This window comes from Hydra viridissima, unplaced genomic scaffold, assembly GCF_058129835.1.
Source record: "Hydra viridissima isolate aposymbiotic clone 2 unplaced genomic scaffold, HvirCarnegie_v1 scaffold_20, whole genome shotgun sequence".
NCBI lineage: Eukaryota > Metazoa > Cnidaria > Hydrozoa > Anthoathecata > Hydridae > Hydra > Hydra viridissima.
In genome coordinates, this window is record NW_028324319.1 from 427,203 (window position 1) to 499,291 (window position 72,089).

The 72,089-nt window shown below is 28.6% G+C and overlaps 7 protein-coding genes across 9 annotated transcripts; 4 read left to right on the plus strand and 3 right to left on the minus strand.

Moving 5' to 3' along the window:
• The first annotated feature begins 5,244 nt into the window (after window positions 1-5,244).
• Window positions 5,245-8,105, plus strand: LOC149876427 (uncharacterized). Its single transcript, XM_090075390.1, has one exon. The coding sequence runs from the start codon at window positions 5,245-5,247 to the stop codon at window positions 7,168-7,170; it is 1,926 nt and encodes a 641-aa protein (XP_089931516.1). The 3' UTR covers window positions 7,171-8,105.
• A 731-nt stretch (window positions 8,106-8,836) lies between these two features.
• Window positions 8,837-29,910, minus strand: LOC149876428 (uncharacterized). 2 transcript variants are annotated; one of them, XM_090075290.1, is made up of 13 exons: window positions 29,718-29,910; window positions 16,975-17,095; window positions 16,677-16,871; window positions 16,229-16,428; window positions 15,141-15,442; window positions 14,786-15,018; window positions 14,477-14,518; window positions 14,269-14,402; window positions 10,209-10,272; window positions 9,795-9,956; window positions 9,598-9,681; window positions 9,317-9,483; window positions 8,837-9,188 (listed from the first exon to the last, which is right to left on the minus strand). In XM_090075290.1, exons 1-13 carry the CDS (start codon window positions 29,823-29,825, stop codon window positions 8,904-8,906), a joined length of 2,097 nt encoding a protein of 698 aa, XP_089931416.1. In that variant the 5' UTR covers window positions 29,826-29,910; the 3' UTR covers window positions 8,837-8,903. The 2 variants fall into 2 exon arrangements, with proteins under 2 accessions (XP_089931416.1, XP_089931417.1); XM_090075291.1 differs by lacking the exon at window positions 29,718-29,910 and adding an exon at window positions 17,852-18,174.
• On the minus strand, window positions 18,179-21,439 carry LOC149876429 (uncharacterized). Its single transcript, XM_090075294.1, has one exon. It carries the CDS (start codon window positions 21,437-21,439, stop codon window positions 19,943-19,945), a length of 1,497 nt encoding a protein of 498 aa, XP_089931420.1. The 3' UTR covers window positions 18,179-19,942.
• A 7,055-nt stretch (window positions 29,911-36,965) lies between the features above and the next one.
• Window positions 36,966-58,255, minus strand: LOC149876430 (uncharacterized). The gene is made up of 13 exons (XM_090075289.1): window positions 58,147-58,255; window positions 45,701-45,821; window positions 45,352-45,546; window positions 45,055-45,254; window positions 42,861-43,162; window positions 42,511-42,743; window positions 42,273-42,314; window positions 42,066-42,199; window positions 38,340-38,403; window positions 37,923-38,090; window positions 37,729-37,812; window positions 37,435-37,601; window positions 36,966-37,341 (listed from the first exon to the last, which is right to left on the minus strand). The coding sequence occupies exons 1-13, from the start codon at window positions 58,252-58,254 to the stop codon at window positions 37,036-37,038; spliced, it is 2,124 nt and encodes a 707-aa protein (XP_089931415.1). The 5' UTR covers window position 58,255; the 3' UTR covers window positions 36,966-37,035.
• Window positions 47,076-50,795, plus strand: LOC149876431 (uncharacterized). Of its 2 annotated transcripts, XM_090075402.1 has the most exons (4): window positions 47,076-47,441; window positions 47,851-47,955; window positions 48,088-48,229; window positions 50,681-50,795. In XM_090075402.1, the coding sequence occupies exons 1-4, from the start codon at window positions 47,386-47,388 to the stop codon at window positions 50,711-50,713; spliced, it is 336 nt and encodes a 111-aa protein (XP_089931528.1). In that variant the 5' UTR covers window positions 47,076-47,385; the 3' UTR covers window positions 50,714-50,795. The 2 variants fall into 2 exon arrangements, with proteins under 2 accessions (XP_089931528.1, XP_089931527.1); XM_090075401.1 differs by lacking the exon at window positions 50,681-50,795 and having other exon boundaries at window positions 48,088-48,562.
• LOC149876432 (ATP-dependent DNA helicase PIF1-like) lies at window positions 49,184-50,101 on the plus strand. The gene has a single exon (XM_090075404.1). The coding sequence runs from the start codon at window positions 49,184-49,186 to the stop codon at window positions 49,607-49,609; it is 426 nt and encodes a 141-aa protein (XP_089931530.1). The 3' UTR covers window positions 49,610-50,101.
• LOC149876433 (uncharacterized) lies at window positions 54,654-57,406 on the plus strand. Its single transcript, XM_090075292.1, has 2 exons — window positions 54,654-55,235; window positions 55,323-57,406. The coding sequence occupies exons 1-2, from the start codon at window positions 55,096-55,098 to the stop codon at window positions 57,226-57,228; spliced, it is 2,046 nt and encodes a 681-aa protein (XP_089931418.1). The 5' UTR covers window positions 54,654-55,095; the 3' UTR covers window positions 57,229-57,406.
• Window positions 58,256-72,089: the final 13,834 nt, after the last annotated feature.

Consider the following 72,089-nt stretch of genomic DNA (forward strand, 5'->3'; position numbering starts at 1 on the left):
ATGAATGCTTTAGGTCCTACCTCATTATTTTCAAGAAGTTCAAGGCGATCAAAGATTTTCTTTTGAGTTTCCTTAATTTGATCAAACTGACTTGTTAGTTCCATAAAAATAGCATATTAGAATTCTGAAAATAAAAGCTGAGATTTTAATTTCTATACATTCATTTTTCAAAAATGATTAGATTTAATTAGTTTTTTTTATATGATAAATTCTTAATTCTAAAACTGAAATTAAATCAAACAATTGAAAAGTTTATATCATTAATAATATAATACAAAAAAATCAATAAGAAGCAGTTTTTATAAATTATCTGCAATATAATATTTATAAAGTATATAAAAGTAAATGGGAAGTAATTACGTTTATTTGTCATTTCTTTAAAAGAAACTCCACCATCACCTATTTTAATGTTTCCTTTTTAATTTACCAGTTTTAAAATGATCTTAAATTGAAAATTCAATGCAAACATTTTTTTTTTAAACCAAAACAGGAGTTAGTGCTGCTTTCAATTTTTCTAATTCTAAAAAATAATAAAGTTGAAATAAATATAAGAAACCAAATACTTTATATGGAGTATTTTAAAATAAATCTTCTTCATCACCTTTATTTGAATATTTATCACTCAGCTTATGAGAAAACCCACTGCTCATAGGTTCATTAGAATGAGAACTGGAGTCTAGCTCTGGACTAGGTGTACAAACATTTTTGACTTTCCTAATAGTTGATACAAAAAAATTATTTATACACTATAATTTTTTTTATCATGAAAAATGATTATATAAATAATAAAAAAAAAAAATGAACCTTAATATTCTGACTCATTTTCTGTTTGAAGTTAAAGCATCTGGTTACATATCTCCAATGTCCCAGCTTCCAAAATAAATGCAATAAACTTAAACTTTTTCCATCCTGGCTCTGGAACAACCCACTCAGAAATATATGTTCCAAGAGTTTTGTAACTTTTGGGTGGGAAATAAACAATACATTTGGCTAAATTAACCCAATGAGAAGGAACCATTGTCTTGGTTGGTAGAACATTTTTAGTTATAATGACAGCACTAAAGTAGCCTGAAAATAAAAAAAACTTAATGGAACTAATGAATGTATCAATGGCAAATATACTTAACATTAATTTTTCTAAAATTTTTTTTTTAAAAAAAGGAATATAATTTTAATAAGAACTGCACAATTTTAAAAGAGGAAAAAAAGATGGAAGCTCTCTTTTAATCTTGTAGATTAAAATATCTGTGGATGATCTATAGATATTTTAGTCTACTTTTATACATAATGTCTACAGTTATTTTAATCTAGTAGATTAAATATCTGTACTAAAACTGTAAGAAGTTTTTTAACTAACATTTATTTCAGCTTACTTTTACTAAAAATTATTATTATATAATTTATATCTTTGATATTTTTCACTTAAATCGATTTGAAATCTTTAAGTATATGTTTTACGCTCCATTCTTTGATATTACAGGAAGACAGGATAATTGTAGCAGCTAGCACCAATGATATATGTTAACTAGATGTCTAACTTCATAGAAAGTCCGTAAGAAAAAGTCAAGCAAGTTTTTAAAGTTTTTATAGTCGATAGCCGCTTTATATAAACTTTCAATTTTTTTTTGTTTTGCTTTGTTTTTGTAATTGAGTCATTTCTGTCCAATTATATATTATACATATATCGTATATGATATATCATTGTTTCTGTCTGGCAGGTAAAAAACCTTGTTGATAAAGAATTCACGGTAGAAGCACGATCTAGATATTTAGTTCAAATATATTATTGGCTAGCGCGCTGTTAAACTCAAAAACAAAAAAAACAATGGTGGTTAATAGTTTACGCAAGCGTGTTTAAAAAAAATGTCCAAAATATTTTATTTGGACGTTTATAGACGACCAAATTACAAATCAAGACGAAATTCAACTAATTTGGACCTCCATGGACGTCTAATTCGCGGTCGCGGAAGCTCGGACCATATTTATTTGTCTTTGGAAGTCCAAGGGCGTCAAATGCCCACTGGATAATTATTATATAATGTAAATACTGTTGGTAATGGTCACCATTACCAAAAGTATTATGTATTTACATTATATATAAATTGGGTGTTACATTATACATAATTTGGGTGCATCACTAGGTGATAAACCCAATTTACCGTATATATATATATATATATATATATATATATATATATATATATATATATATATATATATATATATATATAGCTATTTCAAGTTGTATTATTTTCAAATACAAATTCTCCTGTTCGTATAAGAGTGCTCAATATTTTTCAAATTGTCGGGTTGAAAGATAAAATTATCTTTCAACCCGACAATTTCTGCAGATGAACTTAAATTATCATGCAGAATTGATTTATATAATTATTGATCCATTCTCTGATCAATAAACGCCAATTTCCCGACTCCGCTCGCTGCCATACATCTCCAGACCATAATATTACCGCCACCGTGTTTAACTGTGGCATTCAAACACTTCAATTGAAGCTCTTCTCCTGGCTTCCTCCATATCTTTACAGCTCCATCAGAGTCAAATAAATTGAATTTCGACTCGTCAGACCAAATGACTGAGTCCCAGAACTCTTGTGGCTTATCCACGTACTTATTTGCCCATTCGAGCCGCTTCTTTCTATTGATTGGGCTTATATACGGCTTGTTGCGTGGTGTTCGTCCATGTAAATTCGCTTCATCCAAGCGATTTCTAATTGTTTGCGGTGTGAGAGACAATCCAAAACTCTCCTCCAACTCTTTTGCTGCTGCTGTTGTTGAAGATCTTGGATTAATTTCGAATCTTTTGATCAAAGATCGATCTTGACGCGCCGTAGTCTTTCGTTTGTGTCCTCTTCCAGGTTGATTTTCGAGGTTTCCAACTTTATTAAACTTTTCCTCGATGGATTGAACGGTTGCAGGCGATATACATAGCGTTTTAGCTATTGATCTTTGGCTTTTGCCATCTTGCCATAACGCAATTACTCGTGCACGAAGCCCGATCGAATGAGATGTGTAGCTTCTTTTAGATTTTATATTTTCAATGCTGGTCATTGCTGGAAAGTTTATTAATATAAATATATAGTTTAAATCAATATAAATAAATATTATAATTAAATATAATATAATTTTTGATACTTACCATTCGAATTTTTTTGTTACATGATTAATTTTTTTGTCAGGAATTTTCAATAAAGTTAGTTCTTTATTTTTTTAAATATAACAAATTCAAATTTTTTATTTTCAAACATGATTTTTAATGTATTTTTTAAGCGCTATCTTTTGGTGAAATTAGTTTTTCAAAAAAGTTTATACTTTTTGAGAAAAATGCATTTTTATTAATTTCTATTGGCTGCATGATTAATTTTTTTGCTCACTGTATAATATATCATTGATATGTTTATATATACAGGCGCGGATCTAAGGGGTGGCCATTATGGCGATGGCCACATAGTTAAGGTTTAGCGGCAGCCACGAAAGTTATGGGTTTTTTCGCTTAAGGAATATCCCCTAAAAATTTTAATTTGTCTGCCGTAATTTACGGATTTTGGCTATAGAGATTCATGCCATGGCCGCAACAGTTCTTATTATACCTTACCAACGTTTTATTCAATCAATAAATGCTGTGAAAAAATATTAAAGTATCGATCTTTTATCGAAGTTTCAACCGTGAAAATAAAATTTGGCCACACAGTCACAAATTCCTAGATCCGTGCCTGATATATATATATATATATATATATATATATATATATATATATATATATATATATATATATATATATATATATATATATATATATAAGTGGAGAAAAACAACTTTTTAATAGTACTTGATGCTGTTAATTACAACTTAAAAACGAATCAAATTTACTGTAGAACGATTTCTGATGTAATAAAAAAAGACGCAATCGTTTAGTCTTCAGTATCAAAAGAGTATAGAAGGAACTTATTAGAATATGTCGATTGTCGAAAGTATCTTATGTTGACACTTAGATATTATTTTGTTTTTTTTTGTTGAGCAGGTTGTTTCCTTTGTGTGATAAAACTTCAAATTTCTCGTGAAGGCAAAGGTTACAGTTTTTGGTTTCTGAATTGTAAGATTTGCAGCGCTTTACAATTCTCCACTTTACTATAGGTGTAATGGCTTTTTCTTTGAATTTCCCAATTTCCTTCGAAAGCTCGGTATCATTCTTATACCTGACCGTATTAAAAGATTTTAAATGGTTTGCATATCTTAGCTTAAATGGTGTCTCGCTAATGCCAAAATAAACTTTTTCTTTGAGTTCAGGATTTTCGGAACTCACGGTAGCTTGATAAAAAAATATTACTTAACAAACGTTGATTGTTTTATAGACAAGCGGTTTTGGTGATACAATTGCAGGTGTTAGTTGATATGCTTCTTTGGCTTTGTAAAATCTTGTGATTGCGAATTAATGATGGATTTTACGTTTTGCATGCAGCTGCAACTTACCTCGATCGAATATCTACTGAATATTTTGTGCAATCTGTGATTTACCGGAAAGTGAAGGTCAACCAATGCAAGTAAGCGATTTACTTTTTTTTTTCCTCGCACTGACTGAATGGAGAGCTAAACCATATGATATTTCGCTTGCGTTTTGTATTTTTAGTCAAGGCAACTTGATGTTGATAATTAAGTTTACATTTATAGCCTGCTTTATTTAAAGCCTCTTCGAAAGGTGGTGTAGCATTTTTATAAGTTTGTTAGATGAAGTTGAAGATAATCTTAAATCAACACGAGGTAGTCTTTTGATAACATTAGGTGGGTGGTTGGAATCACAGTTGACATTGTTCAGTTCATTATCACATTTCGAGTACGGCCGAAAAGAATTGCCATTTAGATCGAGTGTCACATCGAGAAAATTTTTGATTTTCATGTTGCATTTGATGGAATAGCTGATGATTGCCGTTTGGCACGAATTTTCAAGTATATATATATATATATATATATATATATATATATATATATATATATATATATATATATATATATATATATATATATATATAAAGTCAAAAGAAAGATTATTCAAAAAGTTTAACGTTCTTCTAAACGAATTTAAAAGTAACCACGGTAATAACAGCTGCAAGTTAACCACGTATACAAAGAACGCTGTTTTAAATCTATGCAGTACCGAGATTCCAAAACACCAAAACGATCTTCTTAATCTTGGCCCACACTTTGTACCTTCTTTGAGAGATATCCCTTATATGGACATTATTGCAATAACAGAGTCTTTTGCTTTAAAGCTGGAATATAACAACAAGATTGAAAATGCACAGGATTTGAGGAAAAATGTCTTAAAAGAACTTAAAATGGGCAAAAAATTAAGCCAAAATTTAACAAGAGAACAAAGAAAAGCACTTAAAGAAATTAAAGAAAGCAAACTTGTCGATATATATCCGTTTGATAAAGGTAATGGTTTTGTTAGAATAGAACACGAAAAAGCTTTAGAAAAAATTCGCGAACAGATTGGTCCAACAAAAGTTCTGAGTGAAGATCCTACTTATAGTTACGCGACTAAGATCAGAACCTATCTCTCACAACTTAACAAAAAGCAACGATTTTCAAAAACTGAATATGATAATATATATCCAAGTGACCCCATCCCACCTCGTATGTATGGTCTAATTAAAGCTCACAAACCTGAAAAATCCTATCCTATGAGAATAGTAGTATCAACAATCGGCACGCCTAACTATGGAATATCAAATTACTTAGTAAAGACAATACAACCTGTCTTGAACAAAAACAAAACACGTTTAAAAAACTCTTTTGACTTTATTAACAAAGCAAACTCATGGAATATAGAAAAAAATGAGGTTCAAGTTTCATTTTATGTAGTAAACCTCTATCCATCAATTCCACTTAAAGAAGCTACTTTCATTCTTTTGGATCAACTAAATAAAGATGATTCCTACAAATCTTCTACTAAACTTACTATATTGGAAACTAAAAAGCTGATAGATCTTTGTTTACATCGATGTTATTTCTTGTGGAACGAAGAAATTCATGAGTTGGAGAATTCCGGTCCTATTGGCCTTTCGTTCATGGTCATACTGGCGGAATCTTTTCTACAATACCACGAAGAAAATGCTTTTAATATTGCAAAAACATTAAACCCTCCTCTTGATTTAAAATCCTATCTAAGATATGTTGACGATAGTCATGCTAGATTTTCAAAAATTCAGGAGGCAGAGCAATTCCAACTTATTTTGAATAAACAACACCCTGCAATACAATACACAATTGAAATTGAAAGCGAAAATAAAACTTTAAACTTCCTCGATGTAACGATAATAAATAACACTAATGGTAATTACGAGTTTAAAGTTTACAGAAAAGAAGCCATTACGAATATTCAAATTAAACCTCACTCAAATCACGACCCCAAAATTTTAGGCGCAATATTTAAAGGTTACGTTCACAGAGCTTACTCCATATGCAGTGATTTACATTTACAAAACGAGATAAATTTTCTAATTCAAATGTTCAACGAAAATGGTTACGACAAAAGTCAACTGGTAAGTATTGCAAACCAAATTAGAAAAAATCGGTCTATAAATAAAAACAAATATCAATCCGAGTGTGACACCCTCCATACAGTTTCATTACCGTGGATACCATCACTCTCCCCAAAATTAAGAAAAATATTTAGAAAAGTTGGATATAGGGTAGTTTTTAAATCGAATCCCAATTTAAGATCACTGCTAACGTGTAAAAACAAATCTAAATTACCACGCAATAGCCAACCTGGAACTTACTTAATTGAATGTAACTGTTTAAAGAAATACGTTGGCGAAACGAAATTACAAATTAGAACTCGAACCCAACAACATCAAAAATTCTTAAATGAGGGCAAGTATCATCAGTCTGCAATAGCCACACATGATAAATCATGTTCAGAAGAAATTAATTGGGAGAGAACTAAAACTCTTAAAGTAGAGACAAAAAAGTTTGATCGGAAGGTCCGTGAGGCTCTTGAGATACAGAGACACCAATGTTCCCCTCTAAATGGCGGGATTAATCTGGATAATGGGCAATTTGTTAAAACTAAATTTTGGACACCATTTTTTACGTTTTTACGTAAGGATATAAAAAAAGAAAGAAGCCATTCAACTGCTGACGTCAGTTAATTTTAACCGTTTTTTGTAATTTAAAATAATTTATCGAGCTGATGATGCTGGTAACCATAATCCAGCGAAAATTTCATCATAAATTAATATTTGTATTTAGAGAATTCGTATTATTTGATGTTTTTTATTAACATAACATACACTCTTATACAAGATGTCAACATTCAAATCATATATATATATATATATTGGGTATCAACAGTATTATGATTGATAAGAATTATAAGATTTTGACGATTAGAGTTAGATTGGTTATTTTTTGATAAGACAAGTTGTTTTTCGAAAGCTTGAATACATTTGTAATTCTACATTATTGCGTGTGGTATTGTTGGAATGCTCTTTAATTGTTGATTTTTGCAAGTACCGTGTGATTTTCTCAGAAGTACCATGTGATATTTTCAGAAAAAAAAGATCATAAAAAAGTAGAAATCATGGTAAACTTCGCAAGCCGTTCTAAGTGCTTTTTTGGATTAAAACGTCTTGTGTTGGTATGAAGATTGAAAAAAATATGCGCCAGCAAGGTAGGCACAAAAATGGCTCGATTTTCATTGGTCATAATAACTTTGCTAATATATATAACGCATGTTTGTTATACACAAGTTTATTTATATAATCCTGAGTTATTTATCTACTAACAAGTGTGACCTATATGCTTATTACTTCTCTTCTGGAAGTTTGGAAGAACATTAAGTTTCGAAATTTGCTGATTTTTTTGAAAGTAAAGAAAAACCTTATTGATTTTTGCAATCAACATGTGAAGTCCTAAGAAAAAATAAATCAACCAACATGAAGATATCATTGCAAATTTCGTAGGAAACCGTTCAAATGTGCTAGTTACTACACTTTTAAAATTAACTTTAAAAGAACATTGTAATTAGGTAGACAGGACGACTAGAGATGCAGAGCTCTCCTGAAATTAATAGGATATAAACAAAGCTGAGGTTGTCCAAATTTTAAAACTCTATATATGTATATATATTGTATAGAGAAAAATATTTTAGAATTAGAAGTTATTTTCCTTATACTTAGAAGAACAAAATGGGTTGTTAAACTGCATCACTAATTTGAATGGACCTCGACCAAAATGGTTTAAAATGCTTCATCATACCGTTTCAGGACGCGTTGATTGAGCTGAATACACTGTTAAATTAAGAAGTGGATTGCCAAGAAGATTAAAAAATATGCAGAATATTAAAATAGTTCATTCAAATCAATTACCGTTTCTAAGTAACTACTATATATATAAGTATAGTAAGCAACTAAACATGCTCTAGCATTTTTTTGAGGTTAGGTAAACGATAAACGTATCAGAGACTTCGTTATAAGGTAATCCGGAGAATATGATCTTATTTTAAAGGTTTAAGAATTTAAGCGAAGAAGGATCGAGATTTACACATTTAATTTGAGTATGAAATGCTCACCATAACGTTGTTGATAACTCTTCAACTTTTCAAAAAAGTAATATGTGATGTTTGTGAGAGAACTCGTTGATAAAAATATTCTCATATTATGAAATAAGGAATAGTTATTATATGGAACAAAGCGTTCTTGCGTTTGAAAATCGAAATATTTTATTTCAATTACCAATTTAATATATGTGTTAGACTTGCATAAAAATCTCTAAATATAGTTTAAATGGACAAATGGGGAATAAAAATTACAATACTTTTTACAGCTCTATATACTTCAAGAATAACAAAGTTTTGCCTCGCTAATTCATCATTTTGAAGCATTTAGATTTTTGCTTTTGTGATCTTTCTTTTTACAGAAACGTCACTTACAGGATTGTACTGAACAATCTTTAAGGATTTAATTTGAGATTTATCATTTTCTTCTGATGGCTCACCACCATCTACGACTGGAACAGAAACAGGACCTATGTAAGGCCCTAAAGGTGTTCCCTGAAAATTTTCTCCAGTCCACATATATACGGCAAGTCCTCCAGGAACACGCATACTTTTAATTTTTGTTCCCTCATTGTGCCAATAGCATCCATGGATGATTAAACGTGGGTAAACCTAGAAATACACGTGCGTACAAAATACAGAGTATGATTTACTAGAATACATTATCATACGGACGGAAACGAAATCAACGAAAGGAAACGAATATTGGTTGTTTAGGAAATGGTGAAAAAACTTCTCACCCCAATCTCAATAAAATCGCACATCTGGGAGAAAGATGCACCACGACAGATCTTTACCATCTCAGAGGATTTCTTGTTACTTTCATAAATTTTCATGGATTTCGTCTTAGGTCCTCCACAAACTTTATCAATGGTGTTTGAGCCGTAAAATGGACCGTAGGCAGTGCCTGAAAACAAAAATTTAACAACATAAAAGTGCAACACTATGACAATATAATGGCTTATATATTGGCGACTAGTTTGAAAAATACATTCGATGTGAATAAAATTAGACAACAAACCTTTGTAGTCTTCTTCTGTGTAAAGATAAACTTGAGTATTTTCGGGAATGGATATAGATAAGATTTTTTCTGACCATGTTTGTGCTGGGTATAAAAAAAAATTTTTGCTTTAACAAAACTGAACATTAATTTATTTTTATTTTATTATTAACTAAAAAAAAAAAAATTTTTTTTTAAAAATTCTATAGAAAACTTACGAAAAACGCAATAATCCCATTCTGAATACTGCTTATTGCGTTCCACAGATGTTGCACACCAATAGTCTTTACCTCCAGCCTTCGTGCATTTATTGTATGTTACCCCATCATAAATAAAAGGGAAATGGCATTTCTTTGATTCTTTTGTCAATATGTCTCCCTCTAAAAAAATAATGTTTATAAAGTAGTGAACCAAATGAACCCTCTCAACATCTTAAGAATGCCAACTTCGAACTGACTTACATTTTAAGATCTTAAAACAAAGAAAAAAAGTTCAAAAAAGAAGAAAGAATCTCAATGAAACTTCAATGAGAGATTAAAGATAACACAAAACTGATAAGTTGAATCAAACACAGTTATACCAACTAAAACTGCAAAATATTATTTAAAACGTATAATAAAAAAAAAACTCACCATGGCCGCTGACCATTTTCAGATCAGTGTAGTTCTTTACTGCAAGCTCATCGCACCTTCCATCCTTTACAAAATATAAATTATGTTTAACATAAATTGTTGTCAGCATGTGTACGTTTAAATATGGAATATTTTTTGAATGATTACTCTGCATTAGGGTTGTCTAAACAACCATACTGAAAAGTTTAAGTTTGTAGAATAATTGCTCCACACGGAGCAATTTGTGATATTTATTTGCCATATTTTTGTCAATCGCCCATAGATATTTTGCCAGCAAAATTTTAGGCTGATTGAACAACATTTACAGGTCAACCCATTATCAACATTACTTTTATTGTGTCAACAATTGTGATTCTTGTACAATTTTGACACATTGCAAATTAGTTTACTTACTTGGGTGCTAAATTCTAACATGCATGTTTTTATTTTTATTCTATTAAAATTAATATTGAATTCATGTTGAACTGAAATTGAACTATTGAACTCTTTTAGTAAAAAAACTATAAACTAAACTATAAACTGGCTTCGTCCAGTTAGAAACCCACTCCAGAGCACTGGCTGATTAGAAAGCCAATTTCTCAGTTATCTAAAGTAAATTTGCCATGCATGTTGGATAAACTGCAACTTCTTCAGTTTTATTATTTAAGTGAAAGACTAACCTTTCCAGAAAGTTATAAAAAGTCTTGTGATGCAGTTATTTGCATTTTGATGCAAGCCAGGATACCAACAGAGTGGGTTGACTCATGAGTCAAAAAACTGTCAAAGCTGCATAGGACTATCTAGCTATGATGGAGCACAGAACACAACAATGAAAAAGCAACAGGATGTAAGAAGACATGTTTAAGGGTCACCTTCAAAAATTGTTTGACAGTGTGACAAAGGAGGTGATGACAGAAATACAGAGCAAAGATTGGGAATTCTTTTGCATATTAAGGGATGTTTTTTTTCCTGGATAAAGAATGGAGTAGATGTAAAGATAGCTGCAAAAGCAGCAAGATGCAACAAAAGAAACAAGAGAGAAAGATGAAAGAAAGATGAAAGTAAGATATGAAGAACATATGACAAAGGGCATTAATTAAATAATAGGTGAATTTTTTTCATTTATGTTTTATTCAGAATCAGAGGAAGATGTTGAGCATAAGACAGTTCAAACTCAGCCATAAACACTTGCAACATTATATCATGATCATGATCATCATCATCATCATCATGATCATGATCATGATCATGATCATCATGATCATGATCATGATCATCATCATCATCATCATCATCATCATCATCATCATCATCATCATCATCTTCATTGTCATTATCATCATCGTCATCATCATCATCAAAAAAAAAAATTTACTTTCCAGCCCCCTATAGTTTTAGGTACTTAGTGTTGCGCTTGCCTCCCAGACTGTGGAGCTGTGTTTGTTCCCAGAGCTGTTGCACTGGCACTTAGCTATGACATTTCAGAAACAACATTATCTTGAAGTTCAATCAGGTGATCCAGAATAAAAGAAAGAAAATGGATTGCTGCATTTGATGAATATAATTTTCTTTGGTAGGACCACTATTGCTGCAACAGGGAAGAATTGCTTGACATTGATGGACTAAAGAAAAATCTGGATCAAATAGCTATTAGTTACAGGGAATGGCCAGGACAAACTGTACCCCATTCCAAAAATGGATAGAGAATAGGAGAGGCTTCAGCAAATGCCTTATTAAAATAATTGAGAAATGGAATCTGTGTTCACAGATCAAAGGCCTTGTATTTGAGACAACAGCCATTTGAATGTCCATCTACTGTTCCATTTAAGATATTTCAGAAAAAATAGCCATCAATGAACTAAGATGCTTTTTATACAACAACTGATGAAGTTTCTCAGGATCCAATACTGAAGAACATTCAACAGGAAATGCTTGTCTATTTACTAACTGCTCTTAAAACACGTTAGCCAAAGAATTTTATCTGGAAATTTTCAGTTTTTCCTTCAGTTTCTTAGTGGGCATATAAGCAACAAGAAATTTCAAGGTTTCAGTCAACAAATCATGGAAAATAGATGGCAAAAGCCAGTTACGCACTAAAAACCTTACTTTTTAAGATTCAATTGGCTGATTATGAATCCAAGAAAATCACAAGCTTAACTCTGTTTATGTCAAACAGTGGAATGAAGCACCACTTGGAATCCAAGTTCCTCTCAATGACATTAAATTTTTGTGAAAACCTGAAGACTTATCCAAACTAGACTGCTGCTAACAAGTCACATAAATCATTTTTAAGGCACCTCTGGTTCCTTTCTAAACAACTGGTTGGTATGGCGCTTTTAGATGACAGAGAGTATCAATCAAAGAAAAGATAGTACAAAGTCTACATCGACCAGACACCCATTGACATGTAAAAATAACAAGTAAATCTTCCTTTGATATCCTAATGATAGGATGTAAAAAAAAGTTTCAGACAATATTTTACCACCAGTACAGTGGACACCTGATCCAGTTTTCAAAAAACTTTTACAAACTGGCTGCACACATGACAGTTGTAAATGATGTAGCTGAAAGGGGAACCAGTCTTATTGAGAATTACAATGACACACCAATAAAGAGCAAGGGACAGAAAAAATTTATTCTTTGATTGGTAACAAACCATAGCAAGAATTTCCCAACTCCATTGAAGACATCAGTTATGTCATAGATTAACTACTGCAGAACCATTAATCTAAAAACTGTCAAAGTTGAAAAACTAAATTCTTAATTTAAATTTTTAATTTATTATTGTATTAACTTTGATTCAATTTTTGAATTTTAATTTTAATTGTAATTTTTATCTTCAGATTTTACCTTTAAATCAATTTTATTTGAGCCTGAAACATTATTTGCTTTCATTAAAATATTTCGTAGTTGTTATAAAAACAAAAACAACCTTGTGAGCAACTGAAATCTGATTTGCGGACCACTGTATTCTGTTATTTCAATGTTTTTGAAAGCAAAATATTTTGGCAAAATAGTTTTATTTAATAGTAAGAAATTTAATCAAACATTCCACAATGAAGAAACTAATTTATGCACTCAAGAAATAAGAAACTTAATTGCATTTTCAAACAACATATTACAAAATGCATGTTGCTTGAGAGCACAACTCTATATTTAATCAGATACTTAAAAAAAAAAAAAGCCAACATTTCAGTTTGATTTATTCCTAACCTAATAGTTTGAAAGGAAAAAAGTATAATTTAACTAAAAAGACATCAAGTCAAATAATTAGTTTCGTATGATAAACTAAAAAAATTTTTAGAATGAGAGTGTTAGAAGTAAGTGTTGCTGTTTGGGTTTTTGATTTTCAACAAAGAAAGTAAAAACATCTATATCATTGATAGAAATTTTAAATAACAAATGATAACGAGTAAATAACAAATTAATGTATGAATATAAACTTGATATACAAGTTTTCTTCATTACATGTCATGGATAAAAAGTAAAAAAACAAATATCAATGATTATCCAGAAGAATATTATAAGAATATATGAATTAATTTACTCATGATGCTAAAACTCATATAGTTTTGAAAGATATCAATAACATTATTCCAATAAAAACTGATTAAATGATTTGAATAAGGTCTAGTAGATGATTAACATTATGCAATAAAATGTAGTTTAATTGCAAATAGTTTGAATAAAGGATCATTTATTTCTGTGTTAACTTATTTCTAAATTACTTCAAGTTTGAATAAAGAATCATTTATTTCTGTTGTAACTTTAAAACTGAAGATGAAATCTTTAAGTATCATTAATATAATTAATATCATTAATATCATTAATAAAATGTTTGCACAACAACAAAAAAAACTTTGACAGAAAAAGTAAACTCTTAAGAAATTAACTTAAAAGTCTTTTACAAAACTTTAATTCACTTTCAAATATTGTAGATAAATGTTTAACAAGCATGAGTTTAATGCTAATAAATGTCTGGCACACACTTACTTTATCTTTATTTGAAAAAAATAAACAAAAAGGTATTCTTAATATGAGAGGCAAACTGGTTTGATAGCAAGATACTGTTTATTGTTACCTGACTTAGTTTTTCTTTTTCACAAACTCGAACATATTCTCTTTTTTCTGTAAGTTGTGAGATACTGATAGAACTCCATGCACCTGGTGTAAGTCCAATCACAGTTGCTCCAGGAAACGGCCCATAAGAAGCACCTTTATAATGATAGCAATAACAATAACAAACTGTCAATACCAAAAATACTTTTAACAGACTAAAAAAAGCATACCTTTGTAATTGTCATCGCTAAATCCAGTAACTACCAGTCCCTCTAAAATAATTATACCATAAATATAATTATATACCATAAATAATAATTATACCATAAATACAATTATATACCCTAATAATTATACCACAAAATTATTATACCATAATTTGTCTTATCTCTTTAAATAAGAACAAAAGTATAACAAAAGAAAGTTTCTGAAATTCTTCCTTAATCTGCTCTAAAAATTTAAACTAATTACAATTTAACAAATATGGAAAAAAATGCTTAAATACTGAATGAATAAATGCCTCATCAAACATCACTTACCTGAAACATAAAGTGATTTGATGGCACGATTCCATCCAAGAAGGTCATTCTTTTTATGCTTCTTTGGCTCAAGTTTGTAACAAAGTCCAAGTAGTTCTTTTTGAGAACATATAACAACTTGTTTGGTAGCAACTTCACCCGTTGATGATAGAGTTAAGCTAGCAAGATAGGCTTGGAGGGTTGGGTACTTACCAGGTGCTCCAAAATATTGAGCAATGCAAAATCTTTGCTGTCTATAACAAAAAATAATTTTTTTAAAAGATTTAAGACAATAATTGCAAACTTTTACAAAATATTTAATGTAAAAAAGCTCAAGTTTAAATATTATCAGTGAATACAAAACATCTCCACCTACTTATTATTAATTGGATCCAACAAAAAAAGAAGAATATCTTTGTCTGAAATTTTTTCTTTTTCTGTTAATGACAATAGATTAGTTGCAGTGCCACTTAGACCAACTGAACCAACAAGACTTGCCATGTCAGCAATCAGTAGTTGTCGAAGAATGGAGAGATCAGAATAGAGGTTGAGGAACTCCAAGCACCTGTCCGAATTCTCTCTTGCAGTGGATACTTTTTTCTCATCAGTTGGATTTTCCACTGAACAATCACAGTATTTATCAATGGAAAATTTCAGCTGCCCGAAGAAGTTTAAACCCTAAATAAAAATCATTTGCATATTTTTATTTATTGAAAGTCTTTTTAGCTATAAAAAATTTTTAGAGTTAAAGTAGAAAAATATGTAAAAGCCATAACATCATTTGAAATAAGAAAGTTATTTTCACTTAAAACCAAATCACAAAATTGTGTTTTCCCATTTGGAAGTTGCATTATCTTTCCATAAATAAAGGTTTATTTTTATAGTGACTTTTTAAAATTATTGTAGATTTGTATAGGAGAAAAAATTTTTATTGGAGAGCAAATTTGTGATGAATTTTTCTCTCTTATAGAAAAGAAAAAAGATAAGCATAACTTTGATTATTATTTAATTATTATTAAATATCATGATGATTATTATATTTAATATTTGATAACAGTTTTCTTACATACTATTATTTATGACATCTGAGAAGAAAGAATTTGAAAATGTTGCAAGCAAGTTGCAGAAAAAAAGTGGAAGTAGATCTAATATTTTTTTCTTGTAATGAAACCAGAAAAGTATCAAATAAAAGGAAAAGGATTTAAATTTATAAAAACTTTTTAACAAACTTTCTTGCTTGAAGAACTACTAAATGAGTGACAACATTCATTAGGACCTTTTTTTTTTAATTTTTTTAAATTTCTCAATAGTCATATATATGGGAAGTCATTTCAATTACACTCTATACCCAAACTTCTATATCAAAATAAAATAAAAATGAAACAAGAAAAGGAACTAGAAATTAGAAAAATGAAACAAGAAAAGGAAGTAGAAATTAGAAAATGGAATAAAAATGCAACATACCCTAAAAGCCTGGTTATAAAGCTCAGTTGCTTGGTTTTCTGTTATAGAATTCTCTTCTCGAAACTGATTGATTGAGTTTCGAATTGAACTAACAGCTTTCTTCAGCCCCTCTGCTTCAGCTCTCAGCTCATCTGCACGAGCACGAGTTAGTGCTTCATCAATAACTCGCTTTAACATTCCTTCCTGACTCTCTTCCGCCTCTATTTTTAATACATGACAAATATATGTTCAAAAAAAATAAAAAGAACAGTTCTTTTATAATATCCTAACTTTATTTGGATCTCAACATTTATTGCTTTGTTCAATATCACCAAGTGAAAGAAATTTTGGACTTATTTGAAAAAGTAAAGAACTTTTAAAAGAAAGATTTTTTTAACAAAATAAACTTTAATAATAATTCATTAAATTTTACTAAAATTCTTGCTGAATATCAAAGCAAAATCCATACCCTGCGACCCACCAAACAGACCAAATACCATTGAAACAAGACTTAATACAGTTGAAAGTGCAGCACCCATTGGACCTGCCAAACTTGCCAGTGTTCCAACAATACTCAGACCACCAAGAAGCATATCTTGCCAACTCCCACTGCTGATGCCACTGACAAGCTGAGTTAAACCTTCTCCAACACCATTTATTGCACCTGTAAAAATGTTTCAGAACTATTGCTTTAGATAACACTATTTGTTTACATTACATATACTTTACACAACAAAGAAAATAAATAAAATTAGTAGGATTTTTACCAGCAACATCTTCATTGCCAAGTTTTTTGAAACTTTCTTTGGCATTTTTGGTACTTTCTTTAAACTTTTCTTTCTTTTTCTCATACTTTGAGCCTCCATTAGGATTTAGTTGATTGGACTTCTATATTAAAAAAAAGGTAGAATTTTTTAAAAATAGCAATAATTAAATATTTAAATAATTAAAAATAAAAACATTAACAGCAATAATAATAAATACAGTAGCATTAAAAGTAATAAGAATAGCAATGATAATAATAACAATAATAATAATAATAACAATAATAATAATAATAATAATAATAATAATAATAATAATAATAATAATAATAATAATAATAATAATAATAATAATAATAATAAAAATAAATAATATAAATAATAATAATAATAATAATAATAATAATAATAATAATAATAATAATAATAATAATAATAATAATAATAGTAATAATAATAATAATATTAATAATAATAATAGTAATAATAATAATAATAATAATAATAATAATAATAATAATAATAATAATAATAATAATAGTAATAATAGTAGTAACAATAATAATAACAACAATAATAATAATAAAAGTAATGATAATGATGATGATGATAATAGTAACAGCAACAACAATAAATTGTTAGTCTCATTTGGTCAATACGTTGAGAGTACACCTGTCTAGAAATACATATTTCAGAAGAGCCCTTTTTATTTATTAATTGCCTTTTTTGGTAGAGACTGCAGCAATCATTGTTGTTCAGCTCAATAAACACTGTTACAAGGACAGTAAAGGTAAATAAATATAAACTATTAATCATATTTTTACTCTAACATTGTTTTGTTGATAAGTTATGATTTCGAATAATATTCAAAATATTATACATTTGTATCGTCATCAGACAAGACAAAATCACCATTGGAAATATTTCTAAACCAAAGTTGGCACTTATTGACCTTCAATACGTCTACAAACACATCATAAAATTTTTTGTTGCGACTGTTGCACTAACACATGATCGAAAATAGAACAGCACGCAATGACGTAAATGTTCTTCAGTTGGTTGATCGTCCGTCTGGTGTAAAACCAATGCAATAAACATTTCGAAGTTTTTTTCGAGAAAAAAAATATTTCGTAAAAACGCAATTTTTTAACTCAAGTGTACTAATAGTGCAGCAGATTAGCATAACAATGGACCGTTCCCTCTATAGAAAAAAACCGCGGTGCATTTTGGTCTTTGTATTCACCGAAAATAAACAAATTATCAAAACATATTATCATGTCAGCAATAAACAAAGTTAATAGCCATGAAACTAGTTTGGAAAATGATTCAAATAGTATTTCTCAACCAGTATTTCGAGAAATATCTAGTCAGTTTAATCAAATAGATGCTGAAGAAGTTGTACAAGAACAAATAAGCACTTGGTCAAGATGTCTTTCCTTACTACCTAATATAAGCCAAGAAAAAATACACAAATATTTAATTATAGACGATAGTTCGACTGATTTCGGAGCTAGAGGTGCTTCAAAGCATAAAATCTCTGGGTATCAGCTATTTAAGGAGAGCTTCGTTAAAAATTTAGTTGTAAAACCTAATGTCAAGATTGAAATAAATTCTTTTCTTGTTAGAGCTAATGTTTCAGCTTCAATGAAAAAAAATCAGTACCTTATTTATGTACATTTTTGTCAAAAAGAAGGAGATATTTTGTATGCTAAATGTAATTGTAAAGCTGGTATGGGAGGATGCTGCAAGCATGTTGCGGCAGTATTATTTCAGTTAAATGAATATAAGCAATTAAATTTAAACTCTGTACCATTCGATAAAACATGCACAGAAGTGTTACAACAATGGCATGTTCCTGCTGAAGGAAGAAATTCAGAACCAATTAAACTTTCTAAAGTTTCCTTTGAAAAGAGTGATTTAGAAAAGGATCTAAACAACTCACGAAAGCGTCCTTTTGTATCAGGAAATAGAAACTTTTGTGCAACCCCAATTTTTGCACATAATCCAAGTGATGAAAAAATTAAAAAACTGTCTGATAGTTTATATAATCTAGGAGAAGGAATAGCATTTGCAAATCTTTTAAAAGGAAACAATTATCATTCCACGTCCTACTATGAAACATCAATATCTGAATATCAGCTAAATGTAAAAGAACTCGATTTAAATTCTGATGTTATGTTTAATCTTGTTGATACCATAATTAATGGATTTGAAGTAGAATTCAGTGATTCATTTGAATTTGATGAAACTCAATTAAAGTTTATTACAAAATATTTAGTTCTATCAAAAGAGAAAATAAAGACTTTGGAAAGAGCTACTTTATCACAATCTACAAGTTTATGGCTTGAAGAAAGAAAAAAATGCTTGACATCTTCAAACTTTGGTTTTGTTATTAATAGACAAAAAAGTATATTTCCTGCCTCTATTTTGAATAGAATTTTGAAAAACAATAAAAAAAGCTCTTGCAACAAAGCTTGTAATTGGGGTAAAATAAATGAAAACACCGCAATAAAAAAGTATGAAAATATAAAAAACGTATCAGTAACGAGATGTGGATTTATCATAAACCCAAAATGGCCTTGGCTTGGTACAAGCCCTGATGGAATTGTATTTGTAAATGAAAAAATAAGGGCTGTTGAAATCAAATGTCCTTATTCAAAAAAAGATTTAACTATAGCTGAAGCTTGCCTAGATAAAACATTTTTTCTTTCTGTTGTTGATGGTAAAACAATGCTTAAACAAAATCATGTTTATTTTTATCAATGTCAAGGTGTTATGGCATTATTAGAGGTCACAGAACTAGATTTTATAGTTTATACTGAAAAAGATGTTTTTATCGAGAGTATTAAATTTCTTAAAGAGCAATTGGAAAAAACTACTTTACCAAAATTAACTAAATTTTACTTTGAGTTTATGCAAGAAAATATATTTGCAGTTTAGATTAATTGTTTTTATATTTTTTACAAACATTTTATTTATCTGAAACAAGTTGTGGCAAAAAGTTTGCTAAATAACAACAAATTATCCAAGTTTTATTAATTTCTGGTGCCGTAGACAATTTAAATGGTGTTTGTAAAATGTGATAATTTTTTATTCGCTGTATTGCTCTTTCTACATGAATACGAACAGCAGCAATTTTTCTAGTTTCATTCTCATCTTCTAGACTGAGTTGAGCTTTTCCATTTAGAAATGGTGGTATATTTAATGAAACGTTTTCCGGTAAATCATCAGCAATATCAAAACCTCTATCTGCCATTACACTGTCTCCTGGTTCAAGCAGGTTGTATATTCCACAATCTTTAGTAATTTGTTTGTCCGAAAAACGACCACAGTATAAATCAGAAACAAAAGTTATGGCTCCATTTGGTGCTATTCCAATTAATCCTTTTGCTGTATTTTTATGTTTATAATTAGAAAAAGTTGCAGATTGGCTTCGAAAAGATGTAGGCATTTCGATAAACAGTTCAGTGCAGTCTAAGATTACCCTTGTTGATTCATATTTTTCTTTAAAACATTTTGGCATTGTTTCTTTTACAGTTTGTTTTGTTGCCCAAATTGGTAGCATACGCATTTGAGAATGCAAAAAATCAGTCCATGTCACTATGATTCTACTAACATGACTTGAGGATATGTCAAAGCGCAGTGCCATGTCTTCAACCAAAAGGCCAAGTCGAAATCTTGTTAAAACTAAAAACAATTCAGACTCTGAACTCATTATGCGTTCTCTTCCCTTTTTAATGTAATTAAAGTCTGTTGTTTTTTCAATGTTTGTATTTGACCCCCAATATATAAGTTTGCTTGCAGCAGGTTCTAAATATTCTAGTAAAACTTTAAATAGATTGTATGATTCAAAGCCAGTATAAAATTTAAAGTGGGCTTGATTATGTTTAAATCTGTCAACTGTAAATTTTAATTGATTGATAGTGTGATTTTGGTTCATAATAATATTTTTCATTTCTTTCTTTTTAGTTTTTATAATGTTCAGTTTGTCCTTTAGGATAATAATTTCTTTTTTTAACTTTTCAGACTCGGTTTCTTCAAATGAAAAATTAACATCATTTTTTTCGTTTTCAATTTCGTCTATTTTTCTTTTATATCCAATAGAACTATTTACTGTGATTCTTGGTTTTTTTATGTTGTCTTTAACTTGTTTTGACAGTAAAGATGGACAGTTGTTCATATAAGTCTTTTTTCCTCCTATAAAGTGAACTGAACAAACCCGATGAGAAGTAGAAGGAACAAAGTTTTTCCTACTAATTAAAGATAGCCATTTTTTTCTCAAATTACTTTCCTTTGGGATGATGTAAAACGATAAGTTTTTGTTTTTGAGCGAATTATTGTTGCATAATGGAACACAACAAGTTATGCCACCGCGGTATTTTGTTGTTGTTGTTGACTCAACAGTAATATCTTCTTTAATAGAATGAGTTATTAGTTTATCACAAGATATTGTATCATTTGAAATCATTTTGAAAAGTCTTTTTAAATTAAATTACTTGACTGTTTATTTTAAAAAGCATTAACACAGATTTGTTTATTTTCGGTGAATACAAAGACCAAAATGCATTGCGGTTTTTTTCTATAGAGGGAACGGTCCATTGTGCAAGAGTGGATAAAAGCATGAAACTTTTTCTAGATGTAGAAAATAAGTATCCAATGCATTTAAGATATGGTGACACGTCCAGTTTTACCAAAAAGGTATGGTGAATGAGCTGGAGAAAGATAAAGAATAATTACGTCAATTTTCACGGAATATTTTTTTTAGTAACAAAATTTTTAATAAAGTACTGTATAATTACCGCATAGTCTAAGTTTATCCAATCATATTGCACTTTTAAATAAACGATTTAAAAAAACGATTAAAACAAATCACATCACAAATAAAATATAAAAGTTTTGAAAAATAGATAAACAATATTTATCGATTAAAATTAAGTTTATAGTTATTTTTTTATAACATATATATATATATATATATATATATATATATATATATATATATATATATATATATATATATATATATATATATATATATATATATATATATATATATATATATATATATATACAGAGCCGGCTCGTAGCGTGTGCGAAGTGTGCGAAACACACAGGCGCAGCATTAAAAAGGCGCAAAATTAAAATTTTGCTTAGAAACAAAATATATTGATCTTTCAAGATCTATAGCTAAAAATATCAAAGGTACTAAGTCCATTTTTGTGAAAACTGAGTTATGCCCCTTGTCTAATCCCAATCAGTTTTTTTTCTGCTAACCAATCAGACAAAAGTTTACATTTTATGTTTACTTCTGGACAAGATGGCCGACATTAATGCTGAAATCGGTCCCCGCCTTAAATTTCTATTGTCAGTTGTGAATGACATATCTGCACCTTATTTTCCAGATTTAAAAAAGATTTTCTTGAATGTTTTTATAAAAAATATACAAATCTCTTTTTTAGTCTATTATTTATATAATTATTTTTGCACATTGTTTGTTTTGGTTATTTTTTGTGCATAATTATTTTTTGTTAGTAATATTAGATCAAGCTAGTAAAATTGCATGCAATTACAACTGCCTATTTTGATGCAGATAGTGCGGTTTCAGATTATAATGCATTTCATAATGAGTTGTTTTTTGCATATTTTTTAAAGTTCAAATAATTAAATTTAAAAAAATGATTGTTATTATTTTATTATAAAAAATAGAAGGTATTATAAAGGCATAAAATTTTAAAGAACTTGCATTAAACCAAATGAAAAATAAATAAAAAACCCAAGCAAAAGGATTAAGACTGTTAGACTGTTAGATAAAATTTTAAGTATTATAAAAAAGGCTAAGTATTTTTCGATTATTGTAGATTGTACACCAGATAAAAGTCACAAAGAGCAAATGTCTATTATTATACGTTACGTTAACATTGCAAAACAATTGGATAACCAGGTTATCAGTGTCACAATTCAAGAAAGTTTTATAGGATTCATAAATGTATTAGATACTACTGGATTAGGACTTACTGAAGAAATTTTGAATTCATTGGAATCAAATAATTTATCTGTCATGGATATTCGTGGACAAGGATATGATAATGGATCCAATATGAAAGGTAAAAAAATTGGTGTACAGAAGCGTATAAAAGATATAAATTCACGAGCCTTTTATATTCCTTGTGTCTGTCACTCCTTGAACTTGGTTGTTGCGGATGCAGTCCAAGGATGTTTAGAACTTATGAGGTTTTTTTCACAAATTCAAGCTTTGTATAATTTTTTCTCTGCAACTACAAAGCGTTGGCAAATTTTTGAATCAAAATGTTGCAAATTAACAGTAAAGTCATTAAGTACTACCAGATGGGAAAGTCATGTGAATGCTGTTCGTGCTCTAAAATTGGGATTAAAAGAAATTTATTGTGCATTGAAAGAAGTTGTCAACATTGAAAAAGATTCTATTACTAGATTAACTGCTGAATCACTTGCATCAAAATTAAACAGTTTTGAATTCATATGTGGTGTTGTGGTTTGGCACGATGTATTAACTGAAATTAATTGTACTAGCAAACTATTACAATGTCAAACTGTAGACGTGAAGACTGCTGCAAATGCATTAAAGAAAACTATCGATTTTTGTGTTACTAAACACACTGAAGATTCTTACAAAATATATATTTCAAAAGCCAAAATTCTAGCTAATGATGCAAACTTGACCAATGAATTCAGTTCTATTTCACGTGAAAGAGCAAGAAAAAGAAAAAGGTTTTTTGATGATGAACCTTTTGAAGAAGATGGTGATATACAACCAAACCAAAAATTCAAAAAGCAGTTTTTTGATATTCTCTTTAAAATAGCTAAAGAATCAATAAATGAACGATTTGAAAGCTTTTCAAGTACAATAGAACCGTTCGAGTTTTTGTATAATATCAAAGAAATTGATAAAATAGGAGAAGAAGGCTTAATTAATAAATGCAGATTACTGGAAAAAGTATTGACTCATGGTGATTCAAAAGATGTGTATTCAGAGGATTTGTTTCTGGAACTTAATTTGTTATCACGGAAATTAGATGGGAAAAAATCACCGGAATCTGTGCTTAAATGGATATATGATAGTCAGCTTGAAGAACTGTTTCCTAATGTTTGTATTTCCTTACGAATATTATTAACACTACCGGTAACAGTGAGTACAGGGGAACGTAGTTTTTCCAAATTAAAATTAATAAAAAATTATTTACGATCAACAATGGGCCAGGAACGTTTAAATGGTTTATCAATAATTTCCATTGAAAACAAAATTGCTGAATCTGTGGATATTGATACTTTAAGATTAAATTTTGCAAAATCTAAAGTTAGACGTGTTCCGTTTAGTAACTAAAAATATGTTTAAAATCAAAAAATTTCTTAAGAAAGTTATTGTATTTGTAGTATGCATTGTTTTATGATTTAAAAAAAGTGACATTTTTTGCGAACGAGCTCGGAATTTAAATCTAAAAGGCGCCTAATTTATTCTCGCACACATATAATATTTTTCACGAGCCGGCTCTGTATATATATATATATATATATATATATATATATATATATATATATATATATATATATATATATATATATATATATATATATACGTATGTATAAATATATTATTTCTAGGCCTCTATACATATATATTAAGGCCAAGCTATATATTGTTGCACATCCTATTTCTGCGTAGAATGAAGTTTTCGACAGGCCTAATCCGATTGATGGGCAAAGTGTATTTTCTGCCAAAGTACCTCTGCAAACAAGTTGATATGGATTTGGATATTAAAGTCCGGGAGTGTGTTATTACCTTGGGTGATTCTACATTATTGACCAAGTTGAGCGACACAGATTTAATTGCTCAAGAGGCTAAGTATCACACTAAGTGTCTCAATGACCTGTACAAAAAAAAAACGTACTTTTGATAGACGCATGTGTGCTGAAACGCAGCAAGTAGAAGATGAAGTTGATTGTGAACATGGTATTGTTTTTGCTCAGTTGATCGTTTACATTGAAGAAACAAGGTCAGAGAATGGATCACACCCATCTTCAAACTAGCTGATCTAGCTAGACTATATGCTGATCTTTTGTCCCAACTAACTGAAAATAGGCTACATACACCAACTTAGCGTATGCATAGCACACGTTTGAAAGAAAAACTGCAAGCCCATTTTCCTAACATGCATGCACAACAGGAAGGTTGAGATGCTTTACTTATTTTTAATTGTGACATTGGTCCAGCATTTCTTTAAGCCTGTCAATATGACTGTGATCGTGATGCAGTGTGTTTGTCAAGGGCTGCGAGGATTATACACATCCAATATGGATGACGCTTCCTGAAGCTGAAAAATGCTGTCCTGAGTTAATTCAGTGCGGATGTAGGACAGGTTGTACAACACGCCGCTGTAAATGTGTTCGTAACAGCTTAACATGTACTGCTCTTTGCAGTACATTTTAAGCTGTTACGAACACATTTAGGAGAGTGTACCAGAGATTGAAATGTAATAATGTATAGATTAATATTAACTAATATGCTTGTTAAAAGTTGTTTAGGCTTCTTAGCTGCTTTAAACTTTTTTATTGAGTAACAAGTTTTTTAGAAATATTTAATAAAAAAATTAAAAACTTTTTTTTAAAAAAAAAAAGCAGGAGGGGAGGGAGTATTTCTTGGGCAAGAGGGCCGTGCTCAAGCCCCTTTCCCACTCATTGGCGCATATGCGATCAATATATACTTCGAATGATCTACAATCCCTTAAATTTTGGCCAAGATTAGTTAGACGGACTAAAATTTGATAAGGTTTTTATAAATCCAAGATAGCGGTAACTGCCATCATGGATTCAAGACAGTTCTGGTCATGCTATGGTTTGCCACCATATCTTAAAATGATCAGCATAATTTTCTGAGTTTTTTGTGAAAATTTCATGCTTTTATCCACTTTTGCACAATTTTAGTTATTTTTAATGCTAATCTGCTGCATTATAAGGCGGGAAACCAGTTTTTTTCTAAGAAAAAAAAAAAGCCGATAGCTTTAGTTAAATTCGATTGGTTGTTTTGTAAATAACTTATACATGCCGCGGTAAGCTTCGGTACCGAGAACTTTATAATTTAAGATTATGCAAACCGTATTTGGCGTCAATAATTTCTTTTGTATATATAAGCAATTTTTAAAAAACAGTTCTGTTGCGAATGACGCGTAAGATAATTTATATAATAAATTTACCGAAAACTACAGCCGAGAATATTGAGGAAATATAGCCGAGTAAAATATAACCGAGAAAAAATACAACCATTTTTATTACATTTGTCTTTGGCGCAACCGAACCATAATTTATTTATAAACTTTTATTACTTTTTAGTGAATACGATTGCAAAATGTTCACATAAAGTACGTGACAAACCTTTTCACTTTAGCGTTTGTTATAAAAAAAAGCAAAGTTTTCTTAATGTAAAACAGAAAAAATTGGGTTTTTTTTAATTTGTGAGTTGCATGGTAACTTGAAAGACTTTGTCACGATGTGGTTATATGTATCAAAGCTCAACCGATTTTCTGAAGTTTAATTTAGGCAAAAATGAGCCCCAGCCTTTGTGCGCGAACATGTTTTGCAGAAAATATTGGCTTTATTCTAACCCCAACTCTGTCCTGGAGGTTGCTTATAAAATATATATTTTAATTGCATCAAAAAGTGCATTGAAAAACCTTTCCAACGATACCAAATATGTTGCTTTTTTTTTGGTTTTTGAACGAAATATCAACTAAAGCATAAATGCAGTTTTCGCTGAAAAAAACCTGGTTTCCCGCCTTAGTACACTTGAGAAGTAAATTTTTTTTTCGTAAAAAAATGCGTTAACTCGAAGAATTTATCGCTGTTTGTATTTTTTTCGGCCATTGCTATAAAGCATAAAACGTATACATCACTAAAATTAACGGACTTTTTTTATCCGTAATATATAGTAGTAATATAATAGCAATTTTTATTTTAATTTTTATTTGGTAGGCCTACTTAATAAACTTTATTAGTTATTAAGTAGGCTGTGCTGTCTATTCTATTTTTTAAATAGTTTTACATTCTAGTATTTGGTGTTTAAAAAAACTGTGTAAAATTAAAATAGGAACATGGATTTAATTTTTTCGGATGAAGACATAGATTTCGAAGTTGCAGCTTGAGCTTTGCCACCGATTGCCTCGAGAGGTTGGTGTTTAAAACAATACTTAAAATTACTAAATTTTGATGTTATTTTAATGATTTTTTATCGAACAAAATCAGAAATCATACCAAATAGGCGCAGAAATTATATTTTTGTTTTGTTTTTCAATTTCATTTTAGTTTAATGGCCGCTTTTTTAACGAAGATGTTTCTGACAACGTTTTTCGAGAGCAGTATCAAGTCCCAAGAGCTTTATTAGATTTTTCAAGTCCCAAGAGCTTTATTAGAAACTAGGCTTAAAGATGATTTGCAACATTATACTAAGCGAAATAAAAGCATTTCAGTACGTTTCCAGAAAATGGTATTTCTTAATTTTATTGGCACAAATGTTTTTTTTCATGTTCTCATGGAATCTCTACCAATACAATTTATCGTATTATACACAGTGTAGAAGAAGCTATTTTCTATGTTAGTGTATTAAGTTAATAAAACTATTGAAAGTATATATATATATATACATATATATATATATATATATGTATATATATATACACACACACATACATGTAATTATACATATTTTTATTTAAATAGTTTGCTAATTAAAACATACTAAGCTTCCCAAGAAGAACCTTTATGTTTTCTCTGATCTTTATTGCTAGTAACATTTTAAGTTCTTTAGACAGCCTTTTATTTTGTTGTGTATTTGTGTATTATATGGCATATTTGTGGACCATTTATACTTTTCTTTAGTCAAACACAATGAAAAATTTGTTTAACCAAAATAACTATCGAAAACCTACATAAATAAGCATGGAATGTTAAATACGTGCATGCATTGTTAACGAAACACCAAAAAGGAACTGAATAATCGATTAAATGCAGATTTTAAGTAATTAGTTTATTATGGAGTTACCAAAATCCTGAGCCTAAAACAAATATTCCAAACTAAAAATAATTACTTATGGGGCCCCTTAGAGAACAACTAACTTCCTCTCTAAAAAACCGACTGATGTATGAAATAAGTTGGTAGCTAGGTCTATATTCTAAGCCCGAAAAAAGTGATTAGTAAACATACAATGCCATGAAGAATTGAAGGTGGAGTTGACTAAATGAATGGATAAAATGATTTAAATTAAGGCGGTCAAAGAAAGAAGAATAGTGGAAAAAGTATTTAAAAGTTTCATACCTCAGCAGATAAAGCAACTGTTCCATGATTTGGAAAGTACTGCGGCTGCAGATATTGAAAACATTCTCAAAGGTGCCGCTGTTGGAAGAAATATATGTCATATGTGGCATGATGCTGACGCTAACAACCAAGATTTATTCTATGGCAGACTTCTTAGATTGAAAAAAAGAACAGTCCCATATATATAGTTTCTTTTTGGGAATCAAACGAGAATGAGAATGGTGATGGTGTTGAGTTCAATTCTTCATGGCATTGTATGTTTACGAAATGCTAGTGTTTAGTAACTTTAATAAATCAGTATAACATGAGCACTTGGCACCTGCCATTCCCTTATGTCTTGTCTATGAACAGATCAATAATTTTTCATTATCATAAACAGTTCTATGCTTTTTCATTATTGATGTTTTAATGGTAAAATGTGATCGATTTTTATGATTCCCACTCCAGGCGCAAATCTAAAGGGTGGCCATTGTGGCAGTGGCCATATAGTTTAAATTTAACGGCAGCCACGTTAGTTTTGTGTTTTTTCGCCTAAGGAATATCCCTAAAAATTTAAATTTGTCTGCCGTAATTTACGAAATTTGGCTATAGAAATTCCTGCCAAGTCTACAACGGTTCTTTTTATACGTTACCGACGTTTTATTCAATCAATAAATGCTGTGAAAAAATGTTAATATATCAATCTTTTAGCGAAATTTAAATCGTGAAAAGAAAATTTGGCCACAGTTACAAATTCCTGGATCCGCGACTGCACTCTTACTCCAATAAATTTTAATCAACTTTTTAAATGAAAAGCTTTTATTAAAGTTCTGTGCAAAAACAGCATCGCAAAAAATAGGTAAAGTTTAAGATAGCGTAATAAGGTATAGAATTATGATTACGTAGAGCCTATAATTTTATAATTTTATAATGGAGATAGCTATATTATAATTACACAGAGATTATTATTACGCTTTTATACGCGATATTTATCATACAAATTTATAAAACTTTATTGTTTTTTTTTTTAATTCATTTATTAAAAATATTTTTTATTTTTAATCAATATGATAAGTAATTAAAACACTAAAATTTTTTAAATTATTTTTTATTACAGCGTTTTGTTGAAGAAAAATTTAACAGAAGCAAAATACAGCGCAAATAAATAATAAAGTTCCATTGCAAAACTACCGTTAGCCAAACATAAAATTTTAATATTTGTCTCAGTTTTTCTCAAATGAACTTTTCTTACTTAAATGGGCATAACCTTTTGTAGAATCATTCGTTTTTTATGAAATTTTCACCATTTTAATACTAGTTTAAAGCTTTTTTTTCCAATGATATATGATAATTAAATATATAAATAATTTAAAAGTTTTATGCACATACCTACAATCATTATTATAAATGTAAGAAAAAAACGAACCTCAAGAATCTGCTGTTCAAAACCCGGCGAATCAAGGCCGGTTTTTTCTTTGCCATATGTCGTCGCAACACAAATTGCAGCGAAAAGCAGCAATCCAACCCTGAGCATTCTTGTTTGATTGAAAAATAAGAAATATTTTAAAACATGTCTTAGAAAAGCAAAACTAATAAATATATTCTCCAACGCGTATTGTATGTTGATTCCACCATATATATATATATATATATATATATATATATATATATCGCGCTTGATTTCGATATAAAAAAAAGGTCACCTCCCTTAATAGAGGGTACCACTGTTAAAGATTTGAAAACCTCAAGGGGAAAAACAGCAGTCACTTTTATGGTTTCAAGTTAATTTTTTGTTATGCTACGCTTTCTTCCTTCAAATGTTTGCCATTGAAGTAGACCATTTTTTTCACACGATAAAACCTGATTCATCCTGGGTCATCCTTAAAACCTGATTCAAAACAAACTTGTTTGATTATCTAATTAATAGGGGGATAATTTAAAAATTTTAAAAACTTTTTTCCCCTGTGGTTTTCATGTTTACCTTTTAAATAAAAAATGAGTTTTTAATTCAACACGCGAATTTTAGAACCGATGCAATCACTTCGAAGCGATTGTTTGCAAATTTTACTTGAAGAAGCGAAATAATGGCTTGTGTACCATAAACAACTTTTTACAGCTCAACGCTGCATGCATTTAAAAAATCTTCCTAACTTTATGGTTTTTTTAAATTTATTTTACTTTTTTAAAATACTTAAAGTATATTGAATTCATTTAACAATTTCCTTTCAAAAATTGAGTAAATATGAGTAAATCCGTGCATGAAGAATCCGTTCATCCGAACAAATCCATCAATATTATTAATAAACTGTTTCTCTAAATTAAAATCCAATCTGTCGTTAAAACTACTGAACATTAATAAAATGCTAACACAAGTGATCCAACGAAAACAAAAAAACTAAATCTGACAAGAATTACACACTAAGTGTTAGGTAATGGATTTGGTAGAGCTACCCATGCTCAGAATGGTCACTGAGTATGGCCAGCGACTTAATGGCTTTATTTATTAGTTGTTTTAGCCGAATCTATCAACCGATGATAACTGCGGCACAAAACGGTCAGTTTCGAAATCCACCTGTAAATTTATCCACAAAAAACGCACGCGCATCATCGCGAACTAAGATGTGCTCAAGAAAAACTTATCAGAAAACAACGTTTTTAGATTAAAAACTTATCCTCAACTCGTAATTTAACCGTTCTCTTTATATGTTTAAAAAATATTTTTTTAAGAGAGCTGTCGAAAACGAAACAACAAAAATATTTCAACTTTACATTATTAAAATTAAAATAACTATCATTTTGCAAAAGTCTTAAAAGATCTAGAAATTGTCTATGAAATATTCTGCATTAAAGAATTTTGAACTGTAAAGTTATCAAAATTCTTAACAAAGAAACATTTGGTAATAAAGCAGTTAAAAACTCGGTGCTAATATCAATTCATGAAAGTTTTTTCAATGATTATCACTCCTTAAAAAAAAAAAAAAGGCTTCGCAAATAGTAACACTTAAAGATACACAGTTAGGTATTGTTGAAGATTAATCATAGACCTTTTAGAAAAATATTTTCGTGTTTCTTCAGCTAGTTTAAACAATTTGACACAAATTTAAACAAAAAGTAGTTTTAAGGAGTTAGACCATTTCAAATTTAATCTTTTGGTTTTCATGGTTGAAAATCACGAATCTATGATTAGCTGACATAAAAATCACTGTGGCAAATTATTATCATAAAAAAAACTGATTAAAAAATTTTTATAAAGTGATAATTATTAATTCTCGGCTTCATTTTTTAATTCAATGACTCTTTTTCTTTTTTACAACTGAATACAAATGTATATTGGTTTCTAAAATATTAAGTGTCAAAATTATTATGAAAACGCGAAGGATTCAGGTGGAAAGCAATTTAAAAAAAGGCCAATGCTATAAACAACTCGAAGTTTTTTTCGAGAAAAAAAATCTTTCGTAAAAACGCAATTTTTTAAGTAAATTATTTTTACGTAAAAAAATGCGTAAACTCGAAAAATTTATCGCCGTTTGTATTTTTTTCGGCCATTGCTATGAAGCATAAAACGTATACGTCACTAAAATTCACGCCCTTTTTTTATCCGTAATACGTTATTGATAACAGCAATTTTTTTAAAATTTTTATTAAGTAGGCCTATTTAATAAATTTTATTAGTTATTAAGTAGGCTGTGCTGTCTAAATATTCCACTAAATATTCTATAATATTATATTATTTTATAATTAGAATCATACCTAAAAAAGCTTACCTATATTATATATATATATATATATATATATATATATATATATATATATATATATATATATATATATATATACAGTGCCGGTTTTAGCACTACCAGCGCCCAGGGCGAGATTTCTACGGCGCCCCTAGCTCAATTGAACCCCATACAAAAAAAGGCTAAATTTCGCCCCTTTATATTCGGCGCCCTGGACCATCGCCCAACCAGGCCCTACCCTAACGCCGCAACTGTATATATATATATATATATATATATATATATATATATATATATATATATATATATATATATATATATATATATATATATATATATATATATATATATATATATATATAACAAAATTGATATATACTATACATTACATCGTGTTATCATTGTTAATTTTATATATTGTAATATATCTCTGCTGTTGCTACTTTTTTTGAATATAATGATTAAATTGCCATTATTTTTACCCTTGTGATATATCATTAGCACAATTAGTAGTTTACTTCACATTAGTCTATAACTACTTGTATATAAACTTGAATGTAAAATCTTTATTTAGAAATATATGATTGATTGATACTTATATTGTAATATTTGTAAATATATATATATATATATATACAGTTAGAGAAATAAGTATCCGAACAAAAGATTTTTTTATGGAAAATAAACTTTGTCAGGTTTTTTTCGAAAAAAAAAACTTTATAGAAATAAAAGAAATGATTATTCTGAAAGAAAATTTTATTACGAATTCAATATGCAAAAAAAAAATATCAATAATAATATTTAATTGATAAAAAATTAAGATACATTTAAACTATGCAATTTTTTAGCATTAAATAAGTATCCGAACAAAATTTTAAAGATTAAGGCTTAAAGATTAACGTTTCTCCGAGTAATTATTTTTTTGACTTTTTAATATCGAGTTGGACCGCCTTTAGCTTTTATGACTTCTCCAAGTCGACATGGCATCGATTCAACTAATTTCTTTGTCGTATCTGAGTCGATATCAGCCGAAGCTTCTTGGAGCATGATTTTTAAATCTTCTTTTCTTTTTAGACATCGTGTGCCACATTTTTTATCCTGAATTGCCCAGAGATGTTCAATTGGATTGAGATCTGGACTTTGCGCAGGCCATTCAAGTAACTCAATTTGCTTTTGGATGAAAAACTCTTTTGCTTTCTTTGACGTATGTTTAGGGTCATTGTCTTGTTGGAAGATAAAATGCTTTCCTAATCGCAGTTTTTTAGTTGAAGCCAGAAGATTTTTATTGAGAATTTTAACATAAACCTCAGAGTCCATAATTCCATCAATAAACTCCAGTTTTCCTGTTCCGTTCCAAGCCATCGATCCCCATACCATAACATTGCCTCCACTAAATTTTACTGTGCCTCGAATACAACTGAGTGTGAATGCTTCCCCTTTTTTTCTCCAAACTTTTTGAGCTCCATCGGACTTCACAAGATTAAATTTTGACTCGTCCGTCCACAAAACTTTCCTCCAGAATGATACCGGCATATTTACATATTTTTTAGCAAATGCAAGTCTTCGTTTTCGATGGATTTTTGAAAGGGATGGTTTCTTGCGTGGAACTCTTGCTTTGAATCCACTTTCTTTCAATCGATTTCGAATAGTACATGAGCTCACTTTTAACCCAAAATCTTTCTCAAGGAGGCTTGACACTTTTGGTGCTGATAAAAAACGGTTTTTTTGCACAATCTTTACAATTTGTCGATCTATTCTTGATGTTGTTTTACGCTTTGCTCCGCATCTGGGCTGATTTTGCACATATCCAAACATATTATACTTTTTAACCAGATCGCTGATGGTTCCTAATGCCATTCCAGTCGCTTTATTTATCGACCTAAACGTTTTACCTTGCTTGAACAAGTCAATAACCAAATTGCGTTGAGCTTGGGACCATTCCTTGGTTTTAACTCCCATACTTGATGATATCAATGGTAAATCAAATGAATTTAAAAAAATATTAGTCAGTTGTTAAAAATTACTCGTTGTAAAACAACAATATTTCTAAAACCATTGGTTTAAAAACTTTTTTTAATAATCAATTTCAAAACTTCGTTTACAAAACAACATGTTCGGATAATTATTTTTCGTTGAAGTTTTAACACTACTTTGGGAATCGTTAAATTTTAGCAACGCAAGTTAATTACCTTTGATTAATTTTTTGCAACATAAAATCGTAATTAAATTTGCTTTTAGAATAATTATAAAAGTATTTATCAAAAACATATGTTTTTCGAAAAAAACCTGACAAAGTTTATTTTTCACAATAAAATCTTTTGTTCGGATACTTATTTCTCTCACTGTACATATATATATATATATATATATATATATATATATATATATATATATATAGAAGATACAGCAAAGGATGACAACTTTGTTGGTACTTAAAGTTTCATACCGGCGTGCCGGCAATCATCAGCTAAAATACATAATGAAAACTTTTCATTATGTAAATTTCATTATGAAAAGTTTTCATTATGTATTTTGGCTGATGATTGCCGGCACGCCGGTATGAAACTTTAAGTACCAACAAAGTTGTCATCCTTTGCTGTATCTTCTATGTAATTGCTCTTGCCAGCAGGCTATTGAGCACTCTCGAGTGAAGAAGTCTTTTACTAATCATAAATATATATATATATATATATATATATATATATATATATATATATATATATATATATATATATATATATATACGTGCATGCATTGTTAACGAAACACAACAAGCAACTGAAAAAACTGAATAAATGCACATTTTAAGTAATTAGTTTATTATGGAGTTACCAAAATCCTTTTCAGTTTTATCTATAGAATATCCACATAAAAACACAAAGAATGTTCAGTGATTTTGAAGCTCTAACGTTGTTCCAAGAATCCCGCTAAAAATCACGAAGAAAATATCTAAAATAGAGATAAAAAACTTATCTGAAGTTTTTTTTCGAAAAAACGCATTTTTTATCTGAAAAAGTGATTCCCTTGTTCGGTTATAGCATTGGATTAAATAGCGAAGTTTTTATCTTAAAAACGGAATTTTTTGAATGTTTATAGCAATGGACTTTTTTTTTCTTCGCTTTTTACGGTAAAAACTTCGTGTTTTACGGAAAAAACTTTGTTTTTTATGTTAATAGCATTGGCCCCAGGCTTTTATACTATAAATAGTAGCATACAATACTCACATGCAATGACCTCACTGAACTGTGATATTAAAACAGTACCAGTGACGTTTGCAGCTACAAACATCAATGTCTTTCAATCTGCGTAAAAAAATTACTAAACATGTGAAACGGCTTCACCTAAGTAAAAAAGTGAAATCAGAGAAATTACATTCACCTCACAGATGTTGAAAAAAGCGTAGTTGATCAAATATATTCGGGGTTTCTTGTGGTGCCTAACACAATACTCACCCATGTTTAAAAAGAAAGAGAATGCTGGCAAGTTTCTTCTTCCAAATTTAAAAGCAATATTGAAAAGAAAATACCTTAAGATTTAAAATGGCTAAAAAAAAAAATTTTTTTTATAAAACAAAATAAATTCAAGACAGTTCTTTTAATTTATGTTATTATTTAAGTTGTTTTTTTCCTAAAACTTTAAAATCATTTAATTAGCTGTGTATTTATTATTTTATTGCGATTCAGATTTAGTAATTTTGTTTTATTTATTTTATTCAGATTTAGAAATGAGATTTTAAAGAAAATTTCTTTGTAAGTTATAATAAATAATGATCTATGGTTGTAATAAATAACAGTAAACTGTGCGTTTGATGCTATATGGTTCAATTATTACCAGTAAGTTACATTAAATCAACCGAAGTTACAATATTCAACATATTTTTTAGTTCACCGTTTGCGCATGCGCATTTCATCTAAAATATGAAATGTTACAGCCTGTCAATAACAAAAAACGCAGCTTTGCATCTGCAACTAATTTACAAATCTCTTTCAGTCTAAAATCAGGCTAAAGTGCAATATAAAACGTCACTTGGCAAAATAAACATTATTTTCCGAAAATCTTTGCTGACCGTTTATTTTTATTTGTTTCTGCTAAATTTAAAAGGCTTAACTTTCAAATAATCGTTTTACATTTATAACTTTGATTTTCAGACTTTAGTTACCAAAAGCAAAGTCATCAATATTTTTGGTGGACATACAAATGCAAATTTCCATTCAAAAATTACGTTTGCTCACTAAAGTCGTTATAAAAATTTGTGAGAATCGCTTTACACTCTTCGGATTTAAGTCGAATTGACACACCAGACTTTAGTCAAGCTATATTTAGTTCAGCTTCCTAATATAGTGTGGAAAGCTTTTAATATTGATCCAACCATTATTTAAGATTTGTTCCGCTTTGGTGTCATTAATCCAACAATCACTTTTTGCAAAAGTTGTTATCACAATTACATTTATTCCCATTCCCTTTGAATAGAAACTTGTCGGTTTAAAACTTTTTTAAGATACATCAATGAAATCGGATGCTTCTCAAACATTATTCAGATTAAATAATCGCAGAGCATTTCTTTAATATTTGCAAGCTTCTCTCTTATGACTGAATCACGCCCTCATAACTTTTTGGATTTTTATGTTTCCTTCACTTTTTCAAATTATTGTTCCAGTTTGAAAATCTATGATGAAAGTGTCTTCTTTTTTCGAGGCTGTTTGGTTGTGAATCTTCTATTTAGAAATGCAGACTGTATTTAACATAATTAAAGTTGGCGAGGCAGTATTTTTTTTATTACAACATAATCATGGAAACGACTAATTCTTTAAACACTATGTGTTAAAACGGTAAAAGATTAAACGTTGTAGCAGATAAACAGCTTGAGAAGTTGTAATACACCGACTGCTCTTTTACGTCAAACGATCAAAGGGGATAAATAAAAAAAACAATCAAACTAATTACTCAAACTCACAATTTGATATATGAAAAACTATTAAAATAAAAGATAACAAAAATATTTTTTCTTTATTCGTCATTTTCATCTTCTTCAGTGTTTTCTTCTGCGATCTTTCTTTTGACTGAACTTACACCTACAGGACTGTACCGAACAATCTTAAAGGATTTAATTTGAGATTTATTGTTTTCTTCTGATGGCTCACCACCATCTACGACTGGAACAGAAACAGGGCCTATGTAAGGTCCTAAAGGTGTCCCCTGAAAGTTTTCACGAGTCCACATATATACAGCAAGACCACCAGGAACACGCATACTTTTAATTTTTGTTTCTTCATTGTGCCAATAACATCCATGGATGATCAATTTTCCGTAAACCTAAAAACAATGATTTATCAATACATTCCACATCCGGACAACGTAAAAAAAACGTATATTAGTTGTTTAGGGAACGAAGAAAAAACTTCTCACCCCAACGTCAACAAAATCGCACATCTGGGAGAAAGATGCTCCACGACAGATCTTTACCATCTCAGAAGATTTCTTGTTACTTTTGCTAATTTTCATGGATTTCGTCGTAGCTCCTGGACAAACTTTATCAATGGTGTTTGAGCCGTAAAATGGACCGTAGGCAGTGCCTGAAAACAAAAATTTAATGACATAAAAGTGCAACACTATGAAGATATAATGGCTTATATATTGGCGAGTATTTTGAAAAATACAGTCGATGTGAATAAAATTAGATAATTTATAAATGGAACAAACCTTTGTAGTCTTCTTCTGTGTAAAGATAAACTTGAATATTTTCGGGAATGGATATAGATAAAATTTTTTCTGACCATGTTTGTGCTGGGTATAAAAAAAATATTTTGGTTTAATAAAACTGAACATTAATTTATCTTTATCTTATTATTAACTAAAAAAAATTTTTTATTAATAAAATTCCGTAGAAAACTTACGAAAATCGCATGTACCAAATTCGCCTTTTTGATATTGATTATTCTCACCCACAGATGTTGCACACCAATAGTCATCATGTTCGTCCTTCGTGCATTTATTGTAAACTTTCTCTTTGTAAACAAAAGGGAAATGGCATTTGATTCCATCTGTTGTCAATATGTCTCCCTCTAAAAAAAATGTTTACAAAACAGTGTACTAAATGAACCCTCTTAATATATTAAGGTCAACTTAAAGCAGAATTATATTTTAAGATCTTAAAAAAAAGAAAAAATTTTCAAAACAAAAGCACAATCAGTAATACTTCAACAAAAAATCAAAAATCAAACAAAACCGATGAGTTGAAGCAAACACAGTTATACAAACTAAAGCTGCAAAATATTGTTGTAAAAGTAGAAACATTAAAAAAAAAATCTGACCTTGGCCACTGACCATTTTAAGATCAGGGTAGGCTTCTATTTCAAGCTCATCGCATCTTCCATCCTTTGTAAGATAAAAATTATGTTTAGCATAAATAATTGTCTGTATGTTTAAACATGGAATATTTCTTGATCTATTACTCTGCATTAGGGTTGTCTACAAAGCCATACTAAAAAGTTTAAGCTTGTAGATTGATTGCTCTACACGCCTTGTTTTTGTTAATTAGGTATAGGTATTTACCCTGCAAAATTTCAGGGTGATTAAGCAACATTTACAGGTCTACCCATTATCAACCTTACTTGTCTTGGGTCAATGTTTGCAATATCTGTCTATTTTTGACACATTATAGACTACTTTTTTTTACTTCTTGTATACTGAATTCAAAGAATCTTGTGGTTTTATTTATTTCAATGATATTACTGAACTAATATTGAATTAACATTGAATTGACATTGAACTGAAATTGAACTGTTGAGCTCTTTAAGTAATAAACTCTAAACAAAACTATAAAATGGCTTTAACCATTTTGAAACCTGCTCCAGAGCACTGGCCAACTTTCAGTTATCTACAGCAAGATTACCTTGTATATTTGTTTAGTTCAACTGCTCCAGCTTCATCATTTAATTGAAAAAATTGAAAAAAACCTGGAAAGTCTTGTGATCTCGCTGTTTGTATTTTGATGCAAGACAGGATAACACTGCAGCAGGTTGACTCATGTTTCAGAAAACTGTTAACAATGCATCAGATTTATCTGGCTCTGAAGGAATACAGAACATGACAACAACAGACAGGATGAAAAGGTGACCATCAAGAATTGTTTGATATTCCAACAAAAGAGGTCATGACAGAAATACAGAACAAAGAAGATTGGGAATTTCTTTGAATGTAAAGAGAGGATGTTTTTTCCTGCAGCATGAGAGGAGTAGATGTAAATACAGCAGTAAAAAAAGCAAAAAGAGGCAACAACAGAAAAATGGGAGAAAGATGGAAATAAGATATGAAGAACACACAAATAAAGGCAGTAAATAAACAGAAGGAGAACTTTCTTCATTGACATCTAGTTCAGAATCAGAAGGAGATGAGAAGTATCAGAAAACTCAAACTCAGCCAACTACAACAACTACATTGTTAACATCAACATCAACAAATTCAACAGCTTGTACTTCATTATCAAAAAAAAAAAAGGAAAAAATCTTCCATTCCCCTAAAGTTCTAGATGTTTTGGATCATATTTACCTCTTAAACTTTGAGGTATGTTTGTTGATGTTGGGAGTAGTTGGGAGTAGTAAGTAAAAACTGTTGGCTATTAGGTGATCTTAAAAATAAATTTTCTTCAACTAAATGTCCTCTAATCATAAAACATTAGGTTATATTTAACACTAAACTTTTTGATAGTGTTACTGGAGATAAATGTATCCTTTTTAGTTTTGATGATGATCCAAAAAGGGATAGAGAATAAAGAGAGGCTCAAGCAATTGCCTGAATTGAAGTAACTGAGAAATGGAATCTGCATTCATAGATCAAATTCTTTGTGTTGCCCCTTTCAATGCATTGAATTTTTCTCAAATCTGAAGACCAATCCAAACATGAATGTTGCCAGCAAGGCACATCTATCTATCTCTTTCTAACTCAGTTCACACTAACTGCTCATGAATCCGGGAATATCACAGATTTGGCTCTATCAGTCTTGTTTATGTCAAACAGTAGAATGAAGCATCACTTGGAATCCAAGCCCCTCTCAATTTATTGAATTTTCATCAAATCTGAAGACCAATCAAAACAAGAACCTTGCCAGTAAAGCACAAGAGGCATTTTTAAAGTTTCCTTATGAACATCTGGTTAGCATAGACCTTTTAGATGATAGAATATCATTTTGGTCATTATTATAACTAACGAACGCATTAGAGTAATGGAAGCAAAGTATATTTTTGGTTTATACAAAACTAATTCTTAATTAATTCCATGTGACATAAAAACTGCACAATTACCGATTTCTTCCAACTCTTTTTATTGCATTTGCACAATCAGATGTTAAAGTGCCAACACAATTGTTATTCAAAGCCAAAAACTAAAGCTCATTTAAATCAGCTTTTTAGCTTAAACTCATTTAAATCAGCTTTTTAGCTTAAACTCATTTAAATCAGCTTTTTAGCTTAAACTCATTTAAATCAGCTTTTTAGCTTAAACTCATTTAAATCAGCTTTTTAGCTTAAACTCATTTAAATCAGCTTTTAAGCTTAAACTCATTTAAATCAGCTTTAGGGTAACTTAACATTAGCTTTAGGGTAATTTAAAAAAGTTATCTATTTCAATGACTTTTTGATTTTATAAAAAAACAGTTCATCAATCTTCTATTGGTTTCATTATTTTTAGAATCATATTCCAAAAAATATTTTTCTAGTTTATGTATTGAAATAAAAACCTGTGTAACACAGTAAGATTTTGTTTTATTCTTTCTTAAGACAAAATTCACATCTGACATTAAATATATCTTGCAATCAGATGCATTTTGCTGACATTTTTATTGAAAAAAATTTCAGATGATAAATAAGAAAGATTGTTCAAACTTTGTATGAATTGTGAGAAATAAATGGTACTGTTTGGTTTTTTTGGCTTTTAATGAAAAATAATAAGTATGCATGTAAATTTCATATAGAAGTGTGTACTTTATTTGTTAGTATTTATCAAAACTGAAAAACCAAACATCAACATTTATCCAGAAGAATGTTCTCTTGAACTAATCTACTCATAATGCTAAAATACATGTAAATACAATTCAATATTAGTTACAAATACAATTCAATATTAGTTTTCTTCACTATATATGGTAGTCATTTCAACTAAACTATTTCTCTAAATTTATTTAAATTTATTTAAATTTAAATTTATTTAAATTTAAATTTATTTAAATTTATTTAAATTTATTTAAATTTATTTAAATTTATTTAAATTTATTTAAATTTATTTAAATTTATTTAGATTTATTTAAAATTATTTAAATTTATTTAGATTTATTTAAATTTATTTAAATTTATTTAAATTTATTTAAATCTATTTAAATTTATTTAAATTTATTTAAATTTATTTAAATTTATTTAAACTTATTTAAATTTATTTAAACTTATTTAAATTTATTTAAACTTATTTAAATTTATTTAAACTTATTTAAATTTATTAAAATTTATTTAAACTTATTTAAATTTATTTAAAGAAATCAAACACAGAAATTTGAAGTTACTTAATTACCTTTTTTTTTCTTTCCTTTTTAAAATATTTCTTAATTGACATTAAAGAAGTGTTTACATAAAATGTAAGCCTTCTTACAAATATTACCTGTTCACTGCTGAAAGATTTCTAAGGAAATGTAAAAACATTATGACTAGAGAAAAATCCCCCCAAACATTATTTAAACAAAAGATTCAAAGGGTTTGAATTAAGTCTACTAGGTTATTGATATTTTGCAAGTAAATGTTGTTTAATTGCAATTGAATCACGTTTGAACAAAAAATCATTCATTTATACACTGTTTTGAAAACTTTCAATTACTTTCAAATATTATAGATAAATACAAGATAAATGTTTAACAAGCATGAGATTATTGATATATGATAATTATTGATATTGTCTGGCACACACTTACTTTATTTTCATTTGAAAAAAAGCAAGAGGTTTTTATAATATGCAAGGCAAAACTGGTTAAATAGCAAGCTACTGTTTATTATTACCTGACTTAGTTTTTCTTTTTCACAAACTCGAACATGTTCTCTTTTTTCTGTAAGTTGTGAGATACTGATAGAGCTCCATGCACCTGGTGTAAGTCCAATCACAGTTGCTCCAGGAAACGGCCCATAAGAAGCACCTTTATAATGATAGCAATAGCAATAACAAACTGTCAATACCAAATTACTTTTAAAAGACTGAAAAAAGCATACCTTTGTAATTGTCATCACTAAATCCAGTAACTACCAATCCCTCTAAAATAATTATACCATAAAATTATTATATCATAATTTGTCTTATCTCTTTAAATAAGAACAAAAGTATGATAAAAGAAAGTTTCTGAAACTTTTCTTTAATCTGTTCTAAAATTTAAACTTCTTACACTGTAACAAATATGGAAAAAAATGCTTAAATACTGAATGAATAAATGCCTCATCAAACATCACTTACCTGAAACATAAAGTGATTTGATGGCACGATTCCATTCAAGAAGGTCATTCTTGTTATGCTTTTTTGGCTCAAGTTTGTAACAAAGTCCAAGTAGTTCTTTTTGAGAACATATAACAACTTGTTTGGTAGCAACTTCACCCGTTGATGATAGAGTTAAGCTAGCAAGATAGGCTTGAAGGATTGGGTACTTACCAGGTGCTCCAAAATATTGAGCTATGCAAAATCTTTGCTGTCTATAACAAAAAATAATTTTTTTAAAAGATTTAAGACAATGATTGCAAACTTTTACAAAATATTTAATGTAAAAAAGCTCAAGTTTAAATATCATCAGTGAATACATCTCCACCTACTTATTGTTAATTGGATCCAACAAAAAAAGAAGAATATCTTTGTCTGAAATTTTTTCTTTTTCTGTTAATGACAATAGATTAGTTGCAGTGCCACTTAGACCAACTGAACCAACAAGACTTGCCATGTCAGCAATCAGTAGTTGTCGAAGAATGGAGAGATCAGAATAGAGGTTGAGGAACTCCAAGCACCTGTCCGAATTCTCTCTTGCAGTGGATACTTTTTTCTCATCAGTTGGATTTTCCACTGAACAATCACAGTATTTATCAATGGAAAATTTCAGCTGCCCAAAGAAGTTCAGACCCTTAGAAATATCATTTGTACATTTTCATTTATTAATATACTATTAAAATTCATAGAGTTAAAGTAGAAAAAAATATAAAAATGATAACATCATTTGAAATAAAAAAAATATTTTTAAATTTTCACTTGAAACCAAATCAAAAAAATATGTTTCCCTCAATTGGACTTTGAATTGTCTATCCATACACTATGGTTTATTTTATAGTCTTATTTTTAAATTACTGCGGCTTAATTAACCCTATGCACAACAATTGTAACAATGAATGTTAACATACAGTCGCCTCGGGAGGCGACTGTATGTTAACATTGAAAAAATGATTAAGGAATATTGAATATTAAAGAATATTGAAAATTATTTGATAAAAACATACATTAAGTCTCAAAGAAAAGGTTAAAAACTTTGAAACTTTGTGAAGATTTTGTGAATAGCAGTATGCTTTTGTTTGATAAAATTGTAAAGTATGTTTCGATGGATGGATTTTTGAGATTTGCAGATATATTTCATGACGTGATAAACATGCCAGTGTCATATATCAGTTCACAGAACTAATTGGAACTGCTCAAGAAGTTTATTTCATAAAAGGAAGCAAACAAAATGCACAAAAGGGCCTTTCAAGACAGCAATGGCATGAATAAAATGCTGGTTTGCCTCCAATATAGTTTGCTAGTCAAAGATAGTGAAGTGCAAATGAATTAGTAAGCTTTTTTTTGTCTTCTACTTCAGCTCTGTATGTTTTTCCAACAGGAATTACCATGTTGACATATTGTCGCCATTCAAGTAATAACAGTTTTTTTTATATACTAATACTTAAGTTATTTAAGAGGAAAAAAGAGTTTGAAAATGGTGTAAGCAAGTGACAGAAAAACGGTACTAACCCCCTTACAACTTTTTTCCCTTATGAAACTATATATAATATTTCAAAATATAGCAAATATTCTCATCAGGGAAAAAAACTAACTTCTTATAATTTTAACAAATAAATTATTCTCTTTGGTTTTATGAAACATTTAGTTTTGTTCATAAAAGTCAAAAAAGAAGGGAGTTTCTCTATTAAAGTTCAAAAACAGGATTGTCAGCAGATCTAGATGCAGACCCATCAGATATGAAACAGCTTAAAAAACCTGCAAGTTCTTGCAGAGTTAAAAAAACTGCAACTGAAAATAAAATCACTGCAGAATTTGAACAAAAATTGAACTAAAAGATCAAGCAACTAAAGAATAGCACTTCCTAAAAAACACAAGAAAATCAAAGTAAAATTTAGCCAATCGGATTGGTCGAGTGAATATTCTTACTCAACCATTAATTGCTTTAATTAATGGTTGAGTAAATATTCACTCGACCAATCCAAATGGCTAAATTAAGCTTTATATGCTTTGCATGGATTCTCAAACAATACACAAATGCTGGAAACTAGATAGGTTCATTTTATAAAACTTCTTTTATTTGTAATTCTTTAAAGTTTGTAAAAACATAAAAAAAAGGATCCAGGAAAACATTGCTTTAACAAGCTTCAAAAAAAAAAAAAAAAGGGAAACTAATGATGCTGAAAAACTAATCAACTAAAATGGATACTAAAGAGCAACAACGGTTTAATTGTAAAATATAAATCTACAGAACTTTTTCATGGGGTAATTAGCATAAAATTCCCAAACACCTCTCTACATAGAGCAACTATGCATTGAGTATTTTCAATTGTTGCTTAATATAACAGAAGTGAGCAAAAAAGAACTACAAATTTTCTAACTATAACTTTCTTTTCTATCAGAGATTACTGAGTAACAACATTCAATCTTAATTTTCCTAAGTATATATAGGTAGTCATTTCAATTAAATTATTTCTCTAAATTTCTATACCAAAATAAAAAAAAAATGCGGCTAGAATAGAAACATACCCGAAAAGCCTGGTTATAAAGCTCAGTTGCTTGGTTTTCTGTTATAGAGTTTTCTTCTCGAAACTGATTGATTGAGTTTCGAATTGAGCTGACAGCTTTCTTCAGTCCCTCTGCTTCAGCTCTCAGTTCATCTGCACGAGCTCGAGTTAGTGCTTCATCAATAACTCGCTTTAACATTCCTTCCTGACTCTCTTCCGCCGCTTATGTTAAAAACAAGTTAAAAGAACAGTTCTTATATAAAATATTAACTTTAGTTGGTAATTTATATCCTATAGACTATTAAAACAATTTTCATACCCTGTGACCCACCAAACAGACCAAATACCATTGAAACAAGACTTAATACAGTTGAAAGTGCAGCACCAATTGGACCTGCCAAACTTGCCAGTGTTCCAACAATACTCAGACCACCAAGAAGCATATCTTGCCAACTCCCACTGCTGATGCCACTGACAAGCTGAGTTAAACCTTCTCCAACACCATTTACTGCACCTGTAAAAGCGTTTCAGAACTATTGCTTTAGATAACACTATTTGTTTACATTACATATAAGTACATATATGTATAATTATTTGTTGCATACATATAAATAAATACATATAAATATATGCAACAAAGAGAATAATAAAATAAGTAGGATTTTTACCAGCAATATCCTCATCACCAAGTTTTTTGAAAGTTTCTTTGGCTTTTTTAGCACTTTCTTTAAACTTTTCTTTCTTTTTCTCATACTTTGAGCCTCCATTAGGATTTAGTTGATTGGACTTCTACATTAAAAAAAGTGGAATTTTTGAAAAATAACACTATTGATCAATATTGTATTAAAATTAGAATTTTTAAAGGTAACAACAATAAATACAGTTGCATTAACAGTCATAAGAATAGCAATAATGATAATTAATGATAATAATAATGATAATAATAATGATAATGATAATAATAATAATAATAATAATAATAATAATAATAATAATAATAATAATAATAATACAAATAATAATAATAATAATAATAATAATAATAATAATAATAATAATAATAATAATAATAATAATAATAATAATAATAATAACAATAATAATAATAATAATAAAAATAATAAAAATAATAACAATAATAATAATAATAATAATAATAATAAAAGTAATAATAACAATAATAATAATAATAATAATAATAATAATAATAATAATAATAATAATAATAATAATAAAAATAACAATAATAATAATAGTAATAATAATAATAATAATAATAATAATAATAATAATAATAATAATAATAATAATAATAATAATAATAATAATAATAACACTAATAATAATAATAATAATAATAATAATAATAATAATAATAATAATAATAATAATAATAATAATAACACTAATAATAATAATAATAATAATAATAATAATAATAATAATAATAACACTAATAATAATAATAATAATAATAATAATAATAATAATAATAATAATAATAATAATAATAATAATAATAATAATAATAATAATAATAATAATAATAATAATAATAATAATAATAATAATAATAATAATAATAATAATAATAATAATAATAATAATAATAATAATAATAATAATAATAATAATAATAATAAAAATGATAATAATAATAATAATAATAATCTGTAATATTCCTTCAGAAACGTTTAACGTTTAACCTTTAACGTCGTTTCGTTATTTGTTACTTTGCTTTGAAAGAGCGCGTTTTTTAAATGCACGCGGCCATCAGAGAAAGATCTCTTAAGCGAGTTGAAACTTTTTTCCTTTTGGAATTTAATTTTTAGTTTAGATATATTACATAAAGAATCATATTAAGATAAATAATCATCGTTAAGATCATTTTATAATTGAAGTAAGTATATAAAATAGTTATATATACATTTTTATTATATAAAGTAGAAAGGATTTAAATTTTTATTAGATAAAGTAGAAAGGATTTAAATTTTTATTAGATAAAGTAGAAAGGATTTAAATTTTTATTAGATGAAGTAGAAAGGATTTAAATTTTTATTAGATAAAGTAGAAAGGATTTAAAGTAGAAAGGATTTAAATTTTTTAAATAGTTTATATTTTGTTTGTTTTAGTTTTTCTTTTTGCAGTTTTATTTTTATTATCTTATTTTTTAGAAGGAAAATAGGGGTATGGATGTTATTTAAAGTTATACTAATGCTATTTCCATAAAATAGTTATTACTACTTTGAAATTTCTGTGATACTGTTAACAATTTTTGTTCTTTTTTAGAAAATTTAGAAAAATAACTTAAAATTTTGTGCCAACACTGACATGGCATGTCACATGTTATTGTATGAAAAGGTTAAATTTTGTTATGAGGATTACAGTTCTTATGAGAAAAAAAAGAAGGTAAAGAGTATTGTTTGTAAATATATATTTTGTATCTTTTTAAATTTTCTCACATCATTTTTAAAACTTTTGTTTGCGCATGTTTATTGTTTGTATGTATGCTTTTTTGATATGTATGTGTATGTGGTAATAAGTGCTTTATAGTTGTTTTATCTATTTGTTTTTATAATAATGTAAAGTGTTTTTTTATTGTTTGTGTATGTGTTAGTACGTGCTATATAATTGTTTTAAAAATGTGTTTAAATATGTATGCAAGGTATTTGTTTAAGTATATATTTATACTTATACATATTTAAACACATTTATTGTGCTTATAGTTGGTACATATGTTTACATTATGTTGTTTCCGTGTTTTCAAAGTGCTGTGACTTGGTAAACATCTACCTGACACTCAATTAGTGTATTTTAGAGAAGGAGCAGAGCAAATGGCTTTAGATTGTGCTGCTCAGCGTGATACGCACCTAACGGCATGGTTTAAGTTAAATACTGAAAATGAAAGAGCACACTGCTATTCGTATGTAGACATTCCTTATCACTTTATATTTGATGTTAAAAATTGTAAATGGAAGGTTAGACAAAGGGGTGGTAATAAGGTGATAGTAAGAATGTATAACGTTAATCTAACTGGAGAATTGTTTTTTCTTAGACTGTTAATTTTGCAAGCAAAAGGAGCAACATCTTGGGAGGATGTGCGTACTGTTGGTATTGTCCTTGAAACATTTCATGAAGCATGTGTTTTGAAAGGTCTGTTGCAAGATGACACTGAATGGCAGAATACTCTTTCTGAGGTAGTTTTAACACATATGCCAAAGCAAATTAGACAGTTGTTTTCAATTATTTTGACCTTTTGTAAATCTGACAATCCTTTACATCTCTGGAATACATATAAATTTTTTATGATGGGAGATTTCATTCACCGCTCAGTCCCACTTCTAATAGCTGAACAAGCTACTCTTCATCAAATTGAAAAGATTATTAATCAAAGTGGTAAAATGCTGGCTGGTTACAAACTGCCTGTTATTGATGAGTTTATAGGCTTAAATCTAGAAAATTTTGATGAAAATGTTCAACAATCTATTGACAAAACCAATCAAATGAGACTGTTGCTTAATATTAATTAATTAAATGTATGTAATGGTATCCTTGCTGCTCTGAATGAGCAACCAAGTGTAGAAAATCAACATTCTAGATTGTTTTTCATGGACGGACCAGCTGGTAGTGGAAAAACCTTTACTTATAATTATTTGATTGCTGAAACCATAAGTAGGGGCTTTAAATCTGCTACAACTGCATGAAGTGGCATAGCAGCAACTCTTCTTACAAATGGATCAACATTGCATGGCTCATTCAAACTTCCTGTTCCAATATTGGATAATAGCACATGGAATGTAACTCCTAACTCATTTAGTGGGCATTTTTTAAGATAAGTTAGTTTGTTTTTTTGCTTGATGAAACATCCATAATACCTAAACATGCCTTAAATGCTATTGATAGGTTGTTAAAAGATATTTGCAACAACAACTTTCTGTTCAGAGGAAAAATTATTCTTTTTGGTGGTGACTTTAGGAAATTCTGCCTTTTGTGAAAAGAGGACAACTAGCTGAAATAGTAGAATAATAGTGCTTGAATGTCTGCCGGGTGAGGTCAAAATTTGTTTAAGTGCTGATCAAATTGATACTGATGACCTTAATCAAAGAAATAACTTTCCTGTTGAGTTTTTGAACAGCTTAACTCTTTCAGGTATGCCACCTTATTGTTTAAAATTGAAAATTGGTTGTGTAATTATGCTACTTAGAAATTTAGATCTCAAAGCTGGGTTATGCAATTGTACTCGAATGAAAATTTGTGCTCTTCAAAATAATTATATTGATGCAGAGGTTTTGACAGGTGTTTCTGGTTGTAAACGGGTTTTTGTTCCTCGAATTCTGTTGGATCCTTCAGATTCTAATCTACCTTTTGTTCTTAAATGTCTTCAGTTTCCTGTCAGATTGGCTTATTCAATGAAAATTAACAAAATTCAAGGTCAAACATTTGATAGAGTTGGGGTATATCTCAAAAAACCGTGTTTCTCTCATGGTCAACTATATGTTGCATGTTCAAGAACTAGAGCATTTAGTAGTTTGTTTTTCAAAATTGATAAACATCTCATTCAAGGTGTGGTAGGTTAAATGTGTTACACAAATAATTTTTATATTTTCTAATGTTCTTAATTTATAGTCTTAAGATTTTCATTTCGAAAATTTACTGTTTGTAGGTTTTGAGCACATTTTGTATGTATAACTTTATTTGTTATTTTAATTTTTTTTTTCATAGTTTTTGATAAATATATCTGTCATTTATTATTGTTATAAAATGTGTGTATATGTGTTATATAAAACCATATTTGTTTATAGTTGTATATATGTTTAAATTATGTTGTTTCCATGTTTTCAAAGTGGTGTGACTTGGCATTATGTTGAGCAAGATTGATAACCTTGCCAGCCAAGTGATGTACTTATAGCAGAGGTGTGACTTGGCAGCATTTAGTGCCAGGCTGAGTTACTGCTTTAGAGCTAGGTTGTGTTGTCTAGCCTTTTTTAATTTTTTCTGGAAACACAATGTTGTTAATGTTTAGCGTAATGTGTGTGGGAGAGTATGCAACCTTTGATCTTTAAATCTAGGGTGTTTTAATGTCCTAAATTTGAAGTAATTAAATAACTAATATTGAACATAAAAACAAATATACTTTTATGTAGTTATATGTTTAGTAAAAAGATAAATATATAGTTAACTTTAAATTGGTTTTCTAATTTTGCCTTTCATATTTTAATTTGGTTTGTTATTTTCGCTGGATTTTAGGATCAAGGATGTAAATATTCTATTGTTGTGTGTTATTGTTGTGATGTTTTGTGTTGATATTCAGTTTTAACAATAGACATCTTCACGTTGGTGACTATTGTTAAAAATGAATAATAGGTAGTTTCATTATTGGAACTTACTGCTTTTTTTTTATTCACTAGAAGTCAAGACTGAAAATGCAATTTATATCTTAATTTGATTTTTTTTTTAATATATAGTATTGTTAATCCTTTTGTACTTCCAAGTAGATTTTATAGTTACATTTTCGATGAATATTTATATTAACTGCCATGTCAAAATAGGTTACTATAAATAAGTAAATCGATTTTCAGTTTTTATGTGGTGTTTTTGTTGTTGTTGTTGTAATTATTGTATCATAATTTTTTTTTTTTTTTCTTTAGGATTTACGATTGACACATTTATACAATTTGTAAAAAGAAACCTGATTACCTTTTATTGTAAATTTTGGTCAGTTAAAATTATATAAATATATGCAATTAGTTCAATTTTTAAAAATTTTCTCTTTTTTTTGCCTCATAATTTGTTGTACGTAACTTAGGGAAACTTTTTTAACGGGGGGATGATGATTTTAGGTTAGCGCATCTGTCAAATATGGAGTTACTTAAATTTTATAAGGTGTTTAACTAATTAATTAGCTAAGTTTACATTTGCAACACTTTTGAGGAAAGAAGAAATTATTATATATGTTAAATTCTTATATTAAAAAGAGAAAATTATTATACATGTAAATCATCGTTTGACATCTTCATCAAAAACTTGATTACTCCTAATAAAAATAGCTCTATTCTCCTGACCACCATTAAGGCAATAACGGGGAAGGGAGGTCCTTTATTTGTGTCAAAATATTTAAGAGAATTAAAATTCGAGTAACAAAAGCAATTTTTAGTAAATGGTAGCAAATTACCGTTTACTAAAAACTATTGAAACAAAGAGGCCATTTATAAGAAATGGTCAGATTAGTACCATATATAGTAATGATCAAATGGTCAGTTATTCTTAATAAGATTATTTAGTTGTGTGCATTTAACGTTTTAAAGACAATTTCCTTTTTTAAAGAAACATGTATCAAGGGGATACCAAGAAATTAATAACTCATGTATAATTCACCTTCACTATATGTTAATCTTATTAGTTAAAGTTCATGTTATAAAAAATATAACAAGAATTTAGCTTTACTTTTTCGTCAATTTAAAGCATGATGAAGTGTTATTATTTTGTGTTAGTAACTAAAAGCGTATTGTTTTGAACTTAGTTATGTCGAGGAAAATGGTTCTGCCATACATTGATATGACCTATGTCAGTTGTAAATTACTCAAATAATATTAAATAATTGGTAAATTGTTTTACCTCCGCATCCTTTTTATTTTAATTTTGCGGATGGTTTAATTTTTTCAATTTGAAGGCGTTTTTCTAAAAGGGTATAGTTCAGGTTTCGCAACTTTTAAATTGTAGAAAACAGCCCCTATAAATTAAGTAACAGACCGACCATAACCGGTATTACGGGTTGCTTTTTGCTAGTAATCTTAACAAGAATAATAATAATGATAATAATAATAAAAATAATATCAATAATGATAATAATAATGATGATAATAATAATAATAATAATAATAATAATAATAATAATAATAATAATAATAATAATAATAATAATAATAATAATAATAATAATAATAATAATAATAATAATAATAATAGTAGTAATAATAATAATGATAATAATAATAATAATAATAATAATAATAATAATAATAATAATAATAATAATAATAATAATAATAATAATAATAATAATAATAATAAAAATAATAGTAATAACAACAATAATAATAAAAATGATAATAGTAACAGCAACAACAATAAATTTTTAGTCTCATTTTGGTCAATACGTTGAGAGTACACCTGTCCAGAAATACATATTTCAGAAGAGCCCTTTTTATTTATTAATTGCCTTTCTTGGTAGAGACTGCAGCAGTCATTGTTTTCTAGCTCAATAAACACTGTTAAAAGGACAGTAAAGGTAAATAAATATAAACTATTTATCATATTTTTTACTCTAATATTGTTTTGTTGATAAAATTATGATTTTGAATAATATTCAAAATATTATACATTTGTATCATCGTCAAACAAGTCAAAATCACCATTGGAAAATTTTCTAAACCAACGTTGGCACTTATTGACCTTCAACACGTCTCCGTGATGATGATCTTTATAGAGTTCTAATTTCTGTTATTCTGCACCTTTCTGATTGGCTGATTCTGATCACGTGGTTGTTCTTCTTATAGACATATGACTTTATTCCCTTGTTGTTCAGCTGTGCAAGCACAGCTTCACAACTGCGGTAATGACGGTAATCACATCACAAACATTTTTGTTGCGACTGTTGCACTAAAACCTGATCGAAAACAAAACAGCATTCTTCAGTTGGTTGATCGTCCGTTATTTTACACCAGAGTAATAAAAATCGTTTAAAATCTCTTCAGTCACTAAATTCAATGTCACAGATATTATATTGCGCAATAAAACACGTCAATATGTGTTCACGTTCTGAGCCTGAAATAAATATTCCAAACTAAAAATAATTACTTATGGGAACCCTTCACAGAACAACTAATTTCCGCTCTAAAAAACTGACTGATATAAATAAATTGATAGCTATGTCAATCTTTTCAGCCCGAAAAAAGCGATTAGTAAACATACAAAGCCATGAAGAAATGAAGGTGGAGTTGACTAAACGAATGGATAAAATGATTCAAATTAAGGCGGACAAAGAAAGAAGAAAAGTGGAAAAAGTATTAATGAGTTTCATGCCTTAGCAGATAAAGCAACTGTTTCATGATCTTGAAAGTACTGCGGTTGGAGATATTGAAGACATTCTCAACGGTGCTGCTGTTGGAAGAAATATGTCATGTGGAATGATGCTGACGCTAACAACCTAGATATGTTCTAAGGCAGACTTCTTGGATTGAAAAAAAGAACAGTACCATAAACATTGTTTCTTTTTGGAAATCAAACGAGAATGAAAATGGTGATGGTGTTGAGTACAATATGACCAAATATCAAATGCATATATCATATGCGGTGATATGGTGATATCATAAGCAAGTTTGTGAGGGAATTGGTAAGGTATATGTATATGTAAGGTATATGTATGTTATTGTAAATAAAAGATGGTTAATATACTTGTATTAACAGATATTATAACAGATAAAAGGTTATTTAAATTGTTAGAAATATTTTTGCAATTGTAATTATTGTATTTATTAAGCTCCCCACAGATTTTTTCAAATTTTTTGTAAAGTTATGAAATGATTTATATTTCTCACACTCATTATTTGTATATATCAGATCTTATTTCAGGTAGTGGGGTGGTTATTGAAATTCATATACAACATGGATGCATGGATTCCGATGTATTAACTAGACGAAATATTAGTGTTTAGCAATTTTAGTAAATCAGTATAACATGAGCACTTGGCACCTGCCATCCCCTAATGTCTAGTTTATGAACAGATCAATACTTTTTCATTATCATAAACAGATCTATGCTTTTTCATTATTGATGTTTAAATGGTAAAATGGGTTACGCATCAGGAGTTCAGTTATTTTAATTTATTTTTACCCTTAGGCATACCAGATACATTTTATTTTGTTTATTGCTGCAAAGTTTTATCAGAGCATGTTGAAAGTTAGACTGTAGCTTCTGTGGATATCGATGCCGTAATAAGAGAAGATTAAACTTGTTGGAAGAATCTACATTTTCTATCTATGGATGTCAATGCTGTATGGTAAATAGAAAAAATGCGTCTTGTTCGGATCAAGCAGTCATAATAATCAAGAAAAAGGCCAAAATTCTGTTAAAAACATTACTAAGCTAATGGGAGAAAAAAAAGTCTTTAGTTTAAAATTTTATATTTTTAGTTTTTTGTGTTTTTTTAGCTATTTACATTTATTGAAGTGTTCAATTTCTTGGGTTGAGGGGGGGGGGGGGGGGAGTTGTAATCAATTTATTTTGATTCCCACTCTCACTCCAATAAATTTTAATCAATTTTTTAAAGGGAAAGCTTTTTTCAAAAATCTATGCAAAAACAGCATCGTTAAAATTAGGTAAAGTTTAAAAAACTGTGAATCTCTTTAAGTGCGTTTTTGACTTTCTAGAAAGCCAGGTTTATAACACACACACACACACTATACACAGTATAAAATATTATAAAGTAATGGAAAGCGCCTTTTATTATATACGTGGTATTCATTATATATTGATATATTACATATTATAAGCGTTATAAGCACGGCTATCTAAAACACAGGCCTATTAATCGTGCAAACTAAAATCGTGTAAAAATAACTGGAGGCCGATTAACTCACAAATATTTGCCGAAGGTTAAATATAGTTGCTTAAAATTGGAAGAAGAAAAAATATTTATTGAGACTTATTATGCCTTTATAGTGTTGTGTTGCGAATTGCTCTACTAATTATTTAACAGATAAAAAAAAGTGTGCTGTTTACAGATTTCCAAAAGATCCAGAAGATCGTAGAAAGTGGCTATCTGCTATTCCAAGAAGCAACATTCCTGATAGCAAATACACTGTTGCATGTTCTGATCATTGGCCTATAAATTTCAAAAAAATAAATGTTTATGATAAAGAAAGACCCTCTTCTCCACCTTCTATTTTTAATTGTGTTAAGTCCAGCCTTGTACCAACTGCACCTCCAAAGTCAAGAATTACAACTTCATCAACTTCTGGTGCAAGAAGTGTACAAGCTGATCAACTTGAAACTTTTAAAGCGATGGACTCTTTGAATTTCAATGATGCGATTATTCATTACCAAAAAAAAATCCCAAAAGATTTATTAAAGTGTATAGTTGTCTACAAATGTGATGAAAAAATTTGTTTTCAATCAACTGAATTTTACTGTGGTTTACCAAAGTAAGATAAGCTTTCTTTAAATTATTATAAATTTATAAAAAAAAATTTAATCAATTGTTACTGATTTTCTTATTTGATTTTTTATAGGTTCATACTAAATCTTTCTTCTAAATTAAAATATGAGACGTATCATTGTGGATGCTTATGCTATGTAACAAGTTTGTCAAAAAATCATGTAACTATTTTAGACAAATGGTCGAATTTGGCTGAAGCTATAAGATATTTGACTAATATTGAGTTATCGATAAAAAAACAAGTTATTGCAGAAAGTTTATCTTCTATGAAAGTCTTAAGTATTGGAGATACACTGTATTCTTCAAACACTATTGTTCGAGCTTTTGAATATTTTTCTGTTTCAAGAGCACTTTATAAGCGAATTCGAAATGATTATCAGCTTCCCAGTGTTTCTACTCTACAAAAATTGACATCAAAAGCTTCAAAATTAAACAATGATGAATTTATTTTGCATGTTTTTTGCGAACTTACTAACCGACAACGACAGTGCATTTTAATATTTGATGAAGTATATGTTAAAGCTTCATTAACTTATCACGGTGGAGAACTTTTTGGGAAATCTGTTAATCAACCAGACAAATTAGCAAAAACAATATTAGCTGTTATGATTAAATGTCTTTTTGGTGGACCCACTTTTATAGTATGCATGATTCCAGTATGTTGTCTTGATTCAGATTTTCAGTATGAAGTAGTTGATTCTATACTTGGATCAATTTCAAATGCAAATGGAAGTTGTGTTGCGATTATATGTGACAATAATAAAGTCAATGTAAAGTTTTTCTCTCTCTTTGAAACTTTAGAAGAGAAACCATGGCTGACTAAAAATAACATTTTTTTACTTTACGATTATGTTCATATATGGAAAAACATAAGAAATAATTGGATTACTGAAAAAACACAAGAAATTCAATTTAAGAATGATGATGATAATTTAATTGAAAGGTGGAGTGATCTTAAGAACCTTTACAACTTAGAAAGTAAGACACTTGTGACTCTTTCACGTTTAAATACAGCTTCTATCTTTGCAAAACCTGTTGAGCGACATAATGTTTCTTTGTGTTTGAGAGTTTTTTGTGATGAAACTCTTTCTGCCTTATTAACACATCCTAAAATAGACCAAACCAATGTTAAAGGAACTGTTGTATTTCTAAAAATGTTTATAGACGCATGGAAAATTATTAATGTTCACAAACTGGGTGATGATAAAAGGTTAAGAGACCCATTGCGCTCTGTCATAAATTTGACTGATGATTTTCATCTGCAACAGATACTTTCATTATCACAAATCTGTGAAGATATGGATTGCCATAATGGAAAAAATAGAATTAAAACATTGACTGTTGAAACATCTAAAGCGATAGTCCATACCTTAAAAGGACTAGTTGAGTTAGCAAAATATTTGTTAAGTACATCACACGAATTTGTAAAACTTGGTGACTTTACATCTGACCCTATTGAAAAGGCATTTAGTAAGTTACGTCAAGGTGCTGGTGGTGCTTACTTTATTTCGGTTCAACAAGTTTTAGAAAAAACTAAAATTGAGCACTCAAAACTACTTTTACAATATGATTCAGACTTTCGTGAGCTTCATGTTGGTCATACTTGCATGAACTGTCAGAGGCAACTAATACAAAAGGAAAGTGAAATATTTGATTCTTTGAAAATATTAGAGTCTAGTTTAACTGACTCTGAAATGGCTTTAGTATACATTGCTGGTTACCTTCAATTTAAGGTTGGTTATGAAGATCTTGACACTTATACATATTCATATTGTAATGAGTATGGTGCTTATCTCTTAGACTTAGATAGAGGTGGTTTAACAAAGCCAACTGACATTTTAAGTCAATTTACTTTCTTTTGTTATATACTTTTTATTGCACTGGATATGACTTTGCCAGTTTGTTTGCATTCCTTATCATACTACTTTCAATCAATCAACAATTTTTTTTTGGTTATTTTAAGAATAATAAGTGTATGAAAAGTTGTGAAATTTTGTCAAATATTTTTTAAAATAATTATTCGAAGCTAAACACTCCACGCTCTTACAAGGAGCCAGCTCAAAAAATTTTAAAACTGAGTGATTAAATTAAAACTTGTGTTGTTTTTGTTGTTTGACTTATATAAAACTCTTTTGAATAAATTATGTTTCATTGAAATTTGGTAATATTTTTTCTTCAATAATTATAAAATAAGTATGCCTTTAGTTGACAAATTAGATAACAATTGTAATTTGTTAAAATAATTTTATAAATCAAAATAAAGCCTAAATTAAATTTTTACTAATCGGCCTCCAGCTATTTTTACGGTTTGCACGATTAATAGGCCTGTGTTTTAGATAGCCGTTGTTATAAGGTATAAAATTATAATTACGTAGAGACTAATTTTATAATTACATGGAGATAAATATTATAATGACACAGAGATTAATATTACGCTTGTATACGCGATATTTATCAAATAAATTTATAAAACTTAATTATTCTTTATAAATTCATTATTAAAAATATTTTATTTTTTTAATCAATATGATAATAATTAAAACACTAATATTTTTTAAATCATTTTTTATTAAAGCGTTATGTTGAATAAAAATTTAAACAGCAGCAAAATATTGCGCATAAAAACTAAGTTCCATTACAAAACTACCGTTAGCCGAACATGAAATTTTAATATTAATCACAGTTTTCTTAAGAAATTCTTTAAATGAAATTTTGTTACTTAAATGGGCATAACCTTTTGCAGAATCATTCATTTTATATGAAATTTTCACCATTTTAATACTAATTTAAAGCTTTTTCCAATGACTTATGATAATCAAATCAAATATGCAAATAATTTAAAAGTTTTATGCACTTACTTACAGAATGAATTATTATAAATGTAAGAAAAAACGAACCTCAAGAATCTGCTCTTCAAAACCCGGCGAATCAAGGCCGGTTTTTTCTTTGCCATATGTCGTCGCAACACAAATTGCAGCGAAAAGCAGCAATCCAACCCTGAGCATTCTTGTTTGATTGAAAAATAAGAAATATTTTAAAACATGTCTTAGAAAAGCAAAACTAATAAATATATTCTCCAACGCGTATTGTATGTTGATTCCACCATATATATATATATATATATATATATATATATATATATATATATATATATATATATATATATATATATATATATATATATATATATATATCGCGCTTCATTTCGATATAAAGAAGGTCACCTCCCTTAATGGAGGGAACAGGTACCACTATTAAAGATTTGTAAACTTTAAGAGGAAAAACGGCGGTCACTTTTATGGTTTCATATTAATTTTTTGTTATGCTACGCTTACTTCCTTCAAATGTTTGCCATTGAAGTAGACCATTTTTTTCACATTATAAAACCTAATTCAACCTTGGTCATCCTTAAAAACTGATTCAAAACATACTTTTTTGATTATCTTGTTAATGGAGGGATAAATTGAAAATTTTGAAAGCTTTTTTCCCCTGTGGTCTTCATGTTTACCTTTTAAATAAATAATGAGCTTTAAATTCGACACGCGAATTTTAGAACCGATGCAATCACTTCGAAGCGATTGTTTGCAAATTTTACTTGAAGAAGCGAAATAATGGCTTGTGTACCATAAACAACTTTTTACAGCTCAACGCTGCATGCATTTAAAAAATCTTCCTAACTTTATGGTTTTTTTAAATTTATTTTACTTTTTTAAAATACTTAAAGTATATTGAATTCATTTAACAATTTCCTTCCAAAAATTGAGTAAATATGAGTAAATCCGTGCATGAAGAATCCGTTCATCCGAACAAATCCATCAATATTATTAATAAACTGTTTCTCTAAATTAAAATCCAATCTGTCGTTAAAACTATTGAACATTAATAAAATGCTAACACAAGTGATCCAACGAAAGCAAAAAAACTAAATCTGACAAGAATTACACACTAAGTGTTAAGTAATGGATTTGGTAGAGCTACCCATGCTCAGAATGGTCACTGAGTATGGCCAGCGACTTAATGGCTTTATTTATTAGTTGTTTTAGCCGAATCTATCAACCGATGATAACTGCGGCACAAAACGGTCAGTTTCGAAATCCACCTGTAAATTTATCCACAAAAAACGCACGCGCATCATCGCGAACTAAGATGTGCTAAAGAAAAACTTATCAGAAAACAACGTTTTTAGATTAAAAACTTATCCTCAACTCGTAATTTAACCGTTCTCTTTATATGTTTAAAAAATATTTTTTTAAGAGAGCTGTCGAAAACGAAACAACAAAAATATTTCAACTTTACATTATTAAAATTAAAATAACTATCATTTTGCAAAAGTCTTAAAAGATCTAGAAATTGTCTATGAAATATTCTGCATTAAAGAATTTCGAACTGTAAAGTTATCAAAATTCTTAACAAAGAAACATTTGGTAATAAAGCAGTTAAAAACTCGGTGCTAATATCAATTCATGAAAGTTTTTTCAATGATTATCACTCCTTAAAAAAAAAAAAAAAGGCTTCGCAAATAGTAACACTTAAAGATACACAGTTAGGTATTGTTGAAGATTAATCATAGACCTTTTAGAAAAATATTTTCGTGTTTCTTCAGCTAGTTTAAACAATTTGACACAAATTTAAACAAAAAGCATGTTTAGCTGACATAAAAATCACTGTGGCAAATTATTATCATCAAAAAAACTACTCTAAAATTTATTATTTATTATAATTATTTATTCCCTGTTTCTTTTTCAATTCAATTACTCTTTTTCAGCTGTAACAGTGTTTAAGAACTATTGCTTTAGATAACACTATTTGTTTACATTACATATAAATACATATATGTATAATTATTTGTTGCGTACATATAAATAAATACATATAAATATATGCAACAAAGAGAATAATAAAATAAGTAGGATTTTTACCAACAATGTCCTCATCACCAAGTTTTTTGAAAGTTTCTTTGGGTTTTTTAGCACTTTCTTTAAACTTTTCTTTCTTTTTCTCATACTTTGAGCCTCCATTAGGATTTAGTTGATTGGGCTTCCGCACTAAAAAAAGTGGAATTTTTTAAAAAGAACACTGATGATCGATATAGTATTAAAATTAAAAATTTTAAAGGTAACAACAATAAATACGGTAGCATTAATAGTAAAAACAAAAGTAGTTTACGAGAGAGTTTTTTATGAGAAAAGAATTTTAAGAGATTTTAAAGAGAATTTTATGAGAAAGAGTTTTGAAGATTTAAAGAGAATTTTATAAAAGGAATTTATGGAAGATTTAGAGAGATCCTTATGAGAAAAGTTGGTAAGAAAAGATACTTGAGTTACTTTAAATATGTGTTATTATATGTATAAATTTATTATTATTTGTATGAGTTAATATTAAGAGAATATATGAGAAATAATTGGGAATATTTATTAAGGAAAATAAGTAAGAGAAGAAAAACCAGTAGTAAGTATTTTTTATTATATTAATTAAAGTAATAAGTATAGCAATAAAGATAACTGATAATAATAATAGTATTAATAATAATAATAATAAAAATAATAATAATAATAATAATAATAATAATAATAATAATAATAATAATAATAATAATAATAATAATAATAATAATAATAATAATAATAATAATAATAATAATAATAATAATAATAATAATAATAATAATAATAATAATAATAATAATAATAATAATAATAATAATAATAATAATAATAATAATAATAATAATAATAATAATAATAATAATAATAATAATAATAATAATAATAATAATAATAATAATAAGAAGAAGAAGAAGAAGAAGAAGAAGAAGAAGAAGAAGAAAAAGAAGAAGGGCGCTACTGTATTTTCTCTTTCCCTCTCCCCTCTCTTTTTTTTTTTTTTTTATGATTTGATGAGAATATTTTGCTGACTGAGAATTTTATGCTGATTTAAAAAAATATAAAAGCATAGATTTGAAAATCAAGGATAGTGCTCTAATTCGAAGTCAAAGTTTTAAAAATTCCCACTTTAAATCCCTAATATTCATTTTGAGAATAAAAAGTAAAGGATATTTAAGCTTACATATTTAAGCAACACTTTAAAAATATATATATATATAATTAAAAATATATATATATATATACATACATATATATATATATATATATATATACATATAATATATATATATATATATATATATATATATATATATATATATATATATATATATATATATATATATATATATATATATATATATATATATATATATATATATTATATGTATATATGTATATATATATGTATGTATATATATATATATATATATATATATATATATATATATATATATATATATACATATATATATATATATATATATACATATAATATACAATATTATATGTCAATCTTGCGTGTCTCGTCAGTATCTTTTATAATTGATTAACTAAACTGCTATTTTCATAGCCATATCTCTTAAAAACATTACATAAACAAAATCTTTAACTATAATAAATAATTATAATAAATTACTAATCAAAAATATCAATATCAATATCAATATCAATCAATATCAATATATATATTTCGTGTTAAGGATGTTACAAAAAACACAGGTCATTGCAAATAGTAATTCACTAATAAAACGCAATGACCTAAATAATATAAAGAAAAGATAAGAGAAAAACATAAGAAATAAACTAGTCACATAGTAAAAATAGAACTTTACAAAAATTTATAAGTAACACTTATAAAACAGACTTTTAAAAGAATTAAAATATAGGTCAAATAGTTATTATAATGTATTCACATATACATACATATATACGCATATACACAAATAAGAAATTATAAAATATACATAAACATAAAGAAAAAAGTTATAGAGGTTAAGAATAAAGTTAAGCGTAACTTTTTAGATAAAAATGATGGAGTGACTTTAAGAACAGATTCTTGTATCTAACGATAAAATCTGTTTTTAGGGTGTACGGAAGGGTGTTTCAAGAAAGGATACACTGATATGTAATGGAATTTATTTCATGTTTAGTTGTCTGTTTTTGTGGGATGGTTAAGTTGTTAAAAGTGACTGATCTTAGGTTATGCCGACACGTTGTCCTACTGTCAATTTAGAAACTGGATTAAATCATAGAAACGAAGAACTTTGGATGTAAGATACAGGATGTCAGTAGGGAAGACTCTCGGACAGAAATTAATTATTCGTATTGCTCTATTTTGAAGCGAAACGATTTTAGACAGACGGACGGTTTTAGATTGTCCCCAAACTTGGCATGCATATTGTAAATGTGAACCAAAAATTGAGTGATATATAGATAGTAATGTTTCAAAATTAACGTAGTGTCGAATTTTTGCTAACATGCCGTTGGCACGGTTTAATTTGAGAGTAAGGTTATTTATATGTGTTTTAAATGAAAGTTTCTCATCTATCACAACACCAAGATAAGTTATGTAACTAGACAAAGGCAGCTTTTGGCCACTTATTCTAAAGTTCAAGTATTTTGGAAGATTCTTGTTAGTTTTTTTAGAAAAGTTAGTATACTGCGTCTTAAATATTACTATTTCTGTTTTTTTAGTATTCAATTAGATTTTGTTTGCTCGGAGCCATTGAACAAGACTGGCCATATCCTCATTAATATATTTACTTAGTTTTTTGAGGGAGTTTGTCGTTAATTGAAGATTTGTATCATCAGCAAAATGATACGTGTTTGAATGTTTGATAGAAAGATTAAGATCATTGATGTAAATAATAAAGAGAAGAGGACCTAATATGGATCCCTGAGGAATACCAATGCAAAAACTTTTGATGTCTGAGAAGGTGCCATTTAAAGTAAAAAACTGTTGACGATTGGAAAGGTATGATTTAAACCATTGCAACGGGATGCCGCGTACACCATAATAGTTAAACTTTGATAGGAGAATGCCATGGTCTACGGTGTCAAAAGCTTTTTGTAAATCAATGAAAACCCCACATGCAAAGTTTCCATTATCAAGAGCAACTCTTATACTTTCTGTAATTTCGATAAGAGCGTGAGCTGTAGAATGCTTTTTACGAAAACCAAATTGGTGCTTATATAAACATTGATTCTGGTTTAGGAAGTCGTATAATTTATTATGCATAACTTTTTCAAAAATTTTGCTTAAATTAGAAAGAAGAGAGATTGGACGATAGTTGGTGCAGTCAACTGTTGATCCTTTTTTGTGGACTGGAATAACTTGGGCCAGTTTGAAGACATCAGGAAATATTCCTTTGCAAAATGAATTATTTAAGATGATACTTAGTGGTTTGCATAGATTTTTTGACACCAGTTTAAAAAGTTTTGTTGGAAGGCTGTTCGGTCCAACACTCTTACCTTCAATGATAGTGGAATTTATATAGTCGAGGGTTTCCTCTTCAGTTATTGGTTGCACATAAAAAGAGTTGCTATTAGGATTGGTCAGATACTTTTGAAAGTTGAATTTAGACTTCGGAATTCCATTGGATAATTTTGAAGCAATCGTAGTAAAGAAATTGTTAAAATGATTAGAGATAGCTTTAGGATTAGTTTCGCATTTGTTGTTGATCAGTATGCTTGTTGGGGAGTAACTTTTATTTGGCTTTACATTTATCAACTCTTTTATACCTTTCCACGTGTTTTTTATATTATTGATATTTTGACTGAAAAAGTGTAATATTCCTTTTTGCTGAACTTTATAAGATTGCTTATACTATTACGATATTGTTTAAATTTTACAAAAAGTAAATTTTTCTTTCTACAGTCTTTTGATTTTAAATATTTTTTATGAATTTTATTTTTAATTGTAATTGACCTGAGAATGCCTTTCGTTATCCAAGGTTTATTATCACTAGTTACTTGATCTTTTGTCAATTTTTTGTAAGGGGCATGTTTGTTCAAAATACAATCAAAAATTTCGATTAATTTTTTAAGGGAATAATTGACATCATTTTCTTCTTTTATAAAGTCATCCCATTCAACATTTGAAATATCTTGGATAAATTCAGCTTTTTTAAAGTTTTTAAAGCACCTCCTAAAAATAGGTTCAGGTGAAGTTTGCGTTTTGGAATGCGGCATTATTATAAACTGAGCAAGATGATTAGACATTGAAGCTGTAAGATTGCCTGAGATTATATCAGAAGAATAAAAATTTAAAAAAATATTATCAATTACCGTTTCAGAATGAGTGGTTATGCGTGTAGGCTGTATAATAAAAGGAAAAAGAGAATTTGAAACCATTGATTCTAAAAAATGTGAAACTTCATTGGATGTATTGTATTTGAGCAAGTCAAAGTTGAAATCTCCCATTAACATAAACTTCTTTTTGTCTAAGCTAATTTTGTCAAGAAGAGAATTTAGGTAATGATTAACAAATTCAGATGGACACATTGTTGGATGACGATATAAACAACCAACTATTAAGTTGCTTTTTTTAGCATTTATTACTTCAATAAATATAGATTCAAGTTGTTTACTTTTAACCAGGATTAAGTCAGTTCTAACTTTAAAGTTTAAACTAGACTTAATATACATCAAAGCACCACCCTTTTTAGCTTTAGTTGGCGTGTGAACGGTTACATATTCGTCTAAATTAACATTAGTTATAGACACATCTTTATCATGCAGGTTAGATTCCGTTATTCCAATAATATCAGGCATATTATTAAAAGATGCTAATAGTATTTTAAAATCGTCAATATGATATGGTAGAGAAGATATATTTATATGGAGATAACTTAAGGAATTTCGGGATAACTCATTGTACCTAGGAACATCTACGTATTTGCAGTTGATTGAAGTATAAGATGAGTCATTGAGGTTCCCAAAAAGGTTATTAGTATAAAGTATATTATCTAAAAAGGAAGTTATTAATCTAAGTTTATATAAGAAAATATAACTTTAACAAGTATATAATCTTTAGATAAAAAAACTTTTTATACTTCTTTTTCATTGGCAGCAGTTGTATTTCTTCTTGATTTTAACAGTTTTTTGTGTGTATTCTTGTTTTGGCTTATCTGATTTTTAATATGAAAGTGGTATTGATATTTATTTTTCCTTCCTCTTCTAATTTTTAAACTTAAAGTCAACTTCATCTTTTGATTTTCAATAGAAATATTTTTTCCGGTATCTGAGATTTTCACGGAAACTTTTTTAACCAAAAATTCTTTTTGAAATACTTTATATATTTTTTACTTTTTCTTTTCTTTTCACAATCTTTTCTTTTATAATCTTTTTTGGCCAAACAATGTTCTACTTTTCAATTAAAACTTAATCAGTTTTTATTAAGCTTTTTTATTTTTCTTCGCCGTTAAAAAAACACGTCCGCCATTTGCAAATACATTGCAAAGATAAGAAAAAAATTATAGTTAAAGTACATGTTGGAAATAACTTTTGGTTGAAATTTTTAGCCAATAAAACTTTTAGTCTTTCACTTAACTTTTTTCATGGTTGCATTTTAGAGAAAAAAAAATTTTTAAGAGAAAAAATGCTAACATTAACAATATCTATTCATTACAATTTTTTTTAAATTTTATTGGTTATTATAATTATTTATTATAGTTAAAGATTTTGTTTATGGAATGTTTTTAAGAGATATGGCTATGAAAATAGCAGTTTAGTTAATCAATTATAAAAGATACTGACGAGACACGCAAGATTGACATATAATATTGTATATTATATGTATATATATATATATATATATATATATATATATATATATATATATATATATATATATATATATATATATATATATATGTCATGTGCCAATAAGACTTCCAAAACCGAAGCAGGGGGATCTTTCACTTCTAAACCATGAACCAAAACCAAATTTAGGTTGTGTCCACAGCATAGAATCCAAATTTGATCTTTAAAAGCAGCTTTAACATTTGAGCCATTGTCAGTTACATAATAATTATCACTTCGCCATGCTCCCATTTCTTCTAGAATGTCATTCCTCATTCTTCAAGAATTTCTTTGGTAACGGATTTAATATTCTCAGCTAAATGTAATAATAAAATATTTATAAAACGTTAATTAAAATAAAAAATACAAGATTGACATTACCAATAGCATTGAAATAAGATTTTAATTGATGAAAGCTTTTTAAAAAGTTATTACAATAAACTACTTTTTAAATTGACAAGAGGAGAGAATCGAAAAGCCAAATAAGTATTTATGAAATCATGTGGTTTTAAAAAAGACATACTTGTAACCATGTGGTTTTAAAAAAGAAATATTAATCAAATCATGTGGTTTAATATTATTAAAGACATATTTTTAGAACCATTTCGTTTAAATAAATAAATATTTTGGAAACCATCAAGTATTTAAATCAATAAAAATTATAATAATCTCTCCTGTGTGTTTTTCTTCCATTGATCTTGTTGCAATGATGTATGAGCACAATTTCCATTGGTCGTTGATATAGAGTACCGTTATTGTGATGTATGGCATTGTTGTCTGTACGTGTGTCCACAAATCAGTCGTTACAGCAAAACGTTTCTGCTTCTCAAACACTTTTCTAAGCTCAGCTCGTTTCTTTTCTGCTTTAGTATAAACATGACGAGAAACAGTTTGAGCAGAAGGAAGAATATCATCAACAGAAACATTTCCATGTTTAGCTCCAATTGAAATTAATTTCTCTGCAAATTTTCTAAAACCAACACCTACAATTGAAAATGGTTGAATGTCAGTAGCACACATATTCGAAATTACATTAACCAGCTCAGTTTTTTCTGTAGTCGATATTTTCTTAACAGTTTCAGAGGTTGACACAGCAAACCTGATTATTTTCGGCGACTCTGTTTTCCCCACACACGATTTTATGTGAGCTTTCAAACCACTTGTACCATCTGGAGATTTCCATTTTAGTAGAGCTTTACACTTCAAACAAAGAACGTGCTCACTAAAAATATTGTCAACATTCACCTTTAAGAAAAACGGCCAAACATCACTGATTCCCTATTAAATAGGCCTACTTGAAAAAAATTAAAAAAATTTTATTTTTAATTTTTAGCAAGTAGGCCTATTTGATAAATTTTATTAGTTATTAAGTAGGCTGTGCTGTCTAAATATTCCACTAAATATTCTATAATATTATATTATTTTATAGTTGGAATCATACCTAAAAAAGCTTACCTATATTTTATATATATATATATATATATATATATATACATATATATATATATATATATATATATATATATATATATATATATATACATATATATATATATATATATATATATATATATATATATATATATATATATATATATATATATATATATATATATATATATATATATCTATATACATATGAAATATAATATCATTATACATATTTTTATTTAAATAGTTTTGCTGATTAAAATATACTAAGCTTCCCAAGAAGAACCTCTTTATTTTCTCTGATCTTTATTGCTAGTAAAATTTTAAGTTCTTTAGACAGCATTTTATTTTGTTGTGTATTTGTGTATTATATGGCATATTTGTGGACTATTAATACTTTTCTTTAGTCAAACATTATGAAAAGTTTGTTTAACCAAAATTACTATCGAAAACCTACATAAATAAAATATGAATAAAAATCAAACACTCAGCTGAAACATTTACACCTTTTAATTCAATAAAATAAAAAACAAAAACACAGACTTTTTAAATATATAATCTTTACAATATATTATTTACTTCGCAAACGTCAACACTGAAATTGTCTACAAAATATTCTGGATCAAAGATTTTTGAACTATAAAATTGCCAAGTCTTGGTAAAAAAGTAGTTAGAAACTCGGTCGTCATAAAAATTTAAGAAAATCAAATGATTATCACTCGTTAATAAAAATGGTTAAAATGAGATGCTCCTCCGTCTTAAGAGTCACGGATTTCTCAAGGATAAATCGTGTTAAAGCGAAATGTATTATAATATATTAAAATATGATATATTGGGTAGTTTTACAGCAAATTTATTGCATCCATCTTTAAAACTCTTCAAAAAATAACAAGTAGAAAATGTTCTCAGCGTTTTTTTATCTTTAACTTGTGAGCATTTTGAAGAAGTTGATCATTTGAAATAGGAGATATGCTAATATGGTTGCTAATCACGAGCCTATAGAAAACATAACAAACATTTTATTTATCATTTTTTACTAACTTATATTTATAATTTTATCATAGTGTTAAAAATTTTTATCCAAACATTAAAATGAATGATGATTTTTTTTAAACTCAATTTCTATTTTAGATCCAAAAGTCTAATTTTATGATATTCAATGCTTATACAACTATAAATAGATTTCCATTAGGATATAGTTGTTAAGACACAATGTGTATAGCTATTTTATAGAATCCTAATAAGATTAGGTATTGAACTTATAAGTAATCCCCCCTCCTCCCCCCTCACCATTCCAGCTGGTAAAAGACCATCTAAGAATACTCTAGTTTGTACCTATCATAGATATATATACTTTAGACTTATTTTAGACATCGAAAAAATGTCTAATTTCAGAGATTTTATTTATGTTCAATTGTAGACGAGAATTAAATGCATAAATTAGATTAACTCATAGATGTCTTATTCTAGGTTGAGTATAAATGTATTTAATATGTTTTTTACAGATCAGTTAACTGAAAAAAATGTTTAAACTCGTAACAGAATTGATTTTACAGAACGATCGTTATAAATGACCGCCATTATGTAAAGAAACATTTATCTAAAATGGCGGAAACTTGTTTCTAAAATGGAATAAAAACATATACGTTGCTAAATTTATGTTAATGTTTGAACGGTTTTAGTCATAATGATACACACCCATTGGCAGAAGAAAAGAATTACTCTGGCAAGCTCCAGAAAAACCCTTTGGTAGGAACAATTTTGACATTTTCCTGATCTCAAAACTATAAAAACTGAAATCATCTATTGCCGTCCGCAGAAGAAAAGTGTGTTTAAAATTTTGCTTATTCTTAAAAAATTGAAAATGAGAGCATTCAATATTTATTGGCATTTTTACATTATTATAAATATTCTTTATTCTGGATTGGCATAAAAAACACAAAAGGTAACTGTTTAACAAAAATTTGCAAAAGATTATATAACAAATCAAGTTTTTAAACACTATTTTTTTCTAAAACAAAAGATATTCAATAGTTGCTATAAAATAATCTGCAAAATCAGAAGAAACTACAACGGAAAATTGCATCTTTGATAGTTTCATCAATGATCACTAAGCTATGGTTGAGTACAACAGCTTTTACTCAACAAATTATCCAAGAGTGAAAAAAGCAGTTTTTCTCATTGAAGTATTAGAAAATGTGCACTATTTTCTACTATTCATACTTTTCTCTTTCTTACAAGCTTTTGCTGTTGTAGTCAACCAAACAGGTTTCTAACCACTTCCCATATTCAGGATGATCAATTGGCCTTTTGTATCTACTCCAGTGTAATTTGAAGTTGTGGTGCATAGCCTCTACTGCCTGCTCACTGTATTTTCCTAGTGGTTCCCTTTGTTTTTCAATGAACTCTTTCACGTGGAAAAATACTGCATGAACCTTTGGAGTGATTCTTCCTCTTGTCAGAGACAAGTATGCAGTGTGAAATTTATCAATTCTTTCTACACAGTCAGGTTCCAATTTGTTTCCAAAGCATGCAGAAACCACAGAATCAAATTTTTGCAGTGTGTCAATTGTATCAAAGATGTCAAATGCGCTATCTTGTTCTGCCATTCTCTGAAGAAGATCCACATTCTTCAGCATTTTCTTGCATTCATTGCCAGCAAACTGCCCACCATGAAAAGGCTGTGGTTTGATATGTAGATCATTTAGCCAAGCTGAGACTTTTGGCCAAGACTCCCTTAGAATGTTGTAAAGATGGTTTACAACACCCAGAAGTAGGTGAAGTTCCATTGGTGGAATGACGTCCAAGACAAGTGTGCTGTCTGGTACATTTAGAAGTGGCAAGTTGACAACATTTTTGAATAGCTTAGCTTTCTTCAAATCCTGACCATTTGCATTGAAATCCTCAAAGCATCGTCTTAAAGAGCCAAATGTTCGAGGGGTGCCACATTGGGCTAAATTCTTGTGAGAGGCATCACACCATGTGCAAGGGTGAGAGCTGGCATGTGACTGAAGGCCGCAAACAATGTTGGCTAACTTCAAATCTGTTGAGAAAAGGAGGTCAACTTTCTCGATTACAAGAAGATTGAGGATCTTTTGAATATTACTGTAATTTTCATGCACACCCTCAGCAATTGCAACTAGCAGCTGCTTCTTGACTCCACTGTCCCTGGCAGTTGGTGTGGCTAAAGTTTTCTTGTTTGGTGGTGACCCTGCCTCCATGCTCTGCTCTGCCTCTTGAATGCCCAAACTTACTTTCAAGAAACCACCACCACCATCAAGGCCAAGCTTTACAATGTGTGATGAATAGATTTGTCTTCTCAACAGAACATCATTGAGGAGATCTGCAAGATCTTTGCAATGCACAACAATTTGTTGGCGTTTCTGCAACTTATCATTACTGACCTGAATTTTTTGTTTGGATAAAATGATCTTTGAGTTGTTTTCCTGCATCACAAAATTTTTCATGAAAATTAGGCTCCAAAATCTGACCCTTGGACACGTGATGGATGGTTGATGCAAACTTCTTCATGTTTGTGTTTGACAGGCCTGTGTTAACTTGCACTTGCACAAGATCCTGAGTGCTCAAGATAGGACTATCACCAAAGAGTCTTTTTGTTTTTAATGAACCTGAAAGTTATCATTACATCACATTATTGTCTTGATTGTATTACATTCATAATAATGCCATTAAATTTTTTTAACTCTAGCAAAAAGCAACTGTCTCACTCAGTTGATTTATGTTTCACTAATTGAATGATACTTAAATCACCTTTAGTTAGTGGTAGGGGGCGACCACCACCTGCATAAGACAGTCTGATTGTCCCATGTGGAGAGGATTTTTTGGCTGCAACAATAGTGGATGCAATTTGCTCAGAGACTTTAGAATCCGTGATGGCTAGTTGTCTCATATTTTCTCGAAATGTAAATGTGTTACAGTTGTGTGAGATGCCTCTTCCAATAATGGAGAGGCAGTCTGAGCATCTTCTTTGAGTTTGGCCTGTTTTCAATTTTTCTTAATCTTCAAGCGGGTGCTTTTGAAAAACTTTCATTCGACCAATCTGGCAGATTAGGCAATCACAGTTGTTGCCTCTTGTTGAAGGTCGAACTTTGACAGATGTGAAGTCAAAAAGAGGTGGTAAATTGACTTCTGCTCCATTCTTCTTCTTTCCTATGGTTATTCGGCAAGTATCACATATTCCAAGAGGCACTCTGTTGTCAGCAAAATCAAGACTTGATGAAAGTATGCTCAACACATCATCCATCATAGATTTTGTGAGAACTCTGAAAACAATACATAAGGCTCATCAGATAATGTATATCAAAAGAACTTTATGTTAAATATTCAAATGAAGAAATAAATGTTTTATAAATAAATCAAATTATTAAAGAAAAAGGAAAAAATAACACAATACCTTGAGCTCTTTCTCATGCAGAGAAAACAGACGGTTTTTCTGCAGTCATCGTGTGATTTGGCTTGATTTGGCTTGATTTGGCATTCTTTTGCTTCAATTTAGGTTTAGAAACTGAAAAAACTATTCTTTTAAAAAATTATTCCATAACAATACTGAAATGTAGATTTTTTAGTGCGCAATTTAAAATTTGAGTAACAGCATAAATTTAAAAATGATAATTGCTGTTTCTTGGATTTGATAAAAGTTATATAGTTTCAAAATTAAAAATTATTTTTTAATTTTGGTTAAATTACAGCATGGAAGTTAC

Bases quoted from the DNA above. Each gene is read 5' to 3' on its own strand.
- LOC149876427 (XM_090075390.1), top strand. From the start codon at position 5,245: ATGGACATTATTGCAATAACAGAGTCTTTTGCTTTAAAGCTGGAATAT.
- LOC149876429 (XM_090075294.1), bottom strand. From the start codon at position 21,439: ATGATTTCAAATGATACAATATCTTGTGATAAACTAATAACTCATTCT.
- LOC149876428 (XM_090075290.1), bottom strand. From the start codon at position 29,825: ATGCTCAGGGTTGGATTGCTGCTTTTCGCTGCAATTTGTGTTGCGACG. The intron at 17,096-29,717 runs GTTCGTTTTTTT...TTTTTAATATAG, and splicing joins TTGAACAGCAGATTCTTGAG to AAGTCCAATCAACTAAATCC. The intron at 16,429-16,676 runs GTATGGATTTTG...TATTAAAAATAG, and splicing joins TCTGTTTGGTGGGTCGCAGG to AGGCGGAAGAGAGTCAGGAA.
- LOC149876431 (XM_090075401.1), top strand. From the start codon at position 47,386: ATGAAAAGGTTAAATTTTGTTATGAGGATTACAGTTCTTATGAGAAAA. The intron at 47,442-47,850 runs GTAAAGAGTATT...AGTGTATTTTAG, and splicing joins CTTATGAGAAAAAAAAGAAG to AGAAGGAGCAGAGCAAATGG. The intron at 47,956-48,087 runs GTATGTAGACAT...GTTTTTTCTTAG, and splicing joins GAAAGAGCACACTGCTATTC to ACTGTTAATTTTGCAAGCAA.
- LOC149876432 (XM_090075404.1), top strand. From the start codon at position 49,184: ATGCCACCTTATTGTTTAAAATTGAAAATTGGTTGTGTAATTATGCTA.
- LOC149876433 (XM_090075292.1), top strand. From the start codon at position 55,096: ATGGACTCTTTGAATTTCAATGATGCGATTATTCATTACCAAAAAAAA. The intron at 55,236-55,322 runs GTAAGATAAGCT...GATTTTTTATAG, and splicing joins TTTTACTGTGGTTTACCAAA to GTTCATACTAAATCTTTCTT.
- LOC149876430 (XM_090075289.1), bottom strand. From the start codon at position 58,254: ATGCTCAGGGTTGGATTGCTGCTTTTCGCTGCAATTTGTGTTGCGACG. The intron at 45,255-45,351 runs GTATGAAAATTG...TTTTAACATAAG, and splicing joins TCTGTTTGGTGGGTCACAGG to CGGCGGAAGAGAGTCAGGAA. The intron at 37,602-37,728 runs GTTTGTTCCATT...TTTTGTTTTCAG, and splicing joins CACAGAAGAAGACTACAAAG to GCACTGCCTACGGTCCATTT.